Source organism: Sinohyriopsis cumingii, chromosome 19 (genome assembly GCF_028554795.1).
Source record: "Sinohyriopsis cumingii isolate HCF-2022 chromosome 19, ASM2855479v2, whole genome shotgun sequence".
Taxonomy (NCBI): domain Eukaryota; kingdom Metazoa; phylum Mollusca; class Bivalvia; order Unionida; family Unionidae; genus Sinohyriopsis; species Sinohyriopsis cumingii.
Window position 1 is genome coordinate 41,925,197 of NC_142979.1, and position 72,089 is coordinate 41,997,285.

General features: G+C 34.5%; 1 protein-coding gene across 1 annotated transcript; it reads left to right on the forward strand.

The window, feature by feature from the left end:
- Positions 1–5,724: 5,724 nt before the first annotated feature.
- LOC149775568 (uncharacterized) lies at positions 5,725–16,702 on the forward strand. The gene is made up of 6 exons (XM_089943697.1): positions 5,725–5,773; positions 10,612–10,800; positions 11,453–11,599; positions 12,166–12,276; positions 13,784–13,919; positions 15,121–16,702. The coding sequence occupies exons 2-6, from the start codon at positions 10,639–10,641 to the stop codon at positions 15,285–15,287; spliced, it is 723 nt and encodes a 240-aa protein (XP_089799823.1). The 5' UTR covers positions 5,725–5,773; positions 10,612–10,638; the 3' UTR covers positions 15,288–16,702.
- Positions 16,703–72,089: the final 55,387 nt, after the last annotated feature.

Genomic DNA, 72,089 nt, shown 5'->3' on the forward strand with positions numbered 1-72,089 from the left:
TTGACAGAACACAAACCCCCCCAGGACATATTCGCCAACTACATGGGTGCCAAATTATTTTCCTGTACTATCCATCCATTGATCCATCCATATATATATATATATATATATATATATATATATATATATATATATATATATATTCGAACCCAGGTTCGCGGGTAAACGGCACCCATCTCTTTGAGGGCACACACCAGACCGTTTACCCGCAGACGTGGGTTCGAATCTCCGTAGAGTACGAATTAAAAAATTATATCACCTGTATGAGAATTATTCGTATTAAATATTATTGCTGCCTACTATTATTAAGCATTCTCCTACATAATCCATGTATATATATAACAATTTCCTTCCTGTGGATGTGAGTCCAAGCTGACACCGAGGTGAAATTTGGTATCAAACCTGTACTGAAATAACTTTACCTGTGTAAACCTAGTATTACCCCGATGAGAACAACATTAATTTTCATGTTTTAACTTTCCATTCTGTCTGTCATATATTTGTAATTCTCTCGCTCTTTCTCTTTGTATATATATGTATAAAACTTTCCTTTCTGTGGATGTGGGTTCAAGCTTACACCGAGGTTAAATTTGGTATGCCACGAGTACTAAAATAAATTTACCTTTGTAAACCTCGTATTACCCCACTGACAACAAAATGAATCGAGCTTCAAAATATTTTCTTGGTCATAAATATATGCGAATCATTATCATTAATATACTTATTGAATTCAAATCAAGGCAGGTTTTGAGGGCTCTTTGTATGAACACTTGATACAGCTAAAACGCAGAAAGGATGGACAAATTATGTATGCCGTGTGCGGAATCCAATTCCTCGCTGTGCACGAGAATCGTCTGAAATAATTTATTTTCATTGTTTGAATAAATAGAGATTTTTTATCGTACAAATATCCCGGGGCCTGGTAGTTGTGTGTTTGAGGAGAAAAACAAGCAACTTGTTCGTCATAGACCTGCGTAACCGCACATACAATGTGTTGAAATATTAGAATATGCACATTGAGTGAGTGGGATTATGTTACATGTCTTTAACAAGATAGCATTCTTCAGATTTATCTGATAATTCTGTGAGCACTATTAGGTTACACCATGCTTTATTTAGCGCACAAAGATATGTAACTGTAAAATATGATAAACGTTTTGTGCGCAATAATAGTGGTTTATTTTAAGAAATATGTTGCGACAACAAAATGAAACATGAAACTTTGTAAAGATTAACATATTCCGATCAGTTGTGTTTTATCTTTCTTGTTTTATTTTTGTTCTTAGCAAATGTTTCAAAATCTGTAAAGATAAGGTAAGTTAATTTTGAATTGTCTGATGTAACGATGACAATCTTAAACAATGTTAAGACAGAAGGACATTAAATCTTGCATAGCTTCGGTGTCATTGCAACATCATTAAAAATTATCAACTATCCATACTATGCATACGGTAGTTACAAATATTTTCCATATTTCGACGTGGTTTTCCAGTTGTTTCAAACTATTTATCTGAGTCAAAATTAGTTTAGCTACTAAATATTGCCGTACGATTATCTTTTCTTTAGACAGTTGTCTTTTGACAATGATACAGTTGACTTTCAATTGAGTCAAAAATAAATACGCGATCATGGTAAATATTGAATACAACATTACTTTCAACAAATGGATTAGCCGTTCCACGCACACAATACATTAGGGATGGAAATCTCAAATGTTAATTTCTTTTTTCTATGGTAGCCGTATGAAAATGGTTATTTTATGTCTTTTCTCGCAAGAAAATAGTGTAAAGGAAGTTTACATAATGGTCCTGCATTAAATGTGCTTAGTCCTTCGTGCGTCAAAATGTGACAAACTATGAAAATTCTAAATTCTCAAGGTTAAAAAGACCAGTTTGTAATAAATTTATCAGAGATCATTCTAGCATAAAGAAATTGGTTTTAAAAAAGTATTGAAAATGCCGAACCTATGTCAAGCATAGATGTCGTTACAACAAATAAAATAATCGAAACGATATCTTCCCAAAATCTGCCGGAAAGAGTAGGACCAACTTTGACAGAACACATTCTGGAATAAAGACCTTTCAAACGTGTATAAATGATGGGCGCCGTGACAAACAAAATAGAAGAAAAAATTAAACGACATCTAAACGTCAAAATAAATTGTCACAAATCAGCACAATGAGTGCAAGGAAGTTAATATGTCAACATTGTACATCTGATGTTAATCAGACCTTTAAGTTCGTCACCGTCTTATATCCTCTTCTCAAAAGCTGCTAAAGATAATTTGACCGCATTTTAACACACTCTGGCATACTAGTCTTTCAGGTAGTTAAAACTGACGCTAAACTGCCATTAAATATGGCTATATTATACAAAGAGAAAAATGGAAAGAAAATTAGCTTTATGGGAAATATTTGCTCACAGCATTATTGAACTGAACTTACGTTAGTGAATCACTTCTTCACACAATGTGAGCAAATATTTCCCATGCACATAAATAGTTCCGAAGTCAAAGTCATTTATATATTTCATAGCTGAGAGAATTAAAGTTATGGCATTTTTATGTGGTCTTAGTACCAACACTTGATATGGGTCGAATACAGAAAAAGTATGAAATTCTCACAGCCTTGTTTGTTGACGTGTTCTGCTATCCAGACATGACCTAGGAATACATCGATGCTTTGAAACCACTGTGCACAAAAATTTTATTGTCTGCTATTTTCCAGTAAAAAGAGAAAAAGAGATAAATCTGTGTGAGTAAGTACCAAAATAAATATAACACACATAGTCGAAACCCCTCGTAGCAGTTTCGGGCTCGCGAATGTTCATCCAGTTTAGATTGAGTTCCAGTGTTAGATTTCATTAGAGGCTTGGTATAGTCGAAATATCCTTGAACCCGGCAGTCGTGTTCCCGTACAAAAACAACAACAATCATGTATGCAAGAAAGCTGCCTGACCGTAGGCAAAAGATGTGCAAAGATAACAACATCAAATTTCAAAGACTTAAATTAAATTGACAAGTTACATGAGATAAAAAAATTGAGATTGGGCTGACAATCTTCTGATAATCTTATCATTCATTATGCAACGCAACAAAAATATGCAGTTTCAAATATGTCGGATGCTCATATATGCCGCATTTTTACGGTCGTCATTTGCAACAAATATTATCCGATCACAAAATGAAAAGAGAACTCTGAAATTAGTAACTCTCTTGTTTTGATTTTTTTGGTTTCATCGGCTGTAAATCTAAAGGCAGGCAAGATCTATTGTTGTATAATCTGATGATGACATCTTGAAACAATTGATAAATAGACGGACATTACATTTTACAAATATTTAGCAGCAGTTTCAGTATAAATTGCCCCCCCCCCCCCATGTACGTACATTATTTACATTTTCCGCATTTCGAAGTCGTTTTGCACTGGAAGCAAAGTGTATCTATATTTATGTTTGCGTGTTTTCACTTAGTTTAGGTCTGAAAGTATCATATTTTTAATCACCGATTAACGTTAGCTTAGTCATTAAGAATCACAGTTCTCTTATCCTCTACAGACATTTTTATCTTTTAACATTGAAACAGATGAATTTGATTGGAGTCTAAAATATCAAATGTATAAATGAGAACTATAAGGTATGACATTTTGGCTGACTTTACAGAAAGAAAAAATCTTTATTCAAATTTTGAAATTCGATGGTCAGAATTTTAAAGCAAAATTGTAAACCTTTAAGTGACATCTTCCCAAAATCCGCTTAACAAAATTTAATCATATCTGACACGAACTTTCTGACAAGTCATTTATGCAAACTGTGCAAGTACGCTATGATAATGTAATCAATTTTTCTTCCCATAAATAACTTAAAAAATTAATTCTCATTTTGTCCCGGGTCTTCTCACTTCCACCATATATGTTTATTTGAGTTAGTCAAATGTTGAATTGATCAGTGTAAATCTAATGACAGGTAAATAAAATCAACGAAATTGCTGACCCCCACGTACTTTCACAGGACGAACACTTTCACCACTCCTCGCCACATTCTAACCCCCCTCCCTCTCCCGCAACGAGAAAAAGAGAATAAAGTAAATAACGAAATCAAACATGTTCTTAAGTTTTAGTACCCAACATTACATTTATTTCTATCAAATATCGTAAACTAATTCGCTTCGATCAATTAAAACACTTTCTTGCTTATCGGTTACTATTAAAGTACATCCCATATTATATAACATACATTTTATTAATAAGAAAACGTTTTTTATTTCTTTCAATTTGTATGTTTAACTCATAATGTCTCTGAAAACAAACGGGTAGTTGGATCTGTACAGGGCAGAAGTCAGGCCTAGCTATTAAAACAGTTGACTGGCCAATCAGTTGCTTTATCGAAGGTCAATTCATCTCCATTCAGGATAAGAAAAAAATGACACCTCAGGTAAATCCACCTTTTTATATCCGAGCCCCATCGTTAATTCGTAGTTTGTTCTTGGCACAAATGTGGACTACTTTAATTGGCTGCCTAACATATTGTCAGTGCATATAACCCATTACAAAGTTCCTTTGCAAGCTTTCGTTTTTCTTGCGTTCAGAATTCGCCAGGGTATTTCGTTATTGTGTTTAAATTCCGCAATATTTAATCTTGTCCTACGAGATCAACCAACTTACTCTATTTTCTTTTTGTGTCATTGAAGTATGTATGTATGTATGTATGTATGTATGTATGTATGTATGAATGTATGTATCTATGTAGGTAGGTAGGTATGTAGGTAGGTAAGTATATATGATTGTATGTATAAGTGTGCATGTGTCTTGTTGGACACAAATCCGCCTACTTGGCAAATATGTTATAGAAGAATGTATGCCGATGAAAATTCTATGGTCGGGCGAGAATTTTCCTATCCATCTTTATATATAATATTGATGATGCTAGCAGGATTCTGTGTCTTTCTTTGTTACGACGTCTCTGACAAGGCAATATTTCATCCAAGGGACTCTATGGATTATGCATCCTAAATAAACCAGGGAGAGCAAATTTATACCTGAAATTTTTATGTGTCGCTATATCGCATATAAATATATTATTTCCCAAAAGTCATTAGAAACAGAATCATATTCAGTTATAAGTTGTTAAGGTTTCTCTAGCCTTTAAGTCTTTTTACAGTAACATATACAATTTTTTTAGGTGAGAAATCTTCCCTTTTCTATATCAACATGAAGCATATTTTGCCTCATTTTTTCCATGCGTTTTTAATGAATTCAGGTTCATACATTTAACTACATTTATAATGTTGATTAGGATGGTCCCCCACCGGTATTTACATTTTTAGTGACCACGCATTTTCACATTACTCGGATTTTATGATGAGTGAATGTAATTTTCGTACAAAGCTTTGAATATTTTGATAATAAACCAAAAGCATCATCCTTATCGTTGTCATCATCATTATCGTCGTCGTCGTAACGAATATTATGTTATTTTAAACGGATACATATATTTTTATTTATCTTACATGCTCATATTATTTCACACATACGAAGCAAATCATATATTCCAATTTGAGCTACTTAGATTATAATCTATAGGAACTCATTTACTGCTGTACAATTAAGGGAGGCGTTTTCCAACAGCATAATGTGATTGGCCAGGCCATATATGACAAGGAAGCAGGAGAGCCTATATATACCTATATACAGGCATGACATAAAGTCAATTCTTGTCACACACCCGCAGAGGCATTCTACAGTGCGATCTCGCTGGTAACAATCATCTCTTCCAGGTGAGTTGAACCATTTGTCTTTTGCTTTTCTCTATATATTGTTTGTCCCCTACGGATATATATATTATACATAATTTGTATTATATATAATTTGTTTCCTTATTAATCATTAATTATATTCATCAAAGCTATAATTTTTCTTTGTCTTGATTTTAACAAAGCTACATTTTTCTGTGCTTTGATTTTAACAAAGCTACAATTCCTCTGTGCTTTGATTTTAACAGTGAAATGTACTGTGTGATAACTTTTACAGTTGCCATTCCATTTCTTTTGAATTCAAAGGGATAATAATCTGACCCTTTAAATTGACTAAATACAAAAAATTAACTTTTCTGTTGATGATGAACTGACGCAGTTTTGGAAACAAATACATTAATATATTTGTATTTACAACTGGATGATCAGTCACTCTAATTTCAGTAATATACTTCTGGGGGTCTCAGTTGGTAGTCAGTTTAATACCAGCGCTTGCCAGAACGGGTACACTGCATCGGTGTGGCCTTTTGGAAAGGCACTTAGTTCCATTTTCATCGGCATGATAAAGCCAATAATGTGATAAAAGTGCCTAAAAATCATACATATAGAAAATCACAAATCATCTTTAAATGTGCCAATTTACGATTTAACAGTTTGTTTGTGAAAAGGATTTTGCTGTCGCATTCTCATTTTAAGGTATATCTTGATCGTGATGCATTTTTCACCTCAGATATACCCTTATTTATATGCAGTCTTAAGTTAATAGTCTTGCGTTGATAAAAAATAGGAAAAACACGGTTTATTCGATCTACGATTAATATGAACGAAATAATATTGCAGAACTCCAAATACATTTCAAAAAACAATTGCAATAACACGCTGTTTCATATTTATCGACATGATATGTAGGCAAATTTTAAGGTACATTTGAATTTAAGACTTTGTTGTATTTATCCTTGCATGACACTAGCTCAGCTGAAACCGGCGTAGATCAAGATTTACGGTCGTGTAATCCGGGAACGCATTAAGGTCATTGCTGCTTACTAGATATTAGAGGTGTAACACAAAACATGGATCAATCGAAAGTCTAACAAATACCGTACATAGATCAATGATTTTCCGTCTGGTGACCCATCGGAACGTGACGCTCTATGTTGTTCACTCGAAATTTACGGAAAAAAAAGAGACTCTTTTTTAACTCGTCTACATGCCACAATAGATCTGTGTGAACGATATTCGCAGAAGGGTACACTATGCGACATACATAATTTAATTGTGAAATATTTTCATTAAGTTAAATTTACAGAATGGAATGAAATAGACCGTTGTACTTGCTTGTGTAGTGATATTCTCAGGTCCATTATTCTGAGACCGCTCTGGTGGCCTACGTGCTTAGAGCTGTAACACGAAATTTAATTTTTAAAAGATGTTATGAATTTGTATCACTTTTTGTTGGTTGTCACGTCTACAGCTTTACCGAAAGATGCAAATAAACAGCCAATAATATAAGAACCACTAAAAGTACTTTCGCTGATAATAAAGAAAAGAACCTTTACTTGTATTTAAAAACCAGTTTATGCTTTACCAAAAATGCATACAGCATCTACAGGTAATTTAAGCAAACATTGGACAATATTTGTCAAAGCTTACTTTATTCAACCAACAAATGGTCTGCATCGAGTAGGATAAATATGAACAGGGGCAGGTGGTGTAGAAGGTGAAACAGGAATATGTGGAAGAGTTAGTGAAGCATCAGCATCAGTATGTTAAAGAGGTTATAAACAGCAGGAACATTAGCAGGTGTAGGAGTAGGTTTCTAAGAAAGAGATAAAATACCCATATCACATTTGATATAGAGAAATGGAATAGTTTCTGCTCTCAAAACCTTAGTACCAATAATGGTTGCAAATGTCATACCTTCCTTATTGAATAATCTTTGTAAAATTTCACTCAATTGTAATTTTTTTAAAATTTTGATGGATTTTTTTCAACGAATAATCAGCTAACAATTTATTGTAATTTTCTTTTTAACTTTTGATTTTTGATTTCTTCAGTGTTTTATGGAAATGCAAAGTTAATGTCTAGATCTGTTAAATGTCGAACTATCTGTTCTGTTTCTTTCAATAGACGTTTCAGTCTAAATTTCCTTGCTTAATCTGTTTCTACTTTATATTTTTCTTATACAACGTAAATGCTCGTCTAACTTAAAAGGTGTTGGAAAAATGGACAAAAACCAAACAAAGTTGACCTATGCAATCTTTGTCAAAGTATAATCAGCCAAACTTGAAAATTATTTTCATATTTAATCCTATAGAAAACAGTAACAATTATTAATATTCCCTCCAACTGAAGAGAGGATAAACCCCGAGAGTGTCTAGTTTATTCATATACTAACTCTTGACTATTAACTACACTTTTTAATACAGTCTTTTCCCCTAGGTTCATATGAATTGTGCACTGCTTTGACATATATGCAGAATCCTGATATAAATTTGTTCAGCCGTTTGTATCATTCTTGAATGAAAATAATTTATTTATAACCTTTAATTGGTATTTTAATACTTTGAAAATCGCAATTAGCTTCAAACTCGTAACTTATAGTTGCATTTTATACATTTCACAACAGAACCCTTGGAGGCATGATGCTGATTGAATAATGTGCCTGAATTCAAAATCGTTTTTGTTTATTTACTGTTAATTGATCGTAAAAGAGTTCAACTATTACTTTGTTTTGTGATAGTTTATCTGAGATGATTTTATTGATTAACAGTCCCACAATAAAGATACCCATGTCTACCATATAAAGCAACTTCTGGACACAATGCTCTTTCTATTTCTGTCATTCTTACCGACTATTTTTATTTTATCTAAACATTTACTAGCACATTATTTCATTTTTAAATTTGCAAATGAAACCAATGTGTATCCTTATCAAGGTGAAATTCTGATTGTCTAATTTTATTATCTCTGGGAGACGGTTGCACTGAGTAATTGACATAAAATATATACGTTTTCATTATTTAATATCTGTCTACATCCAATGTTATGTAATCTATTTTAATAAACTCGTTGGCTTATATTTACATTCATTTCAGTCCATAATGAACGCTTCAATTCAAATATTTAATCAAATTTCTTTTTGGCATCTGATTACTGTTCATGATGTTTAAAGATTATATTCTATGAAACCAGTTTCTAGTTAATGATAGTTATGATCCTGTTTCTGATGGTATATGTTGATGTGTTGTAAAGGACAATTCCTTTTTTCTGTTTCCAGTTATCTCATCCTTATAGTCTTATCATTTCTAAGTATTAATCTACTTCGTCAAGAAATTATTACTAATCTAAGCTATAATTCTGTAAAACCTACACACATATCAGGTCTTAAAAAGTGGATCCTGAAACATATTTTGTAAATATATTTTATTTATTCTTCAATCATTATTTCTTAAATTTCATCTCTAGTTTGAAAAATTATTAAAGGTTGTATATATTATTCGTCATTATTTTCTTGGTTCATATTTTTTAATTCATCCAATAATTAGCGTTTTTTTAAAAAAAAATATTTATATTATTTTCAGCTTAGTAATTATTATGAAATGTATTTTGAAAGAGCATAAAATAGACTCTTACTTAGTCTTTACACATTCATATGCAATTTTCATGTGAATATTTCGTCTCAGATTAACATTTCTTCATCTAGACAACTGCTTGATTTAATCATATTTATCCATCATCACCATTACTGGGGATTATGTTTCGTGTTTCCGTTTGATGAACTAGTCTTTCATTGTTACATTCATAACACCTGATATTATTCATTCAAGCTGCTTTCGTCTTCTTACAATGCTATAATTACATCATAAAATCATTCTATCATTAACATCTTCATTTTAAAACTTGAATAAGAAAACAAAACATTAATCAATGGCAGATGAGCAATATCTTAAGCAATGTGAATGTCAATAACGTTAAGGAAGAAATTAAACGTACACAAAATGAAAATGTTTTAAAAACTGACATCGACAAACAGCGACAGGTAAATTTATTAAATTTGCATGCATACGAAATTATAATAAGTATAATTACTGACGTAAATACATTTATGCTGTGATTACTATTTTATCAAAAATATGCAAAATGTTTCAGTAACAAAGGTGATGTTGTATCCATATTATTTCAGACCATCTTCAAAGGGCAAAAAACAAACAAAATAGAAAGTTTATAACAGAAAGCTTGTGGAGTTGCTTGGATAAGGAAGCATTACATATTATCTATGTAATCTAATAACACGGCTAATAAGAAAACTCGCAATATGAAGGCTTAAGCGCGCATTAGGTCGGGTGGCATTAATGGTGCTTAGAGATACTGTTATCAGATTGTGATCAAATGTTTTACTTGATTTTCACTAGTGATTGCTTATGTTCGAAAATGCGAAGGTGGTGACCTAAAATCTATTTACACACACACACACACACACACACACACACACACACACACACACACATATATATATATATATATATATATATATATATATATATATATATATATATATATATATATATATATATATATATATATATATATATATATATATATATATTCGGGATTGTGGTTTGTGTAATGAAAGTTTTTAAGATGAGTGAACTAGAAGATATTTTATGGCTTTATGTGTTTATATGTGTTAACTCAATATAACTTTATATAGCTCGTTAGTTCACTAAGTTGTTCAAAATGACGTTGAAATTATTTCAAGTTATGATGGTTATTTAGTTTCAAAATTGATAGATTTGCATACTACCAAATTTTATTTTTATAAATACCGATTATAGGTATAAATGCATGTATTACATATTTAGGAAGTCCGGCGGTGTCTAGAATTGGAAATGGCTTTTAGTCTACTATCTTCGTCCATATGCACTGTGGTCTTTCTGCTGGCATTGCAACTGGCACACAGTCAAAAAGACATAAATGACATAAATGAAGGAAATTCTGACATCGAGGAACGACTGTTAACCCTTATGCGAGCTGACAAAGCAAGAAGACAGGTATCTAAGCAAATCTTGTAAGAAAAACAACAATCTTTCCTTATCTTTATCATCGTCCCATTGTGTTTTGCCTTCCCTTCAATATCATATCAAATATAAAAGAAACTAATCTTATTTAACGAGGATAGACATATATCTATACATATCTTATACTCTCAGTCTCTCTTTATCTATCAATCTGTCTAGCTCTAATGCAAGATTCAGCAATCATCTCTCATTGCTATACCTTTTTGGAAATATATATAACATGCCTAAGAGGTTGCGTCTATCGGAAAATCGGTAAGTAGATGATATAAGGCTCACCACATGCATCAATGCTCTTTTTATTGTAAGGCTTTTAAAGAAAAGGAAATGTATACCGTGTCACGGTTTATCAGTTTCATGGGCATTTTTATCTTAAATGATTTAAAAGCTAAGTTTTGAATGTAATCGGATAAGTTTGGTGATAAAGACTGCATTAGTTCATTTTGCTACTTTCTAAGTAATGTTATAAAACTGCTGACATTTGCTTTTGCCAGTATTCGCCCGTATTTTCGACCCATTACCAACTTTCATGTCAAAGACCTCCCGATTCACCACTGCAATTTATTTGATGTGTCAGAACTTTTAAGCAGTCATTATACAACTGTAATGTTTGCCTGATCTTTCTTAGATGCCAGATCAAAGAAATTCAGATGGTACCACAGATGACGATGGCATTTCCATTCTAGATGAAAGTAATGGAACAGGCAAACTTCGAAAACTTCAAATTAAATACATGGGTAAAGAGGTCGAGCGGATCAACCAAGACTGTGAAAACGTAATATATTATTGTTACTAATCATTGTTCATTTCCATGAAATACTTCCAAGACGCAAGAAGAATGCTGGATATAATTTAGTGTACTTCAACCCAGACCAGATTATAAACACTGCGATATACTTTTTATGTGAACTAGATACAAGTTTTGCTCAATGAAGGTACTTCTGTAAAAAATGTACTGTCGTGTCAATGATATTATGTTTTGTTCGTTACGAAAGCGTTAGAGTTAAAATCGCAAACATTTCGTTCTCAGTCAGATTTTATAGTCAACAATATACAAATTTTACGTATGACAGACATAATTCGTTTCTAATAGTTTTGTTAAGATACTCATTTTAATGTGTATTTCTTCATTTAATTAATAATGTTTTGTTTATTCACAAAATATGAGATTTTCTCCTCATTTAGTCCATTGGTTAAATGTCAAGCACACATCTATATGTTTGTGTCTTTGAACATTTCGAATAATTTGACTCTGCAGATCAGTCATGGTACTAAATATAATGTTGACTTATCGTAACAATCAAAACAGTTTAAGTCGTTTGTTACTTTATGTAAATACAGAAATATGAACTGATCATGATGAAAACGGACAACAATGGAGTCTGCTACTTTCACAGCATGGAGGATAAAACGTATGAAGTACTCTGTAATGGAACTGCCACTCGGGAAAAGGTATTCGTTTTATTGTACAATTCTCTGAAGTAGGCATTAAATGGTTGCACATGGAATTCACTAGACGAATTGAACAATAATAATTATAAAATTGAATGATAATATTTGTACCCTCCAACAACACAGTCTGGATTCATACTTGATGCAGTTAACTTCCTTAAATTGTAAAAAGTTACAGAGTAGTCGGTTAGACATTTATCTCAAGATAAAGCTTTAGATAACGTTTTTTCGCCGAATTTTCTTGACAGCAACATTTTTCAAGACGAAGCATTACACTCTGATATATCATAAAGGTAAGAGTCCTTTGAACAATTCCAAAATATTAATACTGTATTGAGTCCATGCTTTTTATGGAACTTAGTGATAATGATTGCTCTGTGGACCATTTCGCCACTGTCAGACATTACTTGGAAACAGTATAGATGACAGCAATTATGCATGCCGAACATGTGTGTTTGTTTCTGTTATCTTTGTTAATGATCTGACAGCCGATGATCCAACAGTATTCGTTATAAGATAAAAATTCTGTTGGCACTTAACTGATGTATGTGGTATTATCTTAAATTTATTCCATGATTTTCATATGAACACCAAGTCCAGATTATGATTGGTGGTATAACTGGACAAAGAAAACCTTTAGCTTATTCATCAATGTGCAAGATGTATTCACAACGTGTGACATGTGTTGGACCAGTGATATAAGATCTCATTGTTATTATCATCGAGTTTCTAATTCCTGTGCTGAGTCTGATATATATATATATATATATATATATATATATATATATATATATATATATATATATATATATATATATATAATGATCTATTAATTGTGTCATTCTTACCTTTGATCTGTAATTACATGTTTGTCCTGCTCTCCTAAGTAGGAAATAACAGCAATCAATCACTCACATTACGATGCCTCTGTGATTCGTTATCCAGCACAAAACATGTTGGTATCGTACACTAACGCTGGAGTTATTTATCATTAATATTTACTGGATTTAAAAGTTATTTAAATTACGCAAAAGCGTATCTTGATTTGCTTCAAGGCTATTTTGTGTATTTTAATAATTCTCTTTGAAACCTTGACTAAGTATCTGTAACAGCATAATGCACCTCAACGAGGATGTAGTGGGTGTTTTTATTTCTCTCAGCGCGTGGATATTAAACAATTACGAATTGCTCATTGCTTTGAATTCTGATGATATTCCATATATAAAATTATTCGTGGACATGTAATTAATGTGAAATTATAGATATATTTTTTTCTACTCAGGACTCAAGAGGAAAATCTCGCTTAGAAACACTTTCAGGTTTTAAACCGTTGCAACTTAAAATTCTTGTAGTATTTGCCTTCCCTTTTTGTTGTGATTTTCTGATATATCTATTATACTAGTTCTAGATTGTTCAGTTAATTGATTATGTAATGCATATTGCACATATCACGTGTAATCTATGTTTAATTTATTGTGTTTGTGTGTGTGTGCGTGTGTGTGTGCAGATCGAGAGAACATATGCCGTCGGGCCAGAAATTGAGGACAAGACTCTCCTGTCCAACATAGACGATACTAGCCGTTGCCTGAAAAGACCAGTTTATAAGCTTATCCCGCTCTTCATCAAAAGAGGAAGCACAAAAGGTAAATAACATGCATTTGTACTATAGTTTGTCTGATAAATTTCGGGTGTAAATAATCATGTCTGTGTAACTGTACCAAGCCTATGTAGTAGTCCATCTACACGGATTCTCGATTTAATAGAATGTACATCTTTAAGGTTAGAATCTTCATGCGTGATGAAACACTGGGAAAGAGAATAACGATCTCTTTGTATTAGAATGCTAAGATCATGCCAACTTGCAAGGGCATTTGAACTGTAAATCTATGATCCACTACCTGGTCCTATTAGGCCCTCAAAACGTATAACGGTATATTTTATAGTAAAATTAAATTATTCAGTAATAGTAGGAGGCTAGTTCTATATTATATCCATTGTCATATTAGATACTAAGAAGACGTTTGCGTTTTCTCGAACATTCTTACTCTCAGTGTCTCTCTAACCTTTGAAATATATATTGTTGTATGTGGGTTTAACGCCATTTTTCAGTACACGATTGACTATATATGGCGGCCAGTATAACTGGTGGAGGTCGAATCGAGGAAATATCCGGTAAGAACCACCGACCCAGGTGAAGTTATTGGCAAGCTTTCTCACATACCCACATTGGGAGAATGAATCGGAGACTCGAGACTCTAACTCACGCGAGAGACAGAGATAGCATTAATGAGAAATAGAGAGGCTCAGCATTTCTGTAGATATCCTTACGGAATTGTCTCAGGGAAACTTAACGGGCCTTCAAGACATTATTAGATTCTTGCTTTAGCTCATTTGTATAATTTGGAACAGCAGAAAAATATGCAGAGAATGAAATAACATTTATTTCGACCTGTCCATAAAATAAGAACATCAGACAGAAACTAACGACATGTATGTAGTAAACTTCTAGTATAAATAAGCATTTAAATTTAGGGTAAAATGTGGAATTAAAATTTGAGACTCAGTAACATTAGCTTTGAAAATGGACGTTTTCGACAAGAATGACATGCTCCAATATTTGTAAATTCTGGCACTGCATCACACAATTCCGCTTTTGACTTTCATATTTTTTAACTAGAATAGATTTGTTCTTTCCTTCTATATTCACACAATAAAAGCCGTAGTAGATGAAGTTTAATATCGCAATGAATAACAGAAAGTAATCGGTATTTCTTTGGAAAATAACATCAGAATAGTATACCAAATAAGTAGAATTTTGCCACAACAAAATAATTTCATTTTCAGAAAATGGGAAGAGGAATTCTCCACCACCAAATTGCCAATGTATAAAAGAGTCACAATGTTCCTCATATTGCGTCAGAGAAGCGGGCTGGTGGTGGGGCAGACATTGTGCAGAGCATGGCATTCAATGCACTGATTCTTGCAAATATGAACGGTGCCCTGGTAGTTAAAGGCAATGACAGCCTTCAGAAAAATTATATCAGATGTACTCGAATGAAATGAAATACTTTAATATTATACCAAGTTAATATAATTCTGGGGAAAGGATTAACAGTCTTAAAATGTATTGGTCTTTAATATAATTTCGTATAATTAATATGCTTTCATATAATTCAAATTCAATTATATATATATATATATATATATATATATATATATATATATATATATATATATATATATATATATATATATATAATTTTCTGACAGTTTTTTTAAAAAAACTACAAAGTTTACTTATCGGCTATGAAAAGGAAAATATTGATGAGGAAATTTACAGGTTAAAATATTGGTTTATTTACTGGAAAAAAATTCTCCTGAAGCTGTTGTTCACTTCATTAGAGGAAGAGTTCCTTTACTATGGACATGTCATTTGATATTATCGTTGGAGACAGCTAATGAAAATGATTCATTGGATATATTCTAAGATAGAAACAACTTTTTTATGCTTGAATAACATATTTAGTATACATTGCTTAATATCATCATTGGTCCGGTTAACCTTTCAATTTCACTAATTTTCAAGTTTATATCTTTCTTCTGTATTTATTTTATAACTACCACTCGTTTTATACATAATAGTGTTAGTTCATGCTCCTTACTGTTGGATTTTAGCATAAAGATCACTTTAGGAAAAGAGCTTTTCCTAACAAAGAGAATTTATTGTCCGACCATTTATGTTAATACGTATGCTGAAAGAAAAGTTTCCACGAAAAATAAATCTTACTATTTTGGTCGATAATGTCTTCATTGGCAATATTAAATTTCCAGACCTCCTTTTGTATTAAGACTGCATTTCCTGCCAGAAGGACATGCTGTGAAAAGATCGGAATATATATTGGAAACAAATATATATCTCCTCTAGTGAAAAATTACAAAAATACCCATTTACATGGAGTTTATTTTTTAGCTTTTGATTAGCTATTAACAGTAAATACTACATAGAGGATACTGTGATCACTGCATTGTACCTCCCATCCTCTGTCAATGATAACTGGGAAATATATTATTAATGAGAGAGAGACAGAGATGGAGAACAACTGTCATTATATAGCATTTTACCCATTCACTGTAAGAGAAAATGAGAAAAGGCTCTAAAATTGATGCTAGTGATAAACAAGTCCACTTGTTTTTCTTAATGCTAAGGAAATAATTGTATGCCTATCACGGTTTAATTCACTGGTAGCAATTTCACCAACAGCAGACAGAATTAACGAGGAAACAACATACGTATGCAGTGTAACGATTTGGGAAGGAATACAGTTTAATGCACATCAATGCCATTCTTCAATTTGCTATATATTCTCTCTGCTTATTAATGTGTGTGTAATTATAATTCAGAAATAAAAAAAATTCTAATTCGTTAGCCATTTGTTTATTTTTCAATTTTAGCATTTCTTCTTAATTTAATTCTTAAAGATTAACCTGACTCAATAAGTTCAAATCAAGACTTCATAAGCTTAACTTGTGCAAAACCCAACAATCCTTCGTGCCAGTCTTGAGTTGTGGTGGGAATAATTAACTGATATACTTGATATGTGCCTATAATAATTTTCAGTTTTAAAGAATGATTCATTTTTATCGCCAAGTAATAACCGAGAATGAATATCTAAAAAGAACTATATATAAGTTAAGTGTGTTGAAACTTTAAAGAGTTTTTCTCAGCATAATTTAATTGTAACATGTAAAAAGAAAGAACATTTGTGATCTAGTACCTGCTGGAAATCATATGTATGTATGTATGTATGTATGTATGTATGTGCATTCAAGTAGGAATGTATGTTTCTTGCTCTATCTTCCTCAAACTGCATATATACAATATATGTCTGGACAATTGTCTATCTGGAATAAATTAGTATACGATAATATTAAATAAAAATGTATATATAGAGACATTATTTCAGAAACATAATTATATACATCTGGAATGTCTGAGTGAAACAATTATTATAATCATCCACCAACAAAAACCACCCCACGACCCAACTCGTTTTGAATGTTAGAGACAGAAAGAGAAAATTTGCTCTTTTTTTTTTACCTTTTTATGCATCCCGAAAATCGACATCCGACATATCAACCTGATTCGCGCCATTTAAAAGTGACTTTTATGTGATCTCAAGTCGCCAACTTAATTTGAAGCTCAAGATTACAGGGAACTGAAAATTGCCGCTAAAGGATAGACTGGAATGGGTTACTGGTGTTTCACACATGCTCTGTACTTAATATTTGTTCGTACATCAGTCTTTCTTGACTGGTTCGTTGGTTGAGGACTATATTCCATACTAGTATATGGAACATCCTAAGTAATGTATACGTTAGGTATTGTGGATTATACGTTCTGAACGATATAATTGTATTGAGCGCTGAATTTAAAGCTCCAACAACTTGCTTAATATCAATCAAAACTTTATGCTATACTGGTGTGACACCGTTTACAAAATTATCAACGATCTGACAACATATTATTCAGCCCCCTCTTCTAAAACATATCAGATAAACCGAATAAGTACTGATGCTATTTTTTTAACTTGCGTAATATATATTAAAATGAAACATATTATCATTATTTGCATTCTCTCTCTCTCCCTCTCTCTCTCTCTCAAACACACACACACACACACACACACAAACACAGACACACATACACATACATACACACACAGAGCTTTTCTATGTTCAATGACATTTCTCTGACAAACTTATACACTTGGCAATATAAATAAATACAATATATAGAAATCAATCAAACACTTTGATATTCATTGCATTTCAAACAATGATATGTACGCATGTGTGTGTGTGTGTGTGTGTGTGTGTGAGAGAGAGAGAGAGAGAGAGAGAGACTATACAAGTATGTGATCTGTTGAACGAAACTCTGACATGAGAATAAGGGAAGCATTTGAAGCTTTTCCATGCATACTTTTAACCATGTAACCTTAAAAATCTTACTACAGCAAACGCTCTATTTGCTTTGCGTTATTGTTTCTTTTTAATTGGGAAGGGGCGTAAGGCGCGCTAGCTTGCCCGCTCCCCTGTCGAATCTGCTCCTGATAGTTGCCTAAATCATGAAACATAAGACAGTTTTGGCGCTGTCTGTTTTTTGCGTGCTTGTTTTGTGCCAAATATTTTGGGTTTTAAAATTTGTATATATTGTTTTCTAAATGTAAGGTTGCATTTTAGTGTTACTTTTTAACCCATTATATATTTTTAAAACATTCTTAATATTTTATTTTAAAGATTTAAATAAATTATCAAATGGTTTAAATAGTTTGTTTTTTTTAAAAATGCGTGTTTCTTTATCACTTTTATATTTTTTAAAAGCAGTCTTTTATAAATTGTAGTTAATTGATTTTTTTAAAAAATAATTAAATTTTTTATCCATTTTTGATATTGAACTATATTTGTTATTGGCAATGATTAAAAAAATGTGCTATTTCTTATAAGGGAATTAAAAGCCGAATGAATCCCTTGCTAAATCGCTCCTGATTTTTTAAAGTTGTTATATCAAGAATAATACAGAAATATGGCTATGTGGTACGTTTATTATAAATATTTGCACAAAAATTGTTTATTTTTGTCTCATAAACAAGGTCATCAGATTTATACCATATATCTTTAGTATTAAAACTATATAAAACATTTAGTATTTTGCCTAATATATTGTGAAAGATAATATGATTAGGTTAGATTGGTGCAATTTATTTTTTAATTCCTTGAGAACGAAAACTATTGTTTAATATTGCTTTTAGGCTAGACACTAGATCACCCCCATAAAGTGAAAGTTTGTGATTTGTCGCTGATGTTAAATTTTAAACTGGTAATGTTAATTAATGCAAATACGGAAACTTTGATAAAATTTACTCCGTCAATACGGTGCTCCGCCATTTTCCCTGTCAATTTGCAGTAAGTGAACATTGAAGTAGCCTCCCCTTGCAAATAATCAGGTCTGATAGACACCTGCAGTTAATGTCACTGTTTGAACTATATATGCTACGTTCTGAATTAAATTTAGATCACGCTTATTATGAGCATTAATGTGAAGGTTACAATTTGGTCCCATCCACCCGTTGCCGTAAGTTCATCATAGTATCAATCGCAATTTGATCTCAAACCAGTCGCAAATATCTTGGCTTTCGTTGAATGGCACACACCTCATTTCAACAAAGACATGATTCCGTGTGCCTTTTTGAATCTCAAAGGAGAATAACATTTGTCGAACTGAGGTGCCCCCAACAATAGTAAAACTTAATACCACAGAATAAAAATAAATCTCTATAATAATTACCAGTGAGTGCGTCAGTCGATAATGTGGATTTCTGTTTATGTCGGCAGAGTGAGAGAGGGAAAGGTATATTGTGTTCTCGAGCCAGCACGGTTAACTTTATATATGTGTTATTTTCATGTTCATAAGTATTCTTCGTGGCTGCACTACAATGTTGATGGAAACACTTCATGTTCGAATCACACTAACGCTAAAAATACTCAGGCTCAAGTTTTCTGCATACGATATGAAAGTAAAGTTTGATATATTGACCGTCGGTGTTAATTAACTATCTAGAAAGCATACTTTTTTTGAAAGGTAGCCAAGCAAGAAATAAACTCTAAGCCTTCTATGATGTCTTTTGGGGCCCTAGTGGTTCATTTGGAATTAAAAATTAAACACACCGACTGAGTGTACGCAAATATTTGCAACAACTCCGAAAAGCAGCTTGCATAATCTCAAAGAAATATTGTTTTCAGCGGCACTGAGCGAGTCTGTTTCCTTCTGTGTGAGAGTACCAATAGCGATGGATATTAAGTCATTTAAAGATATATTAAATATATAAATCATCGACGCTGATAATATCTCATTGATACTTTACGAAATCGAATATTGGCAAATCCGGTCATAAACTTTACCACAAAAAGGACGCCAGAATAGTGAAATTTTATGACAACTAGGAACGAGGTGAAGATGGTTGCTATACCTTGCCGCCGGAATACAGATTTGTCAAGCAACTTCAGTTAAACATGACTGAGTCCAACGTAGACCTTGAAAGTGTTATTGTCAGTTCTGCGAGTGAGCGAACATGTCAGCTCTGTACTTTCGCAACATTACTAATAACAAAATGATCGAGGACGACGAACTAGGACAATTGACAAACTTAGCCGAAATGGTCGAATCTGTTTTCAAGATGGAACGTGTTGCTCATTATCTGACCAAGGAAATTAATTATCTCATCGACCTCAAAAGGGGAATGTGACGATGACGATGTGTTTGTCGACAATCGCAACAAGGACAAAAATAATGCGCAACCGATTACATTAGACATGTGTATGTCGCTGTGACACGTGTTGTTTGTTGTTGTTGTTGTTTTTTAGTGACTGTACAGCGTCGACGTGTCAGAAATTTTTATCTGGTTTAATAAAGTGTTAAATATGTCCATCTCGGTTATGATGCGACGTAATTATTCTGCGGTAGTGGCGTTGTCGTCAAGTCGAGTGCATATCCTCCTTCTCCTCATTTATTATAATTATAATTATAATTATAATTATTATTATTATTATTATTATTATTGAAGATCCTTCAGTAACAGTTATACTTCAGTCACGTTAAGTAGGTCAAACACCATCGAATTTCTCGTCAGACTATTCAGTCGACATGTGTCCTGAAACGCTATAAACGCGTGTCGCGCTGTCCTATTATGAAACGCATTGGTCGTCATAGTTAGCCACGACAGCGTAAATTAACATCCCGACGACATGGAATGTAAGTAATCGCTGCTATTCTACGAGCGATGTTGTCAGTGTTGGCATCCAAAGAGACAGTTTTTATCAAATAACTTGTCCGTCCGCTATCCTATCGTTGCGCCAATTTGCATCGCTGTTAGCACCGTGTCGGGTGAGCGCAACGGTGTATTTGACACAAAAAAATAATTTTCGAGGCATCTTGGTGAACATAATTTATTTCCCTGCACTAGTGTATAATCATCGCTGTATCGTGCCAATCCGAGAATGATGGTGACCACACAATTGCACGGTCACGGATTTACAAATTCACGGCAAATGTCCCACCACGCAAATCAAGCAGATGTCTATATTGGTCCATGAAAGACAGCCTCAGTCTAGATATTGTTTTATTGTTGCAAGGTAAATAAACTGGGTTGGCTGGCACTACTGAATTAAGATCTTCCGGAAAACACCTGAAGCAAAACTGTATAAAATGTCTCATTGCGCTGTTTGCCGTTTGTGCTCTGACTGATAACAACCTTCAACAGCATCATACGTTAGATATACCACGATCGTCAATGTAATATTTACAGTGTTGGGTGCGATATGACGTCTGTCGTCGTCACGGGATTAATCGTGGATTAGCGTGCCAGTTGGCCAGCTGACCTGCTGCTTCACCCCTTCCTCGTTGTTGATTATTCTACTGGCTACGAGGTTAAAATGCTCGCGTAAACCCATCACGGATCCGATCAGCCTCGGATCACTTTCTGCACTAAGTCACGGCTGTTGGATTTCCTTCGCGATTTTGGATTTTTTGTTCGTGATTCACTTGATCCGCCGTTGAAATTCCTCATTGATGGTTTTGATTTTGAAATCCGCCCGGATGTAGACTAATCAAGTGCCAAGCAAGGATTCCGCCTGGTTTTGTTCGCCATGCAAACGCGAATGAATTATTCGCGTGCAGACCTAAGACTGGGGTTGAACGAACGTTTGGCAAACTATAATATTCACGCGTTCATAACAATGCGATTTCGAGCGCGCGGAAAAATATGATTTCAAAATCGGTTTTTGTTGGGTCCGTGGACACTCGATGTTGTATTCTCAACAACACGTTGCATTACCGCGTTGATTTCTCTCAACAACTTTTACTGTCCTTTATTACCAATATGGCCAATTAATTATTACAGTTGATAACATACACAGGCGTCGTTGATCGTTTATGCATCAGCGTGCGATATACACCTGAGTAGTAATCGCTAACAAATCTCTGTGGTTTCATTTATAACCTCCGCGAAACTGTAACCGGCACTCAGCAACCCAGTGAGGGTTTCTAACCGGTCCACGTCGGCGATTACTTGATCGGTACACGACTCAGTGGCACGGTGGTTGTACGGCGGTGGAAGGCATGAGATCACTTGCGTGAAGTACAAATCTGCTTGATGGTTGCTAGGAAACAATAATAGTCAGGATATTTTAACTTTCCTAATCCCGGTCAGCTCTGGAAAACTCATTTAGTCCGATCTTTCGGGCGGAATATAGGCTGTTTTTTTGGCAATCTATGTTAGTGCCATTGACCTTCCTAGGTCGCTGAAATGGAAAGCTTTAATTAAAATATGCTTTCTGAAGATGTCAGGAAAGAATTTTTCTTCTCACGGTTTTTTTTTACCATTTCAGTGATGTCATGGACTTTACTGCATACATACCCATTGGCCGCGCTGACTTCTTCCATTTGCGCAGTTAGCGCCCGTGAAGTGGTACTGATTGCTTCAACGTCGCCGAGCAGTCGTTTAAAGTTTCGTTTGCTTCCACCCTTGGCTGAAGAGATTGTTTTCGTGGTTTGAACAACGGCACGAACGATTGTTGGAATCCCTCGATCAAGCCATCATTTCTTGTATTGACACGTTTGTTAAATTTCTTTGCTGCGTTGGTTTACTGTTTAGATATTATGGAAAACGCAGTGAGTCGTTGCTGTGCTAATTGTTTGGTATAGCTGCTACGTGCTGGTGCATTATCGTATTTATTATATCACTCTCGTGTACAAAAGGAAACTCGACAGGCGCGTCACTGTCAGTGATGAATTCAACGTGTTCATCACATACCTGGTTGAAGTCTTTCCACACATCGTAACAGCGTTGATAATCTGTCGACGATACTGCTAGCTTAATTTATTACACGTGGACAATCGCATGATGAGATTCAGCAACATTTGTGTTTTTCCCTACCCGGATGGAACGATGATGATCTCCCCAATCAATTTGGGAAAAACATTATGCTTCTTCGGTGATGGATTGCTGCCTTCAGAGAAATGAATTACTTTGAGAAAACTATATAATATGCAAACATGAGTTCATAATGTGTTGGATACAAGACTTGGACAGATACTCGCAATGAAGCGCCAGCGATTATGAAAACTTTTTTCCTGAGAAGATACATGTTAGTCAGACAACTGATTGTTAATAACACGCGCACGTATTTGGTTCAAGCGTTCATCGAGAAAAATGTTATGTCCACATGGAGTTATATCCAGATCGGGACGTTGTTATACGTCTGACTGCTCAACTTTCCAAGTTGTAAAAACGAAGATAGATTTGTCGTCACGAAATTCGTCGTTGATATCTTTGACGTTTTACGACCTTATGGCCTTAAACTAGGTAATAGAAAAGAGCGAAAACCAAAACGTGTTGTAGAATTCAACAAATACTTTTTTCCCTAAAACACAAAGTGAAAACCCAAGTGGCCGAGTGGTCTAAAGTGCTCTCCGTTACGGATCACTGCCATCTCACCTCTGCGTAGGTTCGAGTCTCGGATTCGGCTAAAGTGGGTACATGAGAAAGCTTGCCAGAAGCTTCTCGTGGGTCGGTGGTTCTTCCAGGGGTTTTCCCAGGTTCTTCCTCCATCAATTATAACATATCGTGTGCTGAAAAAATGGCGTCAAACCCAACCACGACGACGACGACGACAAAGGGGAAAATGTACAAAGAACTCATGTTATTGCAGTTTTAATTCCAAATAACCCATAATTTCTATCATAGGTCCGAATATTTAAAGTTCTGAATAAACATTAGTTATATTCTAAAATAAATACAACGCTGGATGTGATTATGTGCCTGTGGTGGCCTCTGTCGTAGTGATGTGCTAACAGCCTTTTGTTGAATCACAATAGTAAAATGCAAAACTATATCATTATCCGAGTTTCACACAAAATCCAAGTCTCTATTTCCAAGAATATCATTTTTGAACACTTTGTATTTCCAGAGAAGAATGACTTGAATTTAAATAATGTGAATAAATAAATTCCAGCCCAAATGAAACATTGGACACAACAATAAGACAACTGATTCTGCTCAGATATTGCAACAAAACTTTTTCTAGTAAACAAGATTTTATTGTCCTCTACTTGTCATCAGGTAAAGCAAATTTAACAATTTCTAAGAAAAAAAACTACTACCTGATCGAATATTTCATTCTGGAAGGTTAGAAACGGTTTACAAGATAAAAGCTTAGTTTAAATTTAGAAGGTCGAATTTCTAAAATTATGACATAAAATATGGTAAATAAGAGGTAGACCCTGCATTTCACGTGGAATTTTCAAAGATCTGGACTGATATTGAGATAAACATGTCATTTACAAAACCAAATTCGATGATTCAGGTCAGGTAGAGAATGAATCTTGATTTTGGGAAAATTTCAAGCCCAAAATACAATTATCCATAACATATAATGTGGTGTAAAAAAAAGCCAGCAATAAAAATTAAATATTCACAACAGGCGCATTAATATAAATCAACAATAACCAAAATATACCGAATGAGCATAAACCAGATAAACAGTATGAGTATGATGACTTGGACGGGTGATTGCAATACCGTGTGAAATATAAACACTGTTGATTCCGAAACTTTAGCCAAAAAATCCATAGTTTCTTCGTAGTAGACGACAACACCACTCGCACAAGCATGAACCTGACTATGAGGAAGATAATAATATTATATTAGTTTCATCCTCATTACGAACAGTTCATCATGCGTTACCGCGTCAGGGCATTCGAGTGAAACACCAGTCAACATCCCCGGTGTAATCTCCATAGCCTATACATGTGTGTCTAATTGTGAGATGTATTAGCGTGATACCAGATTTTTCTCCAGAGATTAACACTACCAGACTCTCCACACAATGCCTTAACCTTTACAGTACACACACACATTGCATAGACAAAATTGGACTACCATTTTTGCGAAACGCAGTTGCGTGGATCCGACACTATGCATTTATGCATCGTCGCCCACACGTTGATGTCGTTCCGATGAAAAGCTACGCATATTGATGCATGCCCATCATATATAATGTGTAATATGATATTGTTCAATTGTTTTAATTAAAATTCCACACACAGACACGCCGTGTCGTCAATGTACATTTCTTTCAGTATGATAGCGCTCACCTGTATTGTTGCTCAGTGTATTTCACTGCTCGTGCGTGTAAACAAATAGGATCCATTTGGAGAAAATATGCCTGTTCGAACACGCTTATAACATCCTTATAGATTCCAGGTAGTTGGTGGGAACCTGCCTGCACTCGCGTATAATAGTGAGGTTACTTCGGATGCTGAGAAAAGATCAAACCTAGACGGCAACTGCTGCACGCCGGCGGAAAATTGTAGGGTCACACGGGCGGTTGCTTCTGGAAAACGCATGACTTGGATTTGAGGTTTGTATCATCTGCATTTGTCCTGACTAGGGAAAAAGATATTTCGGTCTTAACGTTTAGCGGATCGTGACGATTAGCTGTTAACATGGTCAGCACTGTTGACAACCGCAGAGCACACAGTCACTCGTAACTATTTTCGCTCGCTATAGAGAAAATACTTCAACATTTTGATAGTGTGAAATTTCAGAATCTCTCTCTCTCTCTCTCTCTCTCTCTGTCTGCTAAATAGCATATTATGTATTTACATACGTTCCTTACGTCTCGTTCTTTTAATTTGCTCTTAATGTTTATAAAAAAAACTTGGTGGTTCTTATCAGGATGTTCCTGGTTCTTCCTCCACAGGTGTACCGCTCCGATGGCCTAGTGGTTATAGCGTCGGCCTCGGATGCGGGAGGTCGTGAGTTCGATCCCCGACCGAGTCAAACTAAAGACTTACAAAAATGGTACAAACAGCCGCCTCGCTTGGCGCTTAACATTAAGAGGTTAGTGTTAGGACTGGATGGCCTGGTGTCAGAATAATGTGACTGGGTGGGACATCATGCTACAAGTCTGCGGCATTATGCCCCAGTGCTAGACATCACTGAAAACTTCCACATTGCAGACATCGTAGAGATATTACTGAAAAATTGTTAAAGCTACGTTAAAAATCCAAATCACATCACACATCACATCCTCCTATCTTGTACTGAAAAAATGGTGTGAAACCCAAAACAACAGCAACAATTAATATGTTCAGGAATCGGTTGTTGAAATTACAGCAAGAAACCAAAGAAACACTTTTGCAATATTGTGTGTACGTTATAGAAAATTATACGTTGTTGTGCTAACTTTTTCTTATAAATCATTAATTTGAAACCTGAAATAAACTGATGTGTGGTAGAATGTAAAATACAATCCTTGTTGTTCGTAGTTTATATAACTGAAATATTTTTCTGTTTCTTGATTCGTTTTTTATTTTATAGGTTGAATAGATCTGAAGACTTCCTTGTTTCTAAAATAAGTCCAGTCGATTTAATTTAGTAAATGACGTTCAAGGCATTACGTTTCATATAATTAACACACAAACTTGTTTGATGCATATCGAGATTCAAGATTATCAAGTGAAATAGCAAACAATAAACAGTTCGACGACCAGTCTTTTAAGTGCCATTTGTAAATTCGTATCTCACTCCCAAGGTATATTTACACCTAAATATCGGAATGGTTGCAAAAATGTAAACCAGTCACGCAAATTAGTGTCGTTTGCTCAGAAGTAATATGTACGTCCACCGAGACGTGGAAATTGTGACAGAGATCTAAGGTGCCATATCATTTCATATCAACAAATAAATACATAAATAAATAAATACGTGAAAGAAACAAATATATCACAAAATCTGGCAATGGTGCAGCTGCACAACAGTTTCTCGACGGATAGAAACAACTAAAAAAAAAATTAAAAACCCCCAACAAAATAGCAACAACAAAAAAAAAACGAGAGAAAACATGACCTGTTTCCATGATTGAATGTTAACTTATATATATATATATATATATATATATATATATATATATATATATATATATATATATATATATATATATATATATATATATATATATATATATATATATATATATATATATATAACACCTGACAACAATCCATGATGGGAACGAGTCTGCTTCTTGAGTCTGAAAATATATCCTCCAAAGAGTTTTCTAAAATTAATCCATCTAGACAATTTCTGATGATGAAATATGTAGTTATTGATAAGATAACTAAATTTAATAAAATTTATATTAATAAATTGCAAGCAAAACTAACAAAATGCCACTCAAAATAAGCAAAATAATTAATACTACTTACCATAAAATTACTAAACTCAACTCTTATAGTAAGTTGCAATATGCCTTTCAAGTGGATACATCATTTGAACTATGATTTGTTGCTTTGAAGGTCAAGTTTGTACACAAAGTTCTAAACAAAGTAAAACAGTAGCCGCTGCTATAAAAGAATGAAATATTTTTAATGGAATATTGAGTAAAGCAATGTTTGATAATATCGTAAGTCACGGTGAATTTGATAGTCACGACACTGACTACAACAAATGATTCGGAGGACTCAGCGACAAATTAAAACTTTCTAGTTATTTTTAATACTACTTAACGGCAAGGTGTAGTTACATTATTGTGAAAAGATTGCCTGAAATATAATTATAGTTTAAAAATCCTATTAATAATCGAGCTTACAAATTATACATTTCATCATAGAATATATTTTGTCCTTGGTTATTACAATATTTTTGATCAATAAAGCAATATTTTTTAATATACAACGAAAAGGAATGAATCCAAGACCATATGAATACCCCATGGCTCCATATTTGTAAAATGCAGCTGAAAAAAGTTCAGAGAAGGAATTATTGTTAATGGCAGCACTGAAGAAAATGATACTCAATGCCAGAAACATAAGTCAGAAGTTTTAATGACTCCGAGTAATCATTACACAGTTCTAAATTGCTCGGATAAATTTAATATAAGTATAAGTCTTGGTGTTCTTGAACTTGTAATGTATGCACTGGACTTTGAAAATGTGTGTAAATAAGGAAGGAAATATAAGAGGAACGTAATCTGCATTGTCTTACCTTGATTTTCCCAAATGTCACACTACACCACCAAGACAGAAATTAGAAGAAGAAGAAACACAAAGGCCCATTTCAGGGCCACTCCATTGCCTCAAAAATAAATCTATTCTCTATTTGCCATATTAATGTATTTGTTTGTTTGTATATGTCTCTGTCTATGTATCTAACCCTGTTGTCACATAATAAGGCAAGAAATAACCTGGTTTCACCTTAGAACGATTTGGTCATTTTTGTCGTACATGCTTACAACTTTACCTAGGGTGGATAATTGTTTTTCTAGTTAAGCGACTGAACTAGCATGTATCTCATCGTAGATCGCTGGCGGCGAGAGGCACAAAAAGCACGGTATGCACAGGTATTTTACCCTTACTAATATTAATTCTCCTGTAGATTTAATGCAAGCTTTTTCTCTAATTGACGCACTGGTCTTTTGGATCCTGTCAAGGAGTGTACGTTCTCCATTTTTGTTGTACAGCCATAGGTGCAAGCGTTACATTTTTATTTTTGTTGATAAGTGATGCATATTTAGTTTTTAATGTCGTAGCGTAAAATGTTGCTTTTACCACTACGCGGATTTGAAACGGTGTGAGCTTTTGAATTGTTACAAGTTGTTATTAAGAGTTTAATTCTATAGCATGTATCTATAGATTTTAATTCCGTACTTGTTATTATGACCAGTTTGGTTTTATTTTAGCTGTCTGTGCGTGTGTGTGTGCGGGTATATCAGGTTGTCGGTCTGGCCGTCTGTATGTCTCTATGGGGATGGAAGTACGTGTGAATCTCAAGGTCATACTTAGACGGAACTGCTGATTTGTAAACTTGTGCGCATGGTGGATCCATGAAAGGTGTGTGTGGCCCATACAAGTGTGGGCCAACCCAAGAATTCAGGAGAACTGTGTGGTTTGACAATGGACACGTTAACCAGGTCAAAATGTTTCGTTCGCAAGTTTTTACAAGTATTTATGAGCCATACGTGGTTGTGAATCATACGTGCTGTACAAATGACCTAGTAACGAGTATATGTTTGGTACAATTGTTATGTTGATTACAATTGAACATATTTGTTTCAATTGATGATGTTATTTCAATTGAGTACAACTGAGTTACTTTCATTACATGAGATTATTTGAATCTCACTCTCGTTAGATGAGATTATTTGAATCTCACTCTCATTACATGAGACTATTTGAATCTCACTCTCATTAAATAAGAATATTTGAATCTTACTTTTTTACATGAGATTATTTGAATCTCACTCTCATTAGATGAGATTATTTGAATCTTACTTTCATTTCATGAGATTATGTTTATCTTACCTTCATTTCTGAATATACGAATCACATTTTTATTTTCCCATTTGCGAATGTTTGTGCAAAGCAATTGAATGAGTGAAATATTTCGAACGTGAAAGAATCAGACTGTATTTGAAGAGCATATACATATTTGTATTGATTCATTTAATAAAGTTCCATCTTTCATCACACTGTGTTGTGTTGTCAATTAATCCAAGCATCCATTCAGGCCAATCCTGTTACACTTGTCTCTAACATGGTCTCTATGTCTATGTCTCTATTTGTCCCTAGAGTAACGATTCAGGTCAACCCCTTGCCACACTGTTCCATCTGATTGAGGTCAGCCCCTTGCAACATTGTTGCCACTGTCCAGTATCGTGACGTCACCCTTGTTAAATTCCTACTGTCTGTATACTGCCCACCCATGTTAATTTCCCTTGTCCGTATACAGACCCAATCCATTGTCCCTATACATTCCCTATGTCCAATTTCTCTTGTTCGTATACAGGCCCAACCTTTTGCCCGCATATTCCTTGTCCGTATAAATCTTGTCCGTGAACGTACCAAGGGGGTCTTGTAATGTTATTTCCCATTGTCCGTAAAGTGCCCTCCATCACTACTTAGGATGAACTTGAATTCTACCCAGTGTGATTCACCATCGCTGGAGGCGTGGAAAACGGATCGAGTTTTGACCTGCAACATTAGCGAGAATCTATGTGCATCATGTTTCATTTCTTCAGCTGGTAATCAAATATATCCGATTCTTTGACAGCTCATGTTCTTCTTTTTCTCAAAGTGTTTAAGAGATCTGAAAGGGGTTCGACATCTCTTGCTGCCTCGCCATTAATGTGGCGTAGAAGAAGTAGTAATGCCTTGGCCAGAAGTGTGAAGCGAAATTATAGGGGTATTTCGGTGGCCCAGAATGTCTTTTCCAGTTGAAGCAACACATTTTGTTCATACTCTCCCGAGGGCTTCTTTCGAACTTTGTCAGTCAGAACATTTTGAAATAATTCTTTTCTTGCGCTAAAGCGTCATTTTTCAAAGCAATCAATCCTCCAATAACCATCGATTTTAATATGGGTGCTACCGTACTAAAAGCTGATTTTATCATCCTCGTTGTCGAGCGACTCCGTGGTAGACCGGATACAACCGTTTTTACAATTCGCTAAAGAATAATCTCACCGTGAGTTTTCCTCTCGAGAACAGAATATTTTATTCAAAATCTCCGTTTTGCTATTGTCAACACTGTCAGAATACAATTTACTGAAAAACGATAAGAGAGGAACTCTGAGAAGGAGAGGTCTCTGCTCTGTTCAACGGCCTGATGGTCATTTCTACTTCTTCTGTTTTATAGTCAAGAATCAAAATTAGGTGGATATCCTTTCAGTGCACACTCACTTCTTCGACTCCATATTTGCTTACTTTACCTGTTCTTCCATCAAGAATACTTTCAATATCGTACAAGTCGTCTTCTTCTTAGTTTTTCCAGGACAAACCTGGTCTCAAGTCTTGAACACTACTTTTTTCTTTTGGTTGGTAAATGACGTCCAAACAATCTATCAGACACAATCACTTCGATTTCAGGAGTCACTCTTTCGGGTGAATATCTGATACTACCATAGACTGTAAACGTTGAAGAGACGTAGTAGCACGTCGATGTACTCGAGAGTGTTGATGTGTCAAATATATTCACATACACTATGTCAAAGTTCTTTGAAAACGTTCCACGTCACTAGTAAGTTAAATGGAAATCAGGACCAACTTCTTCAAAAAATTAAAGTCAGTTGTGAATATGTAACTTGTGCAAGAATCCTTTCCTTCTAGGTTTTAATTCGATATGATTTGATGGTAAACAGGAGAAAATGCTGTAATATCGCATAGTCTATGTCACATAGACGCTGTTTAGTTGTGTCAGTATATCTTAAAGCAGCAGAGAGGGCGAACAGACCCAAGAATTCCGACAAAAAAATAAAATCTTCATGGAAATCTAATCCGCAGAAAGGTCCAGATTTTTACAAATAAAAGCTTCCTGTGAGGTTTTTATTTTTGTTGAAACCAACCCCATCAATAAAACCTTAGTTCGAAATAGTAGCTGAAAAATAAAGTACTCTACGTGTTTATTTTTTGTTTCCTCTACTGGACGACCAACATTGGTAGGCGCCCTCTCTGCTGCTATCAATTAAAAAATTGTTATATTAAGAAATAATGGTACATCCAGAATCTCATACTGCAAGAATAGCACGAGAACGATTAGAAGCAATTAAAAAATTTCTTCCTGTCAGAGACTCATTCAGAAAAAATCTACAAGCGCAACAAGAAGCACAAGTTGAGTACGAAGAGGACACTAAAAAACTGTTTAAACCCGTCACTGCAGCTACTGAAAAAGTTACAACTGTCATCAAAGAAGATTTTCTTCCGGTATCAAAACAAACAGCAAAACAAGCTGAAAAAAATAGCAAGAAGAACTAAACAGACAAAGAAGATATTACGAGATCTTCAGCTGATATAGCTGCGGCTCAACCTCCACCTGTTGGTGAGGAAATACTTGAAAGTATTGGAAAACTTTATACTGAAGTCACCGGCGCGAAGAAAGAACATACACCTGAATCCTGGCCAGCAAAAGAAAATATAAAATTAATTGCAAGATTCAAAGAAGGGGTTGTTGAAGAAATTAGAAATACTGAAGGAGAAAAATTACCCGAAAAAATATTAGATTATATATCTGACAAATCTAATATTTTAAACCCCCCTTTTGAAAAAACAAAAAACGATGATCTTATTAAATGGATATATCGCGTATATGCAAACAAAAAACATGTTAAAAGTGATGATTTGGAATATAAAGCTCTTTATAAAGAAGTAGAAATACTTCATAGGGAGAAAACAAGACAATAAAAACAAGAAGAACTCTCCCAGTATCAGCTTCCTCCACCTCTGCAACAAACAGAACAGAAACAATCTTCTTATTCACCGATAATGTCGAAAATTAAGGAGATGTTTGGAGAGCCACCTAAAAAAATCAAAAGAAAAAGAAAAAGAAGTATGGGGGAGTAGCCTGGGAAATAATTTTATTTGTCCTGATAATATCATTAATGACGTGTCACGGTTAGAGGTTCTCATAGGAGGAAAACGAGCTGGAAATAATTCACCAGAAATAATTAATGAAGCAGCTGATATTTGTCGGCGATTATTTCAAGGCGGTATTATGGATATCGGAGTTTACCGAGAGCTTATCGATGAACTTGCTGATGATTACAGTGACTAATTGTTAGATAAATAGCAAATAAAATAAGATGATCATACATAATAATCATCGTAAACCCGTACAGGTCAGAGCGGTAAACTCACGATTACCAATTTATAGAGCTACTTACGGAGATGGAATTGGTGATGTTATACAGGGATTATTCACAAGAATAGCTCCAAAAGTAGCACCTGTTGCAAAACAATTATCGATGAAAGCTGTTGATATTGTTCGTGATAAAGCTCCTGGAGCAATTGTCAATGTTGCTTGTAAGGCGTTTTCGGCAATCAAAGAAAGACTAGCACGATTATTGCGACGAAAACGACAACCACCAGTAAAACTGGCAAGTACTGAGGTGATGCCAGCAGCTGTCAGTAGAATAATAAATCAGGCTGCAAATCAAAAACTAGCTGAATTATCTGAAGAAGCAGAAAGAAATATAACATCAAATTTAATAGCAGGAAGCGGTCTTCGTCGACGATAATTTAGATCACCATTTGGAAAAATGGTAATTATAATAAAAATGTTCAAGCGCAAATCAGACACAGCATTTGATATGGAGGCACCTGTCCTTAAGTATCAATCGGTACGTGATTATCAGTTTTATTCCTATCACGCAAGACAACCAAATCAGCGGGGGAGAATCGAATTACAGGTTCAGGATACAAGTAGATATTTCTTGCCCGCTGAGGCGTTTATTGAAGTAGAAGGTAGACTTGTAACGAATGTTGTAGCTAATACACCATATGGTATCAATGCACGTGTTGGTTTTGTCAACAACGGGATTATGGCGTTGTTTGATAGCGCCACATATATGATTGATGGAAAAAATACTGAATCAGTTCAGAAGGATGTTGATGTTGCTACAACAATAATTGGTCTAGCGAGATATTCTGATGATTATACAAGATCAGCCGGTCCAACAATGATGTTTGCTAAGGATATTACTGACCACGCTGATCATATCAGGTATGCTAAAATACGAACACCACAAAATACTGCATCTGATCCACAGACAGTTGCTGATGGTCCTGAATACGCAGCCAGACCAGGTACTGCTTTTGATTTTGTACGAGGTGATAGCGAGACTTACAACTTAGGATTTGCAACACGTTGAGCGGTGTTGTTAGGAGATAATATAAAATTTTCATGTGCAATTCCATTATCTCACATCTTTGGATTTTGCAGAAATGTTAGAAAGGTCATCTTTGGAGCTAAACATACAGTTGTGCTCGTAAGAAAAGGTGATGATAATGATGCAATCTGGCGAGGTGATGGTGTTGCTGATGGTAAAGTAAATATATCAAAACTTTCATTGTGGATGTTAGTAATGACTCCATCAATTACTGAGGAAAAAAAATTAATCTCTTTTATGGATTAAGGCGGTAAATCATTGCTATCATGGTTAACAGTAACCACAGATGATGTTCAAAGTAATGTTAATGGTTTATTTACATGGCATATAGCATCACAACAAGGTGTTTCTGCACCACGACATATTTTTATTGCTCTGCAAGATAATACTCGGACGAATAATCAAGAACGTTCACATATGATATTTGACAACCTTGGAGTTAATGAAGTTTCCTTGCGGATAAATGGACATCAAGAACCAACTGAAGATATATTGTTAAATTTTGATCAAAATCACGTAGCGCGTGTATATCATCGTTTAATGTCATTCATGGGACGTGATCAAAATATAGATACTGGTTTGCAAATATCACAACTAGATTTTACAACATTATATCCGATTTATTATTTTTCACTGGAACATCTTGATTTGTCCAAACAGTCTGTCGTTGATATACACTTTCGAGCTCGTGTTACTAACCCGCCAGGGGGTGGTGCCTTCTACAGAGCAATCGCGGTCATACTCAGCGATAAAGCCATGTTACTTGAAGGTGGTAGTGGTCGAATGAGAGTCGTTGATGCAACAGTGGAAAATCTTTGATCATGTTATTTAGAAGAATATTATTTATATAAAAATGTCGTATGGTCATGTTAATGTTACTCTGACTCCCGGTCAGGTCAAAAAGCTTCAATCAAAAACCGCTAGCAAATGCGATACTAAAATATCAATAAAACGAGATCAGATTGGTGGCGGTCCAAACAAATTATCGTTGACAAATAATCAGATTAAACATTTCAATAAAGCCCTAGAATCAAAACCGGAGTTCAATTCCATCTTTCTCCGAACGCCATCAAGGACATGGTTAAAACGGGTGGTATATTTCCACTTCTTGCGGCTATTCCAGCGTTAATAGCTGGAATGGCTCTAAAGAAAGCAACTGGAAATGGATACAAAAAAGGGACGCGGCCTAAAATTACCGGGTTCTCGTTGGGGAAGAGGTCTAAGGCTTCCACGTTAGATACTGCAGCATCAAATTTTGATTTACTTGATGCTGCTAAAAAATTAAAAATAAAAGCCTTTGGAGGTGTTTTTATGCTAGATCAATTGCCGGACCGACCAAACAAAATCGAAACAGGTATTATTAATCTAGACTCGAATTCAGGACCCGGTACTCATTGGGTATCATACGCGGTTGATCCACGTGGAATCGTTTATTTTGATTCATAGCTCCACCTGTTGAATTTATCAAGTATGTCGCACCACTTCACACGCAGGTTTGGTATTCAACGCTACCCACACAAACAATGACAGATCCGCCAATATGTGGCCGTGAGGTAATTAATGTACATAACGCTATATCAAAATCATCCAAACCGCCACATAAAGCCGTGCATGATTATACAAGCAACCGCTTCGTTGCGCGTAAAGCGTTTTAAACAGATCTTGGATCTTAAAATATAATGGTTGATATTTACGGAAGATCTTCTTCTACCAGTAAGAAAAAACCCGGCGACGTTGATCTATCAAAGTACGCGACTAAAGATGAACTCGCTGATATCATGAATCTTGCTGGAGTTGACCCAGATGAGGTTGTTATATTTCAGGATCGACACGGAAAACTAAAAACGAGCAACATCAGATGGAATGATATAGCTCGACGAGTACTCGGTGCAGTTGCTAATCGTGTAAGAAACAATGGTGACACAATGACGGGTGAAATCAGCATGAACGGAAATAAAATAGTAGTTTTAAGAGATCCAACATCCGACGAAGACGCAACAACAAAAAAATACGTCGACACCGTAGATGGTAAACTATCCACGTTGACGGCCGAGTATGACGTTCACGTAGGCGCGTTTGTAAGACTTCGAAGAAACTTTCAAAAAACCGATGAATCCATAGATAAGTTCTTTGGAACTCCTCCCGTCATCGACATAAAACTCGTTGATATCAAAACTAACCTAGACACGATCAAAAGAACACAACAAGACATCGTAGCGGGGATTCCTGAGATCGTTAATAAAACCAATTTGATTAAAATTCCAGCCGGAATAACTCCCGGGCATATCACAAACATCGTATACACAGTATCATCGGGATTCGCAACATGGTAACAGCAAAATAAAACTATCAAATATGCCGCAACAGTCACTGGCGTGTACAGGTTGTCTGTGTTTAGTGCTGCAAAATTTGAAATATTTACAACATATCCATGGCGTCATTCAACGGATAAGTTTTCCGGGGTTGTATCTGTTATATTAAATAGCGGAACCGAAGAAATATTTATTCTGGAAGCAGCTGATAAGAAATTAACCGCAACATCTTACTGGTGGTGCTTGGAATTTGTAGCTGAAACACCTCAGTTGGTTACTGCATAAACATTTATGGATGGTACACAATACAGGTATAATCAAACGCGTGAATGGCAGGCAGCATTAAAAGATTGAGTCGAACAGTATACAGTAAAAGTAAAAAAATATCGACGACGATTAGTTATCGTTGACGTGATTGTTTATTCAGTATCCGCTGTTGTTGCTGGAACGTGTGTTATATTATCAGCCGTGACAATGATGGCACCAGTAGCCGTAACTATTTGTATTTCAGCAGCAACGATTGCAGGTGTGCTCAATATCATCGCAAAAAAAATATGTACTTGCACGAACGAAAAATTATCCGATTACATAATAAAATTACACACAACGACGGTAGCATGCTCAAAATTGTCTTCGTTGTTATCAGCGAGTCTCAGTGATGGAATTGTATCTGATTTCGAGTTATCAATGATAACTAAAATATATCATGAAGGTATCGGTATTAAAGATACAAGTATTAATAATGACAGAATTACTTCAGCAGATCGTGACTAATACAACTCCGTCAAAGATAACGATGATCTCGGTAAGTTAAACTAATCCTGAATTTAGTATTAACTTTTCTACTGCAATTCCAGTGAAGGAAATAGCACTAGCGCAATTACGAGTATATTACAGCTGGCCAAATATCAGGTCAAAATCATTTAATGGTACACCAGCAAATAATTTGATTGTATTTGCTAACAAGAACAAACCAGATGGTACTCCTGACTAGATAGATGTTGGAATACCCACTGGTAGTTATGAGATTGAAGATATCAATCAAGAATTTCAACGTAGAATAAAATCAATAACCGGAAAAGAAGCAAAAATATCGATTGACGTTCATGAACCGACGCTGTCCTCGACGGTTGAGATACATTCTCCTGATTAAGCCGTTGATATTTATTAGTCCACGATAAGATCCGTACTAGGTTGGCCTGAAATTCCGCCAGTGTATGAAGGACCACCAGAACCAAAATTAATTGAATTTCTCACGGACGAGGCCAGGTTTATAACAACTCCAAAATACCGAAATTTTTATCCATGGACTGACAAGGATAATCATTACATTTCGATAGATGGTAAAAGATATACTACAGTACCGTTTTCCTTGACCGATATTGATAGAAAAACTTTAACTGAGATTGTTTATGAAAGAAATTTCAGATCAATGTCTAACGAAATTAAAACTGAGTACACAACTACATTAACGACATTAGCACGTTTATTTAAAAATTATATCCTAGAGTATCCCAATATCAGTTTGAAACATCAGATCATTGCAACGATACAACATTTAAATCAGATTATTTCAAACATTAAATATGTTAATAAAACTATTGTTGAGGTAATAAATACTAGTAATTATGATGTTGGAAAAAAGATAAAATAACAACCATCAAGCGGATATACATTGATCATTATAAAATAGCTGAAGGAGAGTTATTAAAATTTACATTACCAGGATTTGAAACTGGAGAATTAATAAGATCACTCAATGATCTTGTCGCGAAAAACTTTCCTGAAATACTAGCTGTGTGGAGAAAAATAGCACCACCTCCAACTGTTCTCAGACATAATAATGATCCACACGGCAGTGGTTGGCATATATCTCCCGGAATCGTTAATATAACCAGCACGATCGTGGTCAATCTGGTTTGTGACGTAATTGATGGTAGCTATCAAATAGATCTCGGAAAATCAAATCAGGCTCAACAAGGATATATTTTATATACATTTACACCACAAGTATCCCCTGGAAGTTTAATCGTGCAAGAACCAACTAATCCTGTGTATTTGCGGTGTCACAATAATATGTTAACACGAGTAAATGTTAAGCTCACAGACCACCTTAATCGCTTTATTGACCTACGTGGAGAAGAGCTTGTAATAAATCTATATGTGAAATCTTAATTAATCCAGTAAATATTATATAATGTACCAGCACGTGATGGTTTTTATACATGACAAAGAAGTACTTGAAAACGCCATCAGAACAGCGTTTTCACACCCTCCAAACATGGAGCAATTTAACGTTAATTTAGTTATTGATGAATACGGAAACGAGGATTTCTTATTGACACAAGAACAGTTAGATGAGCTCCGTCGAAAACATATTATCGAGATCATTTGTAGCAGAGATCAGATTCTAAATTATGCACACTCCTGTATTAAACTCGATCAACTTAAAAAATAATATTTCAGAATAAATAAATAAATAAATAAATAAATAAATAAATAAATAAACAAATAAAAATATTTCAGAATAAATAAAATATTTCAGAATAAATAAATAAATAAAAATATTTCAGAATAAATAAAAATATTTTTTTTATTGATATGGTGATTGGTACTTAAAATTATGCAAAATAATCAGATTGTGTGTCTGATATGGTGATTGATACAAATCAATCAGTTTTGTAATTCGATGGGGTGATTGGTACAAATCAATCAGTTTTGTAATTATTATTGGGTGATTGGTACTCAAATTCGTGCAAATTAATTCTGATGGGGTGATTGGTACTTAAAATTATACAAATCAATCAGTTTTGTAATTCTGATGGGGTGATTGGTACTCAAATTCGTGTAAATTAATCAGATTGTTGATTCTGATGGGGTGATTGGTACTTAAATTCATGCAAATTAATCAGTTTTGTAAATAATTATTATAATCTGAAATAATTTATTCAGAAAACAAATATTTTATTATTATTTTAAAATATTTTATTATTATGAATTCGATCAGTTTGTGTCTCTGATTTGTAGTTCGGTACTCAAATTAATCAGGGCTTTGCAAAAAAAATATTTCTGAAATGTTTTTACTCGAATTCATGTAAATCAATTCTGATGGGGTGATTGGTACAAATCAATCAGTTTTCCAAAAAATACTACAAAAAAATATTTTATTATTATTCTGAAATATTTTTTTTAATACAAATCAATCAATTTATTAATTCTGATGGGATGATTGGTACTTAAAATTATGCAAATCAACTTAATTTATTAATTCTGATGGGGTGATTGGTACTTAAAATTACATGAATCAATCAGTTTTGTAATTCTGATGGGGTGATTGGTGCTCAACATTATGCAAATCAATCAGTTTATTAATTCTGATAGGGTGATTGGTACAAATCAATCAGTTTTCCAAAAATACTACAAAAAATATTCTGAAGATCTTTATTATTATTCTGAAAGGGTGATTTGGTACCAATCGATCATATTTGTAATTCTGATGGGGTGGTTGGTACTCAAATTTGTGTAAATTAATCAGATTTGTAATTCTGATAGGGTGGTTGGTACTCAAATTTGTGTAAATCAATCAGTTTTGTAATTCTGATGGGGTGATTGGTACTTAAAATTATGCCAATCAATCAGATTTTATATTTCAGAAATAAAATATTTCAGACAGGGTTGCTTTGGTCGTTACCTGCTGACATAATTTTTCTTAAGTATCTTATGCGTGTACTGATTGTTTTTTTCGTTTCGTACTCGCTGGATAATCCCGATCTGACCTTTTCTACTGCAACTGAAAGAGGAATAAATTCATTTACTTGATCATCGCTCACCATAGCTAGTGACTGAAACATAGCTGCCTGAATTCGCTTTATGAACCTATACTGAGATGATAGAACATACTTATTTTCATTTTTAAGTTCTTCTAATGTTTCAAAATCAGATATTATTTTTTCAGAATTTAGTTCATCAGATATAATAATTCCATTTTCTTCTAGTTTTTTAATAGCAGAAATAATGTCTTTGATATTTTCATGGTTCATTATATAATATATAAATATTTAAAATAAAAAAAATTATCCCTATAGAACCCCTATCGAGTGTTTAGCGAGTTCGTCGGGATGTTTCAAGGACGGCACAACATATTCAATGAATATATACAATGAAATGGATATATACAATGAAATGGATATATACAATGAATGACGAGCCCCTATCGAGTGTTTTAGCGAGCTCAGATTATATATACAATAAATGAATGACGGCACAACATATAAAATGAATGACGAGCCCCTATCGAGTGTTTTAGCGAGCTTAGATTATGGATATATACAATGAATGACGAGCCCATATCGAGTGTTTTCGCGAGCTCAGGACGGTACAAACATACAACTTAATTAAGGACAGTACAAACATATAACTTAATTAAGGACAGTACAAACATACAACTTAATTAAGGAAATGAATATATACAATGAAATGGGTATATACAATGAAATGGGTATATACAATGAAATGGGTATATACAATGAAATGGGTATATACAATGAAGTGGATATATACAATGAATGAATATACAATGGAATGAATATATACAATGGAATGAATATATACAATGGAATGAATATATACAATGAAATGGGTATATACAATGAAATGGGTATATACAATGAAGTGGATATATACAATGAAGTGGATATATGCATATATACAATGAATGAATATATACAATGAATGACGATGAATATATAGAATGAATTAATATATACAATGAATGAGGGACAGTACAAACATATAATAAATGAAGGACAGTACAAACATATACGCTCGGCAGACCCACCCCCAATAATCAACCCGTGGGTGATACGAAAATATGTATCAACCACCAGTTGATATGTGGTTGAGGGTTCTGCTGAGCGGGGTTCTTTTGCGGCCCCCCCCCCCTCAATTATTATAAAATCGCAATTATGCGCACCACCGACAGTTGTCAGCCATGGGGATTCGATCCTGGTCCGCGAGCGTCACAGTCCAGTACGATACCGATTGAGCTATCGAATCAGTTAACAGTATATGTTTTAGAAATTAATATGTAGCTAATAATCATTGAAAAGGAACTAATTTCGAATATATTTGCACTAAAACAACGGAACAGTTTCTACATTTGAATAACTGTTTCTACATTAAAATAACGGTTTCTGAATATATCTGTATTATAACAGCGGTTTCTGAATATATCTGTATTATAACAGCGTTTTTCGTAACAGACTGCAAATACAAACCTGCGTAATCAATAGCGGATTGTGAATACACCTGTGCACCATAACAACGGTTTCTAAGCTGATTGTATATGCAGAGTGTTCTGCCTATATACAACTACCTGCGGATCAATAACAACGGTTTCAAACAGATTGTAAATTGCCCTGATTTCTCGTAACAGATCCGCTATGTTGTATGATGGGAAAATACGTTTATATATTTAAAAACCATAAATATACTTCTACGAGTAATTAATTACGACGTAAATGGTTAAACTGACTAATTACGACCATAAAAATTCAGAAATCTGCATAATCAAAAATTCAGTAGTATATGAATGAAATACTGTGACATAAATTAAAAAAATTAATTCAAGGTGGTGATGATAGTTAACAATACTGAAAGGTAATTTTTTGTTTATATTTTTTTGAGAAAGCGGTTTAATATATATTTTCTGCTACTTTTTGTACTGAATACGAGTGAATATCAAAGTATTTCGCAGCAGCACATATCGAACGAAATATTATTTCTTCACCAGTTTCTGTGTTTGTGGAATTTACCGCCCTCTTTCCGATTGTTTTACATCTTCCAGTATTACCACATACAGAGTTCTCGCTTTGTGTGACAACTCGAAGGTTGGATAAATTATTATTTTGAGGATCCCCGTCAATATGATCGACCACAAGACCGTCTTTGATCAATCCATTGAAACACTCGTACGTAAATCTATGACAGCGATAATGTTTCTTCCCAACAGAAAATATGAGATAACCAAAATTATTAATATAACCAACTGGTCTTTTTAACCTGCAATTTCTAATCATGCCATTACGATCTGATTCGTAATTCTTGATGACAGGATGTGGGATAAATTTATTTTGCTCCATATTTACAATAATATTATTTGTTTAAATCATTGTTTGTCTGAAATCTTGATATATAATCCTCCACAGATTTTATAGCGTTTTCACTACTATTATTTTTTTTGTCATAATATCTTTTAAGTTCTCTGACCCGTTTTCCACCGCCCTTTCCACATAATACTGTTTTTCTTCGCACTCCAACACCACATCGCAGACACGGTATTGGTCCTAGACTTCCTCGCCGTATGCCTTGTAAGTGCATCCAACAAAATTCACCTCTACAGGATTTGTTGCATCGATTTACTGAACCGATCGTGAGCCAAGTACAATGATTCATCATGTATATATATATATATATATATATATATATATATATATATATATATATATATATATATATATATATATATATATATATATATATATATATATATATATATATTTCTTATTTAAATATTTGTTTTAATTATATGAACGAGTTTGAGAGATTATCCCAAACTAGGCCTTCTAAATATAAATTTAATCTCGACGGATTATCTTCTGACTTACCAGTACGAGATCTGGTTGATCCGAAAAATAAAAGTTTGATCCGTAAAATTCATGACGCCAAGAAAGAATTTTATACAGATGGTGCATCTCATGTATGGTCAACGTTCAAGATTATTCGCAACACTGTCAAGGACGCTACAATGAATGTCAAAAGAGCGGCAACTATCATTAACTACATCGCTGAGTACGAGGGCAATCAAAAATATTTCTTCAGAGTAAAATTTATTGTGTTAACAGAAACAGGTAGTTGGATTATCCGTGACAAATATGATCCTGTCCTTAGTAATAATAAAATTGCCATATTAAGTAAAAATTCCAGACCGGGTCTATTGACTGGTATTGACAAACAGTATTATGAGCGAACGTACCCTGTAACAGCAGTTATTTATGGAATCTATGAGATAAATAAAAATTCCAGCGTTGATAAACTGGCACCCATGAAATTTTCAAGATTAAATTGTGTAGCCGAACGAGTAATAGAACACTTTACAAACGCGATGCGTGGAAACGGATTAACTGATTTAAGACGTGAAAAAATAAACTCGCGGGCCGATTCAGTTAAGGATGCCGGTGCTACAATAAAAGATGTTGCTGAATTAGGAAAAATATTAAAATTTCCAATCAAAGTATCAACGATAACGGGAGAAGTACTGTACGAATCAAAATATAAATCGAAAGGAGCTTCAATAAATATTATTGATCATAACGCGCACGCATGGACTAGCGCAGTAACAATATTTCCACGTGATCGAACTGTTAGATTTTACCCCTCAGATACCGGAGGAGGTATGTTTGATTTTATCAACGAAATAAGTAAAAATGATCCTGTATCGGTATGGTTATTTAAAAGTGATGAGGAAGGTGAATTTGATCAGTTTGTTAAGCCCAGTGGTGAAATATATCGAACAGAATCTCTCCATGACGAGATGAAAAATCTTGCGGAGAAGTTTTTAGAGTGCGAGCACTCCACGGAAAATACTGACAAATTACTAATTGTTTTACCGTTCCATCTGTTGCGGCTCATTTTGCTAGAGAAAAAAATTTATGGAAACCAACACGATTTGATTTACTCGAGGACGTATCCGCAAGTTGCGTCGAATACGGACACGGTGGATTATGGAATACCAAGTATAATTACAATGATGTTATTTCGGTTGATATGGTTGCATGTTATCCGGGAAGTTTTCTAGGATACGGAGATTGTTCCGCGTATTTTAAAAGATTTGGTCACCCTACAAACGAGATACGCGAGTGGCAATTAATGGACCATTATCTGATTTTGATCTGACTGGATTCGCTTGTGTTGAATCATTCGAGTTTAACGAAAAACTCCACAAAATTTGTTATGTTTGGTTTGGCAGACATTTTTGTGAAAAACGTTAGGCGCCTATAGTTTTATTACGATGTATGCTAGATTGTGCGGTACTGACATCGTTGGTGGTTAGTGAGGCAATTATATCATATCACGCGCAGACCGAAGTTTGGTTGCCCATGCCAGATTCTATTAATCTCGATGAAGTTATTAAGGAATTTAAGGAAAAATATCCTGATGTTTCCGAAGATGATATTATCAAAGAAGCTCCTAAAATACTCGAGATTAAACTTAAAACCGCAAAAGATCTAGGTAGAAAAATTATAGGTAAATTTACTCAGGGTGGTGCATGTGATCATAAAAGACATCATGCACGATTAATTCTAGATGATGCCGAGTACGATTTTATAATTGCTGATACAGCAGCGAGAAATATATTTGTAAATTGAGAAAATGTTTATTTATCCGACGGAACAAAATTGGGTACGATCGTTAGTTACATAAATGATGTCTCCCCACAGTATACTCATCTAAGATCTTCTATGTTGGCTTATGTTTCTATAAATTTATTATCGATGATTAATAGATTTCCTGAGACTGCAGTCAGAGTCGCAACATATTCGTTTTATATTTCGAGTAAATATTTAGAATCTGTTATGGAATTTATAAGTAATGATGAACGATGGAGTTCGTGGAGAATAAAAGAAGAAATATTACACAATTATACAGAATTAGCAGATGTTCCGATGAGAAATTTTATCGTAAGTGTAATAAAATATCAGAAATATCGAAAGCGCCGTCAGTGAGTGATCCAATAACTAGATATAAGACAGTATATCTCAATGGACCTGGTGGATGCGGCAAGACGACTCGAGCAATTAATGTTTTTAGAAATTCAGATATGATCGTGCTGACACCCACACACAGACTTGCTCGAGAGATGAAACAACGGCAAGTACAATCATGCACGTATCATAGTTTCTTTCGGTGGCGCGGGGATACATGGACTCCTGAACGAATGGGAGAAAAATATATACCTAAAATAATTATTTAGGACGAGATATGTACGGTGTCATTGAATACATTAAAAACGTTTCTTGATTGCTTGCTGACGAAAAATACCGCTATAATAATGTGTGGCGATCGTGGTCAACCGCCGCCTTTTGTTGGACCATCTCCACATGATTGGTTAAAAAATTTCGTTGATTATTACAAAGAAATAGATGATGATCATAAGGCTCTCGATGCGAATTTAAAGGAATTTAAAAAATTAATCAGATTTCAATCAAACAAAATTCAGTGTGAAATACTACGCGGAGTAATCTCAGAGACCTCAATGAGCGATTTTTTGAATTTATGGAGACCCAACGATTTGATAGTAGCAAGCAGAAAAATAATCAGAGACGCTTTACAACAGCAGTTATTTCAGCAACATAAAGAAAAATATTCAGAATTGCCAGTACCGTTGTGTTACAGACCATCAGATACACGAAAACAGAATATTAATGTTGATATTCCAGGACAGACTGAGAATCAAAATCTCGTATTAAATGATATTGTCGTCGTTGATATCAGTGTAGTCGAAGATGCAATACGCGCTGACAAATCTCCATGGGTGTTGGGATACGCTATGACGATCCACTCGTCTCAGGGATTAACTATTTCTGATACACGAGTCTGGATTGTAGACGATCGTACTGAGTGGTCAAATTTAGTCTATTTAGCGGTATCGAGGGTCAGAAAAATATCTCAATTACCTAGAATTATAATTCCTGAAATCGTTGATAAATTTAACATCATCGATGATGATATAATAAGAAAAAAATTAATCGGATACAAACAATCTGATAAAAACATAAACGCGACTTTGATCTTGATGCTGAATTTATTTTTGAGTTAAAACAGCAGCAGAATAATCATTGCGCAAGTTGTAATTGTATAATGCTGTGGAGGTATTCGAGTAATGATTCAAGACAATTTACCGTATATAGAAAAGATAATAGTCGCGGTCATACACGAGAAAATGTGATGATGACCTGTCTCGAGTATAATCGACGTCGCGGCGCTAGTTAAGTGATCGCGGTGGTAGTTGTGTATCCTCTGGAATTATTTGTAGTTGTTCACGTACAAATCCACGTTGAGGAGCAGCCGAATCTAATCTGTAGATTGCAGGTCTACCTGGGGATCTTGTCATGGTGGATATCTTGTGTGTGGTAACACTCCAAATAGGATCAGTCGCTCTTTTTTTACCACCTTCAAGTTCACCAGGCTCGTATAAATACCTTACAGTAATATTACCTAATACTGGCTGTGTTAAATCACGTCGTTGTGTAGGTATATTTACTTTTGTAATTGCATTAATAGGTTTCATGTTGATTGTTCGTGTAATCTCATTATTTAATGCAGCTATCACACCTGGTAATCTTGCAACCCATTCACGAGATCTCGTATCCTGAATAAATTCCTTTGCATATTGATATCCAAATAACCGCTCGGCAAGTGTTCGATTAAATCGCTCTACAATTGCCTGATCACGGTGAATTGCAGTATGCCCTCGTCGTATTTTGGTATTATGTTGTTTCATCAACGATGATACTGGACCAAGAAATTCCTTACCAGGATCAACCTGTAATAATTGTGGCCATCGTAATGGTCCTCGTTGATAAATTCGTTCAAACGCATCGGCTGCTTCAGATGCTGTTTTCGTTGATAGCGGCTCTGCCTCTTTATACCTACTTGCAACATCAACAACAGTTAACGCGTACTTATATGTTTTTCTACGTAGAGTATCATGTGGTAAAAACAGAATAACTGCTTGATGAACTTCATTAGGAACACTAACATCGAAATATGCGTACTGAATTCGTTTCGGTGGTGGTAGATAAATTTGCCATATTGCTTGTTTGGATAACCACGCTTTAGCAGTAGAATGTTTAACCGCTGCTGCATCAGCCAGTTTACTAATTGCTGCTTTGCCTCTCCAGTATCCTCTTGGACCATAATAAATTGATTCCATTATATATTGCCAGACCCAAGCGCTAATTTACCTTTCATCGCAGATCTTACCAACCAGTTAGCTAATTTTTCTTTTATATTTTTATTTTTTATAGAATCTAGCGCGTGAATTAATTTCACATCTGCAATATACCTATCTTGTAGATTTTTACTTTTATAAGCTACATCATGAGCGTGACAAGCTCGATGAATAGCGTTTATTGGTTCCTCGCCTGGTTTTGGTTGATCCTGATTATCAAGTCTGATATCAAGTCTGGTACCAGGACCGCAATAATTATATCCTGGTAGATGTTTTTCTCCTGAGTATTTAGCCCATGGAGTACCTGGAAACTTTGACATCAAATTAGCAATATCACCACCGCGCTTATTAGGTAAAAATAAAAATTTCTTTCTACCGTATACAGAACATTTTCCACCATACGCTATTTTTTTATTTTTTGTTGTAACCTTAGCTAAATCAGTAGTTGGAGTTTTAACTTTACAGCGTAAACAATATAAATTCATGTTATAAAATATATGGATATAATTGATTTCTCAGCAGCTCGGCGACGAGAGCCAGTTAAACACCACCCTGCGTTACCCAATTCCATCAGAATGATTATTATAGGACCATCTGGATCGGGTAAGACGCAATTAATACTTAATGTGATAATGAGATGGTTAAAATGGGATAAATTGTTTTTGGTAGCACCATCCGTTGATGATCAGAGGTGTTATGATGTACTTAAAGATTTCAATGAAAATGCAAGATTACTGGATGAAGATAATGATGTTATAGAGTTTATAACCGATATTGATGAAGCACCGTCCGTTGATGTTTTAGACGGATTTATTAATAATTTAGTTGTGTATGATGATGTGATGCTAGATAAACAAACAAATCCAGCCAGAATATTTTCTCGCGGCAGACATAAAAATACAGATGTGATCTATGTTACTCAACGGTATACACAAATACCAAAAGTGATCAGAGACAACTGCAATATTTTAATTGTGTTTAATGGAGTTGATATACACACGATGAGAAATATTCATCAAACCTGGTGCAGCGGTGACATGGATTATAATAAATTCAGAAATTTCTTCTCACGAGCGCAAGCTACTCCGCATGGATTTTTAACAATAAATTTACATGATCCAAGAACAAGATATCGTGTAGGTCTTGATAAAATCTTTTAATGTTTCTGATTTTTTTTTAAAATTAAAATTAATAGCAGCAGAGAGGGCGCCTACCAATGTTGGTCGTCCAGTAGAGGAAACAAAAAATAAATAAATACGTAGAGTACTTTATTTTTCAGCTACTATTTCGATCTAAGGTTTTATTGATGGGGTTGGTTTCAGCAAAAATAAAAACCTCCCAGGAAGCTTTTATTTGTAAAAATCTGGACCTTTCTGCGGATTAGATTTCCATGAAGGTTTTATTTTTTTGTCGGAATTCTTGGGTCTGTTCGCCCTCTCTGCTGCTCTTAATTGTGTATGTAATGAGTCTGCGTGTTATATAAACATGTGTGTGGTTCTTTATTTTTTTTTTATGTACACTCTATTTACTTCCCTAGATTATCTGATAACCAGAAATGTTTGATTCCAAGATGACATAAATGGGAGATGGCAGACGCATCATACGCTATATTGCATCACAGTACATAAAATCGAGCAAGATGGCGAACAATCGGTCAACGTCTTTGTTCCTACTGTACCATTTTTAGTTGTCAAGATCGTAACTGTAGTGCAGTTTACACAGCTTGTTACGGTGATTCAAAAGACAACATAGCTTTTAAAAGACGCTCTACAGATAATATGAACTTCTGAGAGAATGACAGGTGTTATGTAAGGTGAAGTTGTTTGCATTGTGCAGCATGTACAATGGAGAGAATATTGACATACTTATGTGTCCCTTTCATGTAATGCGGCTGAAATTTCTTTGGATATTGTACTTGTGGTAATGATACATGATCTAAGCACACAGCTAACCAAAACGGTTGCTCCCTTTTACTCAAAAGATCAGTCTAAAGTGCGCTATATTTAGCAGTTATTCAAATGAGGGAAAACAAATTTGGACGGCTAGACAATATCATCTTTTGAAAATGCAATGAATGACTTACAAAATATATATTTTTAAAATATTTTTGGGTCTTTTTTACAATTTACCTTTGAGGACAAGGGTGTCAAAATGACCAGGCGGAGTAAACAGTTTTTACTGGATGAACATCTAAAGTACGGTCAATCCGTATACTCTATAACTCAAATTACCACAATCAATTGTACATCAGACTTAAGGGAATTAAAAGTTCTTTTATCAATATCTAAGATATACAAGGTCATTTTTTAAATAGCCAGGATAAAAAGTAAGGGAAACGTGGGACATTCTCTCTTTTTTAAATCCTATGCATAATACAAAACTCTGAGGTAAATATCTTTGCAGTACTATCACTAGCTCAATGACTCAGACATTATTTGATTTGCCTATTTATTCGCAAACTGATCCGAGCATGCATCAAAAAGAAAACTATTTTATATACAAGATTAGCACCGTGCCTAATAAATCACAGATGAGGACGCAAACTGTAGCTCGAGAAACCTCAAACATATACAAAAAATTTAATGAGTTGTTGCGAGAATTAAAAATGTAATTTGTTCTTAAGAATAAAAAAACGGAAGCTGATTTTCAAAGGAACACGAATGAATATTGCACTACTTAGAAGTAATCAAGTAAGATTAGTGTTAGGTAGATAGTATGAAAATAAAATGCAAATAAAGGGAATCTGTAGTAATTGCTAATTTTGTATGTTGTTTAAGGAGTTCATGTTTAAGTCGAAGGTTGCACTGGGTATATATTGCAAAACAATTCATGGGAAACAACTTTTGGGAGGCCAGTATCTTTGCAAAACCAATAGTTTTATAATGATTACTTCCCATGAATTATCGTCTCTAGAATACTTTTTTTTTATATGCAGGCTATGACGGGTTCATATCCTTCTCCGGCTGAATACAAATAATCTCTTAATGGGAAACCCGTCAGATATCATAAGTATGAAAAACTTTTTGACCATAACTGTATCGTACGTTATTTTCGTTTTTGAAAAATTGCTAAAGAGGGCAAAAACATTCTGGTAAAACGCTGATATACATTATTCCAGAAACTCTATAGCAAACAATTATGTATGTCCGTGTTGAAAAGGGAAAATTAAATTTTATAAAACTATTTAAATTATTAAGCTTATACTAAACAGTTTTTAATTTCTTTGTAACTGATTACACAATCAATGTAAACGACCACCATGCGTTGGCGTGTTTGCTGAGTAGCGTTGGTTTATAACTAATTTGAATGAAAATTTTATTAAAACTGAATAGCGTGATTTGCACTCATTTGACCTTTGACTTCAAATATTGACCCTAAATTTCTTGATCAGGAGAAAACCATATCCTTTTTCTCATGGTGCCCTTTGAGGATATGACGATCACTAGATTCCGGCTTTTACAAAGATGCCATCAAGAATAACTTTCAGGATCATGGTACGCTGATTCTTTAGTAACATTGTGCTGCCTGATTCTTAGTTACATTGTGCTGCCTGATTCGTAGTTGCATAGTGCTACCTGATTCTTTAGTTACATTGTGCTGCCTGATTCTTAGTTACATTGTGCTGCCTGATTCTTAGTTACATTGTGCTGCCTGATTCTTAGTTACATTTTGCTGCCTGATTCGTAGTTACACAGTGCTGCCTGATTCTTTAGTTACATTGTGCTGTCTGATTATTAGTTACATTGTGCTGCCTGAGTCGTAGTTACACAGTGCTGCCTGATTCTTTAGTTACATTGTGCTGGCTGATTCTTAGTTACATTGTGCTGCCTGATTCGTAGTTACACAGTGATGGCTGATTCGTAGTTGCACAGTACTGGTTGATTCGTAGTTACACAGTGCTGGCTGATTCGTAGTTACACAGTGCTGGCTGATTCGTAGTTACACTGAGATGACTTTTTATGTAGTTCCACTGTGCACCGAATGAACTTAATTAAAATATAAATGGTTATAGACTCACAAAAATTTGACTCACAACATTATTCAGAAAACAATCTTGCCAAGTCTTGTACGTTGTTTGATGCAAGAATTAAATGTTTTGTGAAAGTCTCACGTTACAATGCACTGGCACTCAGTTAACCTTTGAACTACTTATGACATTTCAGAAAAAAGAACCGAATTGTTATCTACCCTAACCATAATCAGGACGCTTTATGTAACAAACTATGCTTATGCATATACTAAAAGATGCTGTCAAAGCGAAAACAATCAAGGTTTTTACAACTTAGCAGTCCAAATTGATTTCAAAGAGGAAACGTAACTTGACAAATAAGTGATGAAGACATAAACCATGTCAATATAAACAATGATAATATAAACCTTGTCAGTGCAAGCCATATCAATATAAACCATTTCAGTATAAAACATGTCACTATAAACCTTGTCAGTGTAAGTCATATCAATATAAACCATATCAGTATAAAACATGCCACTATAAACCTTGTCAGTGCAAGCCAGATCAATATAAACCATATCAGTATAAAACATGTCACCATAAACCTTGTCAGTGCAAGCCATATCAATATAAACCATATCAGTATAAAACATGTCACTATAAACCTTGTCAGTGTAAGCTATATCAATATAAACCATATCAGTATAAAACATGTCACTATAAACCTTGTCAGTGCAAGCCATATCAATATAAATCATATTAGTATAAGCCACGTACTGTACAATCATCTTAACAGGATGCAAAATAATTGTTTCAATGCTTTTTTGTTTGTTTATCGCTTTTTAATGTCCCGTCATTGACAAATGTAAAGAAATAAAATGAAAACAAAAAGATCCAAAGATGAAAACGGTACAGATAACGACATTTGTTTCGTATTATTAAATTCGTATAAAAAATGATTTCTGTTATAAGCTACCGCAATCAGAATTTGAAATGGTAATTAGAGTTCGGTGGATTTTGAACACATAGGCTGATGACTTGACGATTAAACCATTTAGTCATGATTTACTTTAGTGTTTTCTATTGTAACTGACAGAAAAGATAATAACCGTCAGAGCTGGCTAGGTCACAATGTCATCTGTTCCAGAAAGATAATCGTTAATAGGTCCTGAGGTAGCCATTTTTTTACTCGGAAGATATCCAAAAAGTTTCTTCTAAAGAAGCGTGTGATATAAGACGCAACTCGTAAATCACACTATCAATTAAAATAGACGGAAGATTATTCCTGTGAGGAAAACTGTGCCGACTCAAAGTCAAATAATTGAATTATATCGTCTCCAAAGACAAGAAATAAAACTTCTGAGACAGATCACATGGCGCTTAATTTCCCTCCGTACGAAAGTTTTTGCATTTTCGACAGCAGAATGAAAAGAAAATTGAAGCACGTAGGCTACACACATTAAAGTTGAAGTCCTGCAAAAGTTGAAAATCAGTTTATGTTTTCACTCTGGAACGAAATGATCTCGCACAAATTGAATAATTTACGTTCATAGCGGATGAGCTGACACAACCAAATGAGACGGTAAATTTATTCCAGACAATGTAATGTTTAGCAATCATCCTGCTGTAGCATAGAAACATACATAATACATCTGTAGAGTGATAGCTCCGACATGTTCTGAGTGTAAATACAGTTGTGAGATTTATTTTATATTTCATAGTGATATATTGAAATATGTCAGTGGGAGAAAAATTATATAGTGGAGATATCATTTTTGAAACTATTATTTTCTATTTATGAAATTTACTTGCCCTTATATATACAGTTCAAACCCAGATTTCCATATTTCCTATTTCGTTGTCTTCGTTTTCTTCGTTTTCTTCTTCTTCTTCTGCTGCTGCTGCTGCTGCTCCTTCTTTTGCTTCCTCACTTCCTCTCTATTCCTCTATATTATCTACAGATCTTAAAATGTGTCAAGTGTCTACCCTCTAGTGCACATTTATTCAATCAAAGATGTTCCATGAAGAACAAACTCCAAACAGTACAAATTAGGTTTCAAGTAGTCACTTCTTAATATAGCATTGTTGTACTTTCGTCACGTAAACTGCCAGTGACTGAATTTACATGATCTGTTATTGTGTGTCACTCATACAGTATACGATCGTTCTTAATTCTCAGGGGTCTTAAATCATACACCGGGTATACTTTGGTAGACCATGCGAAACACAACTGTATTTCAACAACAACAACAACAACAACAACAAAAAACAATAACAAAACAAAACAAAACACACGAAAACCTTGTGCTAATGTAATTTTCCAAATATGAACTTCCATATGATTTCAAGTATAGAGACACATATCTTGCGCCTGAAACGCACGTTTTATTGGTCACTATATGCTAAATCATTTTATCACTGACGTCATCCCGTGTATAAACCAATCAGAAATTAATATTCCTTTATCTGACGAATTGATTTTTGTCGTTACAGCGTCTTTAACTTTTAACAGGCCCGGCCCTAGGATGTGCGGGGCAGAAGGCAGCATGCGATGAGCGCGGAGCCGCTATCATAATAGTTCGCTGTTTATTATAAAATCTCGAGATATACGTGTCACATCAAAGCGTAAAAATTTTCCAACATTTTCTAAATAAAAATAAGATGCAAACTTTCTAATGTTATTCTTAAATAAAAAATAAGGAGCACACTGTGAACCCTAATAGTTCTGACATAGGAGCAGTAAAGCGAATATTCCCACTCGCCAACAACAAAATTTCATTTACAATATATAATTTAGCGCCCATGTCAAATTCGTTCGATTGTATTTTAAAAAAGCAATGTATCTTGATTTTTATTTTCTTAAAAATATTCAAGCAAGTAAGGTACTTGACAAAAGAAGCCACAGTAAATAGTCACAGCTACGTCTCTTTTCCTCTCTGATAGCAAATGTCAGTGCTTCTCGCATAACAATGACCTTATACTCCGAGGATAGTTTCACTTCACATGCTAACTGTTGCAGAGAGCAGAGATTGTGAATATGTTTTTATCTAATCTGTTAATACCAGTGGAAACCTAACATGGGAACATTCTGCGGAAAACTGGCGAGATGCGACAAATCAGATGAATAAATTATAGGTAAGAATATAAATTAGATTAAGCTTCGTTTTTTTGTCATTAACCTTTTCGTATCTGAGGATACGAGCTATATAAACCTCTCAGTGACTACAGAATAAAGCCATTGTCAAACGTACATTTTCATGATGTAATTTGGCTTCTTTGATGCAGTTTGAAGGTCAGGGTTTTTAATTTATAATTTTAATTTCAAAACCCTCATGTAATCTTCAGAAATATGAAATTTTAACAGCATTTTTGTACATCGCCTATGATTTAAGACTTATTACTTGAATCAAAATCACTTGTATGACGTTAAGGATCCGAATAAATCCTTAATTGACTTGTTGAATATGGTTGCCAGAAAATGCTTAATTGACTTGTTGAATATGGTTGCCAGAAAATGCTTAATTGACTTGTTGAATATGGTTACCAGAAAATGCTTAATTGACTTGTTGAATATGGTTACCAGAAAATGCTTAATTGACTTGTTGAATATGGTTACCAGAAAATGCTTAATTGACTTGTTGAATATGGTTACCAGAAAATGCTTAATTGACTTGATGAATATGGTTACCATAAATAGTTTCAAGAGAAATTATAGAATAACAACAAACTGTATTTCTGTTATTTTTCTAATGCCCTTGTCCTCGTTTCTCAATTGTTCTCACGGCAACTGATATGCACAACGTTTCCTTTTTCGTATTGGTGAAGATTGCCTTCAAACTTTGCTTTTTTATCATATAAAAAGGAGATAATATATTTCTTACCGGATATTCCACCAAACCAAGAAAGTAAATCTCTCTCTCTCTCTCTCTCTCTCTCTCTCTCTCTCACACACACACACACACACACACACACATTGTCAACATTTGGAGCTCGTACACAAAACAATCATTCGGAGATGTTAATGCGAATTTATGCTTAGTTATTTCTGATCAGCTGGGATACATATACAATTATAGCTATAAATAATACAATTTTGAAAAGAATATGTCGTTTATCGGTCATGACTGTTTTTTTTACAGATGGATCAGAATATAATTTAATGACATAATAAGTACACATTACGCCATATTATTACATATATTATACCACATTAGTATATATCATGCCATATTAGTACATATCATGCCATATTAGTACACATTATGCCACATTAGTACATATTTTACCACATTATTACATATTACACCACATGAATACATATTATGCCACATTAGTACGCATTATGCCACATTAGGATATATTATGCCACATTAGGATATATTATGCCACAATAGTACATATTATGCCACAATAGTACACATTATGCAACATTAGTACATATTATACCACATTTTTACATATTATACCACATTATTACATATTATACCACATTAGTACATATTATGCCACATTAGTACATTATATGCCACATTATTACACATTATGTCACATTAGTACATTGTATACCGTATTAGTACATATTATTCCACATTATTACATATTATACCACATTAGTACACATTATGCCACATTAGTACACATTATTCCACATTAGTACATATTATGTCACATTAGTATATATTATACCACATTATTACATATTATACCACATTAGTACACATTATGCCACATTACTACATAGTATACAGCATGATTACAAAGTATACCACATTAGTAGATATTATACCACATTAGTACATATTATGTCACATTAGTACACACTATGCCACCGAACGTGGAAATTTGATGCACATTCATATTTGGTGTACGGACATGACAGAGGTTTATATTACGACTTTTCTGAGTAAAAATGTAACGTTTTGTATAATTATTGTATTAATCCAGCTGAGTCAGACCGCGCTTCTGTCGTTACTTTCTATTAAAGTATTGGAGCATGGTTCAATAAAAAATAAGTTTCCGATGAGAGTGAGTGAGAAACGTGAATGTTTACTAATTGTTGCTCACCCATCATGCTTCAGAGATCGAATCCACGCTCAGTCAAAACAATAGAAAGGAAAGTAATTTTCATAAATAAGTTCCCAATGTCAGGTCAAATGCCTAAAGTTTCGTGTCAGAACATGTGATGCGGCGTAAAGAAAATGGTCCGCATGCAGTGCAGTGGGATATCATTATCGTCAAATACAGACATGGACAATTGAATTCATCATTAGGCTGGGAATTGATTAACCACCACGAACCATCTATTCTAAAAAATAATACCCCGTGCATTTTACTATACGATCATGAACTAAAATCACTGATACACGCGAAATATTTCTTTAGTCAATCTATAAACCTTAGAAACAAGAAAAAGCATGAAAAGCAATGAAAAAATCCAAAATGATTCTACAGCTGTCATGGCAATTCCAACACTGGAAGAAACTTTGTATACAAGCGGGTCTTCCACCCTCCAAAAGAAGAAAAATATCGTGCCACTTTCTTTATTGGGTTATTTATTTAATCATTCATCATCTACTTTCACACATATCTTAGTTATATAAGTTCTGAAAGCCATTCAATCATATCTACAACCTGTCAAGGATATTTACAAGCCCGTCAAAGTTATCTACGAGCCAGTCAAGAATATCTCCGACCAGACAAGGATATCTACAGCCAGTCCAAGATATCTACAATCAGTCAATGATATCTGCAGCCAGTAAAAGATATCTACAACCAGTCAAAAAAATCCACAGCTAGTCAAGGATATATATAAGCCAGTCAATAATATCTATAGCCAGTCAATGATATCTACAAGCCAGTCAAGGATATCTACAAGCCTATCAAGGATATCTACAAGTCAATCAATGACATCTACAAGCCAGTCAGACATATCTACAACCAGTCAAGGATATCTGCTACCAGTCAAGAATATATACAGACAGTCATGGATATTTAGAAGCCAGTCAATAATATCTGTAAACCAGTCGAGGATACGTACAGCCAGTCAATGATATCTACAAGCCAGTCGATGATATCTACAGCCAGTTACAACCTATTTAATACAGATAGCTTCTCCACTAAACTCTATTCGAAACGCCTCTACTCAGTGTAGAGGAGAGATGTGACAGGTTTTGAAGACTAGTAGTATTAATGGTCCTATCCCATAAGAAAACCATGTCTTTTCTGATGTTTTCTTTTTGTCTGTTGCGTGGGGGGGGGGAGTTGAAAACTTGTTCATGCATTTAGTCACTTTAATCATGTTTTTGTTAACTCATTAAATATTGTCAGCGGCGTCACTAGGGTTGGTGTCACCCAGTGCGGTAACTCATGATGTCACCCCCATGGACCTCCTTCCTGCACAAAAATTCTAAATTTTTATAGACAGTCATGTACAGTAACTCATGGTGTCACCCCTATGGACCCCCTGCACAAAAGTCGACAATTTTATAGACAGTCATTTGGGTGTCACCCCTTCTGATGGTGTCACCCGGTGCGGTCCGCACCCCCCGCACCCCCCCCCTCCCAGTGACGCCACTGAATATTGTCGTACGAAGGTTGTTACATTTTTTTATCAATTACATGTAGGATATGCACCATTGTCTTAATGATCAATTACATGTGGGATATGCACCATTGTCTTAATGATTAATTACATGTAGGATATGCACCATTGTCTTGATGATCAATTACTAGCTGTTTAATGTAATTAAATGATGTTTACACAAAGAATGGAGTCCAGCCAGGGCCCGTGATATGGGTCAATTCAAGGTCAGGTCAGTGGACACCAAGGTCAGGTCAATGGACACGCACACTAAGTTGGATTAGCGACCAGCCAATCAGAGACAAGGGTCTGCTGTGTTGAGGTAGATGACAGCAGTCATGCACTTTACAAGTGATCAGCACTGAGAGTAGTCTGTTTTGTTTTGTAGGATATGCACCATTGTCTTAATGATCAAGTACATTTATTGTTTTGATGATCAATAACATATAGGATAGGCATCATTCTCTTTTTTGATAAAATTACATGAAGGATATGCACCATTGTCTTAATGATCAATTACATGTAGGATATGCACCATTGTCTTAATGATCAATTACATGTTGATATGCACCATTGTCCAAATGATCAATTACATTTATTGTTTTGATGATCAATTACATGTAGGATAGGCATCATTCTCTTTTTTGATAAAATTACATGTAGGATATGCACCATTGTCTTAATGATCAATTACATGTAGGATATGCACCATTGTCTTAATGATCAATTACATGTTGATATGCACCATTGTCTAAATGATCAATTACATTTATTGTTTTGATGATCAATTACATGTAGGATATGCACCATTGTTTAAATGATCAATTACATGTAGGATATGCATCATAGTCTTGTTTGATCAAATTACATGCAGGATATGCACGATTGTTATATAACATCAAAATCAGCATTTCCACGCGTATGAGACATTGCTCTTCAGATGTCAACATTTTGAATAAAAATTTTCTTTTATTTTGTATTCCTATAACCTTCTTGAGGGGTGGGGGTATGCGGCCGTATATTATTAAATCCTATTTCTTGTCCGACGAAACAATGAGATTCCTTTGTAATCTGCCTGTACGTTCCTAGTGTTGTCGGTGTCTAGTTCTCTTCATTACTGTATAATCCATTTCGGCTGAGACCACTAAATATGTTCGCATATATTACTTATATGCATTTCTCCAAGCTCAACGAGATCAACATTCCTATGACACTATTATTCCCAGGGGTGACAGTAACATTTTAGTACATTAACACACACTACAACTTATCCGGTGTTACCCTGCGGTGTGTTTTTTTTAAATCACAGTTGAAAAAAAGCCTGCTGGGGTCACGATTCCATTTCCGGGTCAATGAAAAGATAGTTCTTGACCATAGTTCATATTTACTTTATATTTGCGCTTCCGCCACACTGCTTTAGACCACAACAAAAGGCATCTCAAAATAAAGAATGACACCTTCCCCATTATTCCATGGTAAAAATTCCTGTAATAAATTGTTCACAGTGAAAACAACCAAACAACATTTCTACATTTCGATAGGACTACATGGCTTCGCTCCAAATCGGAAACATTTTATTGTGGTCTGACCCCAGTTGTATGATGTATAACCTCGGTGTTATAGACGCCAATGGTATTTGTATCAGGTTCATGCATGATTACTGGTATAATATTGTGACCTAATGGACTAAAACAAGATCAGTTCCCATTAAATCTCTTTGCTGCGACTATGCTTACTTTCCACATATAATTTGATTCCTTTCTTCTCCACATCTTTCACGCCACCCTTCCCCGTTTCTCGTTTTGCAATGTCTTCTTTTACACAGTTGAATGTTGAACAATCATTTCACCATTGTTGTATATTACTTGCACCACACAAATAGGGGCGCAAGACATTCTCTCTCTCTCTCTCTCTCTCTCTCTCTCTGTCTGTCTCTCTCTCTCTCTCTCTGTTTGTGTGTATGTGGGGAACAATTTCATTATTCGCTGTCTTCAATGTTTAATGTTGTCTGCTACATAGAATCGTTGACGCATAGTTGTTGTCTGAATATATATATATATATATATATATATATATATATATATATATATATATATATATATATATATATATATATATATATATATATATATATATATATATATATAAGGTTACTTGCCCGTCGTAGAACGGGAATAAGAAGAATGTACACAAATATTTAAAAAGTAAGGATGAACGTGTTTAGTAGAAAGTTTGAAAATTACAATATTAAAAGAATGTTTAAAAAATCTTGATGCAGCAGCGAGTTTCGAACTCGCGTCCTCGTTTCTTAGGCAAGCGATACACACAAAAAGAAAGACAAATGTGGGTGTATCTATATTAGGCATATTTCAGAAATATGGAGAGATAGAAAGACATACTTATTTTTGGAAAGGTCAAATATAATGCTTCACACTGTTTCGGAAATGTCAGGCCCCAATAAATATTACCTCGAATACAAATATTAAGTACATGTACACTTTTTTAGCTCTGATCCCTCAGGTCCCTGTACCTTTAGAATTCCATTATTAATCACAAGTGATTAATGTCTCATACCAGTGTAAATAAACACTCGTGGAAAGTACATATTAACTCATGTGACCCTGATGAAGAGTATACTGAGAAACTTCATTAATTCATGTTTGAAAAACACGTAAATTGTGTCACTAGAGACTTTCGTCACCGTGTGTATGTCTGAAAGTCGATTACGTTTAGAGTTAATGTTCATGTTGTTTGTATCATTTATTAGTTCTTTCCATGCAATTTTATCATGTGCTGAGCTTTGATCATTGTAAATACAGGATTGAAGTGTAATTTAATGTTCCAATATGCATGATTCACGTATTGTTGACAGGGAATTTGGCCCTTAATTAAAAACTGTTCACCCATGTTCGTTGTGTCATTTATTGTATCGAAACTGTAGTATATGTAATAACAGTAACTAGGAAACGAAAATGCCAAGAACATTTCCCAACGTACCTTTCTCTTTTAGAAATATTATTTTTTACTTGCGTCATAATTTTTAAACAAAAAAAGGTAACCATAAGAGGTCCGAATGAACTTTTGGTATTTCTGTTAGAACTGCAGCCTGAGATAACTAAATAATGGCCCGCTCTTCTATTCAATATATCCATGGCGATCGAGAGTAGTTTAAAACATGCAGTTATAATCAAGGGTATTTTGAGCATTCCGTAGAAATCTGTGTCGATCGTTTAATTGATGACTCTGTCAATTTATCTATCTATCTATCTATCTATCTATCTATCTATCTATCTATCTATATATATATATATATATATATATATATATATATATATATATATATATATATATATATATATATATATATATATATATATATATAGATAGATAGATAGATAGATAGAAATAATAAAAGCTAGACATGTCAAAAGCTTGTTTACATGAGTAATAAAAAACCCAAAACATATACTTGCTATGAATGTTTACCTCGTCGAACTGCGCCCCCCCCCCCCTCCTCCCATCACCATCATTTGTCTGACATGCTTCATATCCGTACCGTATTAAAAACAAGTACATTATTTACAGTCAGTCGAAAATCGAGTCAACACGATCAGTCATCTGCACGTCAAGCGGTTGGTATTTACAGCTATTTGTACAGAAGAGCGTTTATATGCGGTAAAATAATACTGGGAAACTACATGAAAAGTTGAGTTTTGCAAAAAAGGTTTTCCAGTGAGCATGGACAATTTTATGGCAAGCCAAAATACATAACATGTTATCTAGCAATCAAACCCTACAATTTACTTATTGATCCGAAACTTGCTCTGGGCAAAGTGAGAGGACAAATGCGTAAACAAAATCCCAAATTTAGCAAATAAATTGGGGAACTATATCACCATTTGTAGCTTTCTGTCTCCAGAAAAAGTCTATTAATATCTTAAGAAAAAATAAGGCAAAAAAGGGGGTAAGAATGAATCCACCACAACAGTCGTCTGGACAGCTTCCAAGCCAGTTTGTATATATAACTTTTTTTTTCTATTGTCCTTTTGATTGCCTCGATCACCTCAGTGTCTAAATAGTACACATATTAATGATATGGAAAAATGGGAACCAGTCTGGAAATGGGTGGACATAAAATAGAGTATATATGGGTTTGGCTGACCAGGACTGGTTAATAATTGAAGTTATGTTTTAGGAAAAGAATCTTTTGGGAGTTTATCCTAGTTGTAAGTGAAAAAAATAGAGACATTGTTTATTGATGGAATTTCAGTTCTTTAACAGTCTTGAGTTTGGAACACTCATTACCAAAATTAGCATTTAACTCTTTGGTGCGGAATTGAAAGTACATGTTTCAAACACGTGCAAGTCCAGAAAATGCCGCGGCTCATATCCTTTCCTCTACAAAGAAGCTGACATCCAGGTTTCATCTATACTGATAAATATAGGTTTGATCATGAGCACTTAGAAATTTTAAGTTATTGAATTTTTTTAATATCAATGAGTTTGCATAGGTTTACTATGGGAACTGAATTAGTACCGTGAGTCCTAAAGCATCCAATGATAATTTTATTTCCTGCAAATGCTTGCTCTTTTTCACTGAAAAGTATCTTTTCTCTTCTGAAGACATACATAAACACCTGTCAATTTTCGTATGTAAAGGTGTCAACGAGAACAAATAACAAATTCGGAGTCAAAATGTATGGTTGGCTCTTAAATAGTACCATTAACAGTAATATTCCGGACTGTACGGAAACGGAAACACAAATCGGCTTTCTGTTGTTTTGGCTGTTTCTTCTCTGAGGGCGTAGTTTGATCTACCAAATAAATTTGTTTTCAAGGGTTTTCATTTATAGGAAGATCAGCTAGTTAAAAGAATACTTACAACTGTATTGTAACGGAACTACATTTACAGAACAGAAGATCAGTTGTACATTGTGATTTCTCATTGTTGAAAGTGTAAGAGATTGGCAGTGAAAAAAAGTCATCTTTAAAAGACGATTTTTATTGTTCTGATAATTTGATGACTTAGGTTCGTTGTCAGGAATAAAATTAAAGCATGAAACGGTAATTGAGAAACCCCACAAAATATTAATACACAGGAAAAGGTAAATAAATGTTGTAAATTGGGAATTTACGATAAAATTTTATACATTCAAGTAATGTCTACCTAAGCTTGAAATGCGTGTGTGTGTGTGTGTGTGTGTGTGATTTGGATTTTTTAACGTACCTTTAACAATTTTTCAGTCATATCGCTACAATGTATGTAGTGTGGCAATTTATAGTGATGTGTAGCACTGGGTCATTTTGCCGCGGACATACAGCATGATGTCCCACTCACTAACATTATCCTGACACCAGACCGATCAGTCCTAAAACTAACCTCTTAATGCAGAGCGCATAGCGAGGAAAGCTGTTAGTACAATTTTTTAAGTCTTTGGTATGACTCAGCTGGGGTTTCAACCCGCGACCTCCCGCATCCGAGGCGGACACTCTAACCACAAGGCCACCCGAGCGGTCATTAAGCTCGAAATAATAATAATAATATCATATAACATCGTCATTATTATTATTATTATTATTATTATTATTATTATAAAGCTCGAAATAATAATAATAATAATAATAATAATAATAATAATAATAATAATGTTGACGATGTTGATAATGATGATGACTATCACAAGGTTCCATTTGAATAAATACAGACATTAATCCTCGCCGTTGTTGTGAACCATACTTTGAAATAAGGCGTATATACAATTGATAATTTTATAAAATAAATACCTACAATTTTCTTATCGTTTTGCTATTGCAAATATGACATTATGGGATAATTTATGGTAAAAGATGGATATTATTACATCCAACGCACGCTCTCAATGATGTATTATTGTCTTTTGTTCTTTCCATTTTGTTTACGCACCAATCGTCTTTAGAAGGTTTCTACCACAGACACCCCCCTCATCCCTAAGTTAGCTGAATAAGAACGAAAGTCAGTCTGTTACTGTCGGGATTGATCTTTGTACATTTCATTTCAATCTGAAGTAAACTTAATATATTTTTTCAGCAATTCAATAAACTCGTATATGCACCATTCCTTGCGTGCTGGTCAATTACTTCACATCTTGTGCAAAATCTTCGTACGACAATGTCAGTCAGTTCGATGCCGAAGTATGGGGACAAACTTTATATGTATGGGCGACAAACTTTATATGTATGGGCGGTGTCATTAAAATCTAGATAGGCCTACTACACTGTAATTTTTCGGGAAGTATGGACGACATAAAATTTATTTGCCAAGAATTCTTACAGAAGTATATAATTGCGTTACAGTCCACCCTTTCGTCACGCAAGAGAAGTATATAATTGCGTTTTAGTCTACCCTTTCGTCACGCAAGAGAAGAATAAAACAAGGAGACCGGTACCACAAAACTATTTTTACATATCGGACAAGGGAAATTTTTATGGGGATATTCAACTGAGAAAATACTTTTGTCTGAAAAAGCAACCTTGAAAATATGCTTTTAATTTGGAAGAAAAGTTTATCTTTGTGCTGGTCTCATCTAACACTGCTTTAGCCTTCCAACATTGTTGGCTGTTTTTCTGTTAATTTTGGCCTAAAATCACCAACATCCCTAGAACTTAGCATTGTTCCTTTTAATAGAAAAAAAAGATAATTTTTTTAAAGTCAGTCCCGTTTAATTTTTTTTACCTCATTCCATTTATTTTCTATCTGCACGACATTTTTATTGGGGTTCCTCACGATCTATAATGTGCTGTGCTTATTCGATAAATGTAAACGTACCACCACAAAACTGTCCAGTCCTTTATTGGTCAAGTTCATTTCTACTGGGCAAAATTTGTTTTTAAAAGAAAACTTCATCTGTATACATGCAACTTGTCTAGGAGTTTGGTACTTAAAATGAAGGTTAAACTTAAGTGGACTGATGTGTACAAAATATCGGTAACTGGACATTGACTCTACATCGGGAGGTTAGGCGTGCAATGCATCTGTTTTGATTTTCGACCAGTCCAAAATGTAGAAAATGCGATCAGACCTGTTTTAGCTTATTTGATACGTCAGCTTAGAAAAAAAGTCACACGTACCGGCTGACACTTTTAGGTTGTTTCCCTTCTTTGTTTTGAGTTAACTTCAGACGGTAAGCATTTGATAATTATTCAGAGTAAACACTTTGAACTCTTTTATTTATTTTAACTGATAATAATTACCATACAAATTAATAATAATAATAATAATAATAATAATAATAATAATAATAATAATAATAATAACAAAAACAACAACAACAACACTAACAAAACTTCATGCTTCTATTATTTTTTTTAAACAACACAATTTGGTTTTGATTGAAACTTTCTTTACAGTCGGTTAAGTTCATAAAAGAGCATATTGGGCTGTATATATACTATACTAAAATGCCCATGAAGGATAGGCAATCCCTTGCTATCAGACAGAAATTTCCGCCAATTGCATGTACAGATCAAATCAATGTGCTCATCTGCTCTAAAGTCTACGGAATCGATGTGAGTAGAAATCATACTGAATTTCAAAACGGACTGCTACCAAACTCACCAAATACTAAGGGTTAAGATTTAAACAAGTGAACATTCGAATAATGTAATACTTTGAAAACCTTGACTGTGATTTACACCGAATGAAAGAAGAATTACTGAAAAACCTGCGGAAAATACATCGAAATGCCAGTTTAACAACAGTTTTTCAAAATATCTGCAACGGAAATCGAGAAGGACATGATTCTCGTGTCTGACCGGTGCGCGGGAACACAGGGATCGAACTCTCGACCGAGGAGCCAGAACATAGACCAACATGTGGTGAAGTACTGTCTTCCAAATACATAAAAGGAACTGACAGGTACAAGATGATAGCGATAAGCCACACAAGAAATGGTGTATATATCTTGTACCCAAATGGAGAAAAACCAATCTAGGGAACATGCAGTTTAGAAATGAACGGAAAAACATTTCAAGTTACAAACCCACCATCAATACAAAGAGTCATAGCAATTAAATAAGTTCGCATCAGTGGAATCTATATGGAAATACCAATGGAATACACAGTGGAGAGATTCTAAAAAACATTTGACCTAAAACGACAATGGCGATGCATCCAAACTTCCGGTCCGACCAAAAACCCCCAAGATACCTTAAGACACACCAAGACTAACCCCAAACACCACAATACAGTCCCAGAATACCCTCAGCTACCCAGGATAAATGTTTACAATTAAATTAAATTTTAAAAAATCAGTGATCAGTTTTACGTAACAACATTCGTAAAGTTCTCCACTGTATTATTATCGTGTATGATCGGTATCGTGTTTCCCTTGTAGGTAATCGCCATGGGAAAGGAATCTACCGCTATTAATAAAGGTCACTAAAGAGAAGAATTTAAACATATAACGCCGTTTTAAATAAAATAATCACATAGAAATACGATTAATGTTCAAGTATGATACATTTACCAGAAATTAATGAAACATTCGAGTTTAGCGGCCTTCTCTGTCGCTGTCTCTGTTTATCTTTCTCTTGGATGGTAGATAATGACACAAGTAGTCTCTAAAATTCAACTGAACAAAAAATTCTAAGTGAGCTACTTTGATATGACAAAGAGCGGTATACTTAATAAGTCTGTCTCATGGGTCCTACATTAATATGTCTCTTTAGCTATTTTATAATCTTTAATAGGACTTAGAGCGGTACCCTATGGTTATGTTAAAACTCCTGGAATTCTGTGGTTAGCGCTACAGTAACAGTACATGCATATTTCGTCGTGGTTAGAACGTCCGCCTCAAATGTGGTATGTCGTGTGTTCGATCCCCGGCCGAGCCATACTAAAGACTTACAAAAACGGTACTAACAGCTGCCTCGCTTAGCGCTCAGCATTAAGAGGTTAGTGTTAGAACTAGTCGGCCTGGTGTCAGGATAATGTGACTGGGTGGGACATCATGCTACATGTCTGTGGCATGATGCCCCAGTATTAGACATCACTATAAACTGTCACACTGCAGACATAGCGATATGTCTGAAAAATTGTTAAAGCTACGTTAAAAACCCAGATCACACACACACTCACATATTTTGTCGTAAGAGTTTCATTCATGACAAGGCCGACCGCTAAGATGAAATTAACAACTAAGTAGGTCAAGAATGACACGTGAGTATGAATGGGGGTCACGAAACGAAGCGTGCATTTTGTAGTGTAGTTGCCCAATAGAGAGTTAACACACACGATTTAGCATTTGATAAGTTCAATAAAATTTGAAGGTTAGAGCATGACTTTATATCTATATATTGGACATAACCGACTGATAGGAACGTCACAGCCGACAAAAACAACAACGATACATCAGTAAAAAAAACGACCATGAAACCAAGCAGCCTTGAGATACATTACAGTGAACTAACAGTATTTCCAAACACAGTTTTACCTCAGAAAGAAACAACACCAAGATAGAAAATAAATGCAACCGGGGTACATAGAGAAACAGTATAAATTGACAACAAAAAGAAGGGAGTTAGTACATGAGGAGAGGAGATGCAAAAAGAACAAATACAAATGAAAAACTAAGGAGAAGAAAGAAAGAAAAACGAGCAGAGAAAAATTAGTCAAGGAGAGGAAGAAATATGTCCAAGAATAAGGATGGTCAAGAAAAAGACCAAAACAATGTCCTCCTGTCCCGAATTGCACTTCCAAACAACATAAAAAAATTGTCAACCGAGAATGCAACAACCGGCGACAAAAGTAGTAAGGCACTATAATAAAATACATGGCTATTTAGAGCTTTAAAAGTGTCCCTTTATCAACTTTCCAAATGTTCAAAGACCACATTGTTTTCATTGTGGAAAATAAAATTTGGATTAGGTTACTGTTTTTGTTAATTGTCTAACTTTCTAAGTTTCCGGTACTGGGATTTTCTGGGTTATTACTCTCCTCATTTCAGGTCTTTTCTGATGATTAGTTTCCTTTTCTTTTTTCCCTATACAAGCTGCAAATTCTAAGGTCTTTCTTGTTGTTTTAAAGTGTTATGATTGTGTTCTGTTTTTTACTTTAAGTGAGTTGCTTTTTGGGTCACATTTTCAAGATTGTATATATTAATATACAGTTAGTGCATGTATGCTTCTCTCTCTCCCTCCCTCTCTCTCTCTCTCATATCTTATCTGTTTCGAGTTGGTTATATATATATATATATATATATATATATATATATATATATATATATATATAGTGTAGAGAGAGAGAGAGAGAGAGAGTGAGAGAGAGATTGATATTCGTTCTATATAATAGTACACATTAGGCTGAGTTTTCTATTAAGGACAGATGAAAAATATTTCAGATTGCAAAAGCTATTAAAACTAAATACACAGTATTTACATATTAGTCTATTATGTATCCATGAGCTCATTTTCACTGTCAACGATTTTCTTTAATGCATTTTCTTTTTTTCTGTCTCGGTTGAAATTGTTTCTATAGCAGTAATTCGAAGCTATTTCCACCCCAGGGCATGTTTTCATTTCACTCGTTATATTCATCGATACAGAGATTAGAAGTTTTGTCATTCGCGAATGTTTCCCTGAGGCACATGTAATATGAAAATTTTCATATTTTTCATATTTACACACATCTGAAATGAAGCATACTGAATGTAAATATTGGTGCGTGCATGTAAGGTGGGTGTACCATACATTTGGGCTTCATTTTTTAGCTATAATCAAGGAGGAGACAAAATATCATAACTCTCTAGCATGTTTCACAGATAAAGATGAAAGAGATTTCAGCCATTAAAATGTAATGTATTTAATTTCTGCTTTTCTTTGATGTTGTAGGGCAAATCAACACAAGTAGACTATTTAGCACCAAGGTAACTAGGGGTAATCTGCCGTGCCCACTGACACACCAGTATAGACGAACATAAGGAATCGATTGAAAGAGTACATTGAATACTCAACACTGATTATAGGCAGTTAGGGAATCGACTCTGTGCACATAAGATTTTCTTCAAGAATTGTTTTTCATTTATTTTTTTTTCATTGCCAGGAGTTATATTACTAAAACATTACAACTATTGGCAAGATTTGTATATGTAACAGGAAACAGTTTTCCCTGATCGGTCCCTGTTTAACATGAAGTGCTTATGATTCGTTTTATTTACACCTACGTCCTGGAGTTGGGTTTATGTAAGTCACCTTAAACTTTGATCTTCAACTGTATGCCTTTTAGCTGAAACTTCATATACACGGCTTTGTATGCTGCTTTAACTTCTCGCAGGTCTTGACACTAAAATGGCATTATTTCTTTACCAGCTTGCATGTGAGCAACAAAGTCTCGACAATTAAATGTTCTTAAATTGTGGTAAAAATATTAGGCTGTATTAAATTTTATTTTTGCATGCATAATGTGGTTTTCTTGCTTTTGCTTTGTAGAAAGAAAAACACACTTTCTTTTAAAAAATAACAGTCTTAACCTTTTTTAAAATGTAATTGTTTCTAAACAGAATTTTAATATTAGTTTGGCAATTATGCATATAAAACATTTTTAAACAAGAAAGTTGAATATTGGTCTGATGAGTTTATATAATTTATGTTACTATATCACGTTTTTAATTATTCCTAAATTGACTGAAAAAGAAACTTCGTTTTGATGATGTAGTAGTGCGAGTTTGCCCATTTTGAAGAAGTGTTTGTTTCCTATTCTACTTGTATAATACTCCTAGCTTTAAAAACTGCAGATAAGTGGAAGAACAAATCAGATGAGACTGGTGATTGTAATGGCAATCTTACATCTCCAGGCAAGCCAGGAGGGATTGCAAGAACGCTTCCAGAGTTACGCACTGCTGAGATGGTGTAGTATCCATCTTGTGCAGTTCCCAAAGGTGAAATAGGCTTATTTGCATTTATCGGAGTCTACAAGTGTAGTACAAATGAAATAAATATTCAATTTGCACACGAATCTTGGGGCAGGGCAAAATGACATTATTTCTGATGTTACCATAGTATTTTTTTCATTGATAGATTATAATACCGTATAAAATTAAACGAACATTAGTGTACGATCTTACAAAGTCCTTAATTCAATTGGAAATTTATGAAATGAGTTAAATCAGTAAGGACTCGAAAGAGATTTCAACAATTCGAAGTAATTCACAAATTTCATCTGAAATAATGTCAAATGTAAGATCATATTATGTATAAATAACGATGTTACTCAACAAGAACCTCACAAAATAATAAAAAGGACTAACTTAAATTGTATACGGATTCCTTGGCCATTATGCCTTCGTCGTATATATTGTCATGCCGTTATTCGTTATCTCACTGGCTGTTATCAAACGTGTGTAATATTGGAAAATATGACATGAGTATAAAGGTCTAAATAACACAGTAGCTATGTTATAGATTCACTTATCTGATACAGGTTATACTTATTAATAAAACACCGAAAGTATCTGCATACACTTCTTAATTATTCCTGTCGATGTCAAGATATTACGTCATTATGTCAAAATTGAAGAAATTTATCACAGGTTCAAAGCCACGAAATTTGGTGTATATGGTCGATACGTTACCAAGAGTTCCCGTGGCATCCTTATAATTGCTGATTATTCGAAATAACATATCTGGAAAATAAGACGTACCAACGTTTTCAGCACTCTCTATTTGATATAAAGTATTGATTATTGTTTATATCGTCATATGTTGAGAGAAAAGGAGATAGACACTCATTTCATCTAGCAGTGATTGAAGTTTCCTGTGCGACTTTCATATCATCACAATCTAAGATATGTTACATAAACAATGAGCTGATGATTGGAAGTGTTTTAACATTGTACCCCCACCCACCCACACACACAGCCACCACACAGCATTCCAAACAACCGGAACCACCCATTACATCGGTTCATTGAAGCGTGTGCTTTTAGAAAGGTTAGTAATCTATGAATCTTATAACCTTTACGTTAACCTCTGGCATGAACACGGCATAAAGAGTGATCCATCAAACAAAAAATAATGTTTCATACTCTGTGACCTTTGACATGAATTGTCGTCTACCAGCAAAACGCAGATGTTCAATAACCAATTTTACAACAGAAATGAGGTTGAAATTGATTAAAAATCCAATTGTATTGAAATGCATGTGTAGCTTTTACATTGTTCAGCTCTGATATGTATTCACGTTGCAAGCTAAAGGCGGCATGATATTTCCTATGAAGATTTCAGCTGATCGTGTGAATGTTTAAAGGAATGTTATAAAGTGTTTTTTAAAAATGTTGCTTCAGGGATAAGGCGAATATTAATTCATTGCAGAGAACATGTGACGATCGACTCTGATTTCCAGAAATTTGCTCTTTCTTCCACCGATGTTAAATTAGCACAAAGAAATCTATTCCAATATATCAAAATTTGTGGAACTTTCAAGACATATTGCTTCACGTGAAACAATAGAAATAAATTCATTTAGGCTTAATTCCATCAGTTGTCTATACCAGTTTTGTTACAGTTGGGACGTGTGGTTAACAGTCAGGACTGACATACTAAGTCACCATCCTTGCGTGACAACGATACTAGTCTGGAAAATACATCCAGTTTGTTACAATACAATATTTGCATTTTCATAATGCGTTGTTTATTATTATCATTATTATTATTAATGGTTTCAACTCGTGAACTAATAATTTCGCGAGACTCCAAATTGATGAGTTGCCCTACGCAGACCCAAGATATTGATTTATAATTTGGATGTGGTTTCACATGTGTGTGTGTGCGTGCGCGCGCGCGCGTGCGTGTGTGTGTGTGTGTGTGTGTGTGTGTGTGTGCTAGCCCGTACGTGTGTGAAGAGTGAAATTGGCAGATAGAACATCACAGTGATTATGAATTACATCATTAAGTGGACATTTTATTTTGGTGCTCAAGTGTGTATGTGTGTGTGTGTGTGTTAAAACATGAAGTCAAATGTTATCCTAATGATGCGGTGTAAAAATGAGATTTTCCTCCTCGTGTAGGTAATTTATACATAGGTTAATCATCAAGGCCTCCCAATTTTGATGTTTAAACAAGTCACATGATAGGACCTCTCAACGTCGATGGGTGCTTACATCGTTCAGGACCTTTTGATGCTGAGACATTTTTGTGCAATTGCGTAAAGAA

Excerpts from the sequence above, each read along its gene's own strand:
- LOC149775568 (XM_089943697.1), top strand. The coding sequence starts at position 10,639 with ATGGCTTTTAGTCTACTATCTTCGTCCATATGCACTGTGGTCTTTCTG. Across the intron at positions 10,801-11,452 it reads CTGACAAAGCAAGAAGACAG|ATGCCAGATCAAAGAAATTC; the intron begins GTATCTAAGCAA and ends GATCTTTCTTAG. Across the intron at positions 12,277-13,783 it reads GAACTGCCACTCGGGAAAAG|ATCGAGAGAACATATGCCGT; the intron begins GTATTCGTTTTA and ends GTGTGTGTGCAG.